Below are 60,948 nucleotides of genomic sequence, written 5' to 3' on the forward strand. Positions count from 1 at the left end.
TCATGTCAAACAACAGCCCTTTTTTTGTTGTTTTATTTTACACTGACTATATGTGTAAATGTTGATATCCAACATATTTTTTGGTTGCAGAAGCATAAAAAGCCAATGTTTTTTTTCTGACCACTGGTTTGGGAATGGCCTTGATCACTTGCCTAGTATAACATTTCTTAAACTACAGTCTGGGACAAATTTAATGAACTAAATTTGGGTGACAACAGAATGAAAACAGGATGAATAAGCAGGCGATTTCAAATAATGCTGTTACATCATGCACTGCTTGTGTGTGGCAGGGTGTTGTGTGTGCGTGTGTGTGTGTGTGTGTGTGTGTGGTGGTCTTCAGGGGTAATAAAGGACGAGGACATGCAGCGTGACTATGACCCTGTCAGTCTGGTGCTTGTTAAAGACAGATGATTGGTGGGCAGGGTCGCAGCACGGCCCCCAATTGACACTAAGTGAACCCTGAGCTATGCACTCTGGTGTGTGTGTGTGTGTGTGTGTGTGTGTTTGTTTATGAGTATGAGTCCATATAAGTGCATTTGTGTTTATTGTGCTGCAGAATCTGTGTGTGTGTGTGTGTGTGTGTGTGTGTGTGTGTGTGTGTGATGACAGTAAGCCAAGGCAGTGGTGGGCATGCAAGTGAAGAAACTGAGGCAGGAGAGGATGACCTAGGTCTTAAATCATTTGGCCCTTGGTTGTCATAGCAGAGTGTGCATGTGTGTGTGTGTGTGTGTGTGTGTGTGCATGAGTGATATCTTTTGGCCCGTGGAATAAATAGCATTAATGTTTTCCATGTGCATGTAACAGTCATTCCCCATGCCAATGAGGAGCAGCCTCTGCCTGCACATACACACACAAACATAACTCTTGAAGCGTTATGGAGGGGTTTAACAACAGCTGGAAAGGTTGTGTCCTTATCATAAATCACAGTGGCCAAAATCTATCAACGATCGATAAATAAAAATCTAGAGAGATGCATTAGTATCTAAATCTCCATTACAGGACTGTGGCAAGTCGGTTAATGGCAGGTACAGTGCAGTGATCTGAGCCAACATCCCTGCCTGGGGACAGTCCAGTGATTTTTCCACCACAGCTCTGGGACACTTTGTCAGTGTGCAGTTTTCCTGGTGAGAGAAAAGGAAGCCATCACTGTATCCCGGGCCAGATGAAAAATCCTCCCAATATTGATCATAAACACCACCAAGTCTTCATATTTCAACAGGCTCGACCCAAATTTAGGCTGAGTTTTGTTGGTAGAGGGGGAATAATGATAATATGGGCTCTTTAAAGGGACGGGATGAACTCCGCTGACAATTGAGTTTCTATTTTGATCTTATTCCCTTTGATGTAACAGACTGTGACTGCCTATGAATCCTGATTGATGTGCAAAATCCCTTTACACAGCCCTGAGCACATGCTAAAAAAAGAGAATACAAGGGTAAAACAGAAAATCGGTTTGATGTGGTGACAAAGAATGGTGTTTTTTTTTTTTCTTTTTTTTTTTTTTTCTCAGTGGCCAAGATAAAAGATCCCCAAAAACAGATGATCAATACTGACAATCAGCAGAATGAACCCCCGACTACCAGCGACTCACTGAAATTTTTGATGAGCCGCGCCCCACCGATACAGAGACTGCAGACAAAACAAGCCCGTAGGTGGTTTGTGCAGCAGCTTATTACGACCTGTAGTTACGTTCTGAAGTTAAGCGACCTCTAGCCGTCCTTTCTCATTTCCCCATCAGCACAGACCGCCGATCTATAATAAAAACTGGACTGTTTATGACACAATAAAGCATGAAAGACACTGCAACGCCACAGTGGTAGGCCCCAGTTTGTAACAGTTCAGAGCAGGGGTTTTGAAAATAGAAGCTGGAGTTTTAGTTCACCTTACAGGCAGGTAACGCACGTCATCCCAGTCATTATATACACAGTAAACCGCGTTTGTGAAATGATGAATAAATTGCTCCTTTTTAGTGTGTATCATCGTTATTATCATCATATCGTTGGTGCTATAGACAGCTCAAAGTTAGTGGCAGCGAATGAGCCCATTGGCTGTGAGTAGTGTTGCAAAGGGGTGGAAAGTTTCCGGTAAATTTCCCGGAAAGTTTCCGAAGATTCCCATGGGAATTTTCGCTCTGGAATATTGGAAATTTTCAGAAGATTTTTGCGGTCACTTTTTTTTTTCAATTTTTCCGAAAATTCCCGGAAAAATTCGGCTCGGGAATTTTGGGAATTTTCGTTTTTTTTTCTTGTCATCAATTTGAATGAGGTTTTTAAAAAGTTTCCATGGAAATTTAAGCTTTGGGATTTTTTTTTTCCCTGGAAATTCATTATATGACCGGGTGAATGCAGTGAATATAAATTCCCGAAAATTCCCCGAAAATTCCCATTTATTCCTGTTAATTCCTGTTAATTTCCAAAAATTCCCATGGAAATTTTCCAACTTTGAAAATTCCGGCAATTTTGCAACACTAGCTGTGAGTCTAGCTGCTAAATTAAGCCTTTTTGACAGCCGTTCTAAAATATCTTATTTATGATAAAGCCCACGTTCATTTTATATTAATACACCTGGATATCAGGTTACTTTCACATGTGGATTGTGTTCCCACTCCCTTTTAGCAAATGTGGTTTTAAAGCCGCACAATGCAAGTCACTTCCAGTGGCTTCAACTCTATACTGGACAGTCTATTTTTATGTTAGCAGTCCAGAGTATATTATAGATGAGTGACACAGGCACACTCAGGAATGCTTTCACGTCTTGCTGTCCTCTCTTTTTCTGGAACCAAATATGTTTAGAAGCCTTAGCATGCTTCAACATTAACTTTAGACGGTGGCTCTTTGAGGTATTGAAGTGTTTTTTGTTTTTTTTTCAGCCAAATACCCCCTGAACAGTGCAAAAAAAAAAAAAAAAAAGCCTATATAAAGAGGTGCAACACAGTGCCATCAGCGTCTGAAATAACAACCTGATACAGGTGATTTTTTGTTGTTTTTCTGTTTTTGCGTCTTTTTCACGTCTTTCTCCTTGTTTTGCTGCTACGTTTCAACTCCAGATCCATTTTCTGGATTTTTGTTTGACTCCCCGGCTGTAGTGACCAAACATTTTCGCTCGACGACCACAGCCTGCAGATTTAAACCACAAACACACACTTTCGACACCTCAGGGAAAGCCTGAATATAAAACATTTACATTTTGTATTTTACTATAGCACAGGCTAATTATTTCAAGAATTATGCATGACTGATTTTTTCACATACTCCAACGTACCCCGAGGGGTATGCATGTACCTGTACCTGAGAACCACAGCCTTAACATACCTATGACTATGGCACAATGCCCTTTAAAACATGCATTACAAGATTTTAAAGCAAAAGAAAAGCAAGTCCAAAATATCACACTCTGAAGATCAGTCTTTTTTTGTAATGCACAAAAAAAATAAAAAATCAGATTCGAGCCGGAATCAGCATTCAAGATGGATGTGAAGCTGTTGGTATCCTCAGTCTCTGAGAATAAAGAACAATAACAGCTACAAACAAACTACTACAAATATTATGGCAATCAACTGCTGACAAAAACAGAATCTGTGATACCGAAAATTTTCAGCTTATTGATAGTGTAGTTTTTGTAGCATTACCAAGGCGAATTTCTCTTCATTATCGTTTGTCTGCTGTGTAGTGGAGGACTTTGGAGAGATTTCAGCTCTGAGTGCACAGGCTGCTTCTTCTCGGTATCTGAGCGAAAATTCAGCATTGGACTTGGTGTGAATAATTTTGGTGGCTAAAAGAAATTTGTTTATACTTTCATGCTGTTTATTCACATTGGGCTTTATTCTGCAGGGGGACTTGGCGGGGACTTGGAACTGTGTCATCAGGCTTACCCTCAGCCTCATCCACCAACCCCGCGCGCTCATGGCCGCAAACATTTTTCACTCCTGGAATATCCTTCAGCTGTCCAAAAATAATACATTTATAAAGAGTGTTGAGGGAGAGAGAAAAATAAAATGTGTGTGCCTTGAGGTTTTAGCTCTCATAAAATATTGATTAGCTTTTTTTAAGCTGGTCTTCCCCCGTACCCGTTTCCCGCGTGTCTTCACAGAGGGGCCTTGGGAGGAAAGAAACCCCGACTCAGAGCCCCCCCTTCTCCTCCTCCTCCTCCTCCTCCTCCTCCAGGCTGATGACAAGAATACACACACGCCACACACTGGAAGCTTATGGACGTTATGTACACAAGCCCCCACACAGCATCCACACACACACACACACGAAATAAGCCACACTGTCGAGGCAGATGCCCCACAGTGAGAGACCAGTGTCATAAATATTCATACATTCCCATGATTGCAGAAATGTAAATAAGTCAACAGTCGTGAAATTGCCAGCATCTGGTCACTCGAGGGGGGGAGGAGGAGGAGGACGGGTGGGAGGGGAGAAGGAAGAGAGCAAAAAGGTGAAGAGGAGGAGGCGAGGCCCTTCAGCTGAGGATGAGAGAAGAGGAGAAAGGAGGTAGTGAGGAGAGAGAAAGGAAAGGAGAGAGGAAGAAGGAGAGGGAGGAAGGTGGACTGGGAGGGGACTCAAATCACCCAGATTATTTTCCACTTTCAGCATAATGACTCTCGCCTGGATTCACGCGCAATTACTTAATGATAAATATCCTGGAGAGCCTATCCATTTTGCATTCTTCGGCTGGAGAGAGGAGCAGCTGTAGGAAGGAGGGCTGAGGAATGAGGAACATCTGTTTTACATGAGGAGAGCTAATGTCTCTCCGGGCGCCCGCGGATCACAGGTTGGGATCTGCCGCCGCACGCCGCTCTGCAGGCGAGCCAGCCTCTGCTGTGAGGCCACGCCAACGTACAGCAGCACCTCACGTACAGGATGGTAAAGATACAGCTGCTGCTCCTGAAAACGGGTTAAACTGTGGATTGAGTCAGCAGTCATGTTGTGTGTCAGCTAGTGTTGCAAAATTCCCGGAATTTTCAAAGTTGGAAAATTTCCATGGGAATTTTCGGAAATTAACGGGAATTTTCAGGGAATTTTCGGGAATTTATATTCATAAATTGAATCATGATGCTGATGTGATGATCGTCTGTCTCAGTGGAAGTGCTGTAGCCTAGAGGAGTATAAGCTACTGATTGATGATGATCAAATGTGCTCGAAATTATTTGCATATATACAGTTGAATTTGCATTGAATCATGCAACATATTTGTTTCCACCAAAATGCATGTTGACTGTTTATATGATAAGTTTTATATTTAAGTTTTATTTCACACACTTGGGTATAGGGATGATGATTTTACAGTATGCTGGCATTGTGGCCTTTGGGTTAGAGGTGAGTCCTGAGTTCAGGAGATTAGGGTTTCCATTTCCAAAATGGTGATATTGATGTTGACATTCATTTTACTGATTACTGTTTATTTTTGCCCCATTCACCTTAAGTTAACAACAACAAAAATGAAATATCTTAATTTCTTAAAAGCTTAAATTTCCATGGAAACTTTTTAAAAAACCCCATTCAAACTGATGACAAGAAAAAAAAAAAACGAAAATTCCCCAAATTCCCTAGCCGAATTTTCCCGGGAACTTTTGGAAAAATTGGAAAAAAAGTGACAGCAAAAATCTTCTGATAATTTCCAATATTCCAGAGTGAAAATTCCCACTGGAATTTTGAGAAACTTTCTGGGAAATTTACCGGAAACTTTCCACCCCTTTGCAACACTAGTGTCAGCCTTCACTGGTATTCCCTGAGGTTTGGTGTTTAAAAAAAAAAATCGGTTGGGGTCTGAGGAACGCCTTTCTGGAGGGATAAATCATGACACAGTAGTGAATGAAATCTATCATTCTCAGTGAGGCATCCTCACACAGAGAACTAATGGACAAGGTGGAGGATATCATGGAGCTGTTATTAAACTGTTGACAGAAACTGCATTGGAGATGGGCTGATACTTCTACCAGACACCGTCCAGCCAATCAAGACTCAGCATTCGCAACGGCCATGGCGTACAATTCGTTAATCACACAAGTCAGTCTCACTTATTCAAATTAAGTCATGTTTTCAATAATTCCCTTTGCTTCCTGGCACAGAGCATGTCGCCGCTTGCTGTTTTTGTGCTGGAAAACAGCGCCCTCTTTCTGTTTTCTGCTGTAAAGCAATGTCCATGTCCAGCAAACATACAGTAAAATCCCATCCAGGGACACACCATTGAAAATTCAGCACAGATGCGGGTAGACGCAGCCATACTCACTGATGCTCTTATTAGTTCAAGGTCATAACAGTAAAGTCTCAAAAGTAATCATGATCTTAGTAGCAGTCGTAGTCATGAATTTAAAATGCTCCACGTAGCACCTTTAAATACAGTTCAAAATATTGTTGTAGTCATTTTTGGCAAGCGAGGAATGTCCTCGGCCATATAAGCAATTAAATTTTCAGCAGACTTTACCGGTCAGTAGATTTAAAATAGCCACATGCATCTTTAATATTTTCATATATTCAGTACATCTGGACACAGTATTATAGTGAAATGGCCTGCACTGCCACAAGGTTTGGAATCGTAAGATGCAGTGTTGGTGTGTGTGCGTGTGTGTGTGTCGGGGTGGGGAATTTAATATTTGAAATAAAATATATAAAAATATAAATTACCTCAAGAGTGTTTGCTGTTATCGCTAGAAGATGGCTTTTGCTTCTGCTAAGCTGAGCCAAACTCATCTGTGCTGCATGGCCTGGCCAGGCTATGCATGCATAAGTAACCGTATTGCTGATTCTGTGCTGGGAGGCACAAAGAGAGCTCAAACAATCTGGGCCGGAGCAGCTCTCATCTCCGTTTGGGTTGCAGTTTGAAACCCCCGGGCTCTACATGCACCCCGCCACCCTCAGCCGACACCCCCAGCCCCTCACTGTGTTCTTTGTTTACAGTTTTATTAGTGCATTTCGGAATTTTTCTCAGCTTTGATTTATGTGACCGCACACCTCCTATGTTGAGGCTGTAAAAAAAAAAAAAATGTGGAAAACATAACTTTATTTTGAGTTTCAAAGTAAGAGGTGTGAAAAGCCTGCAGTCAGTGTGCAAGATTGTGTTCTCATTTTTAATTTAGGTGATAACATTTAACAGGTAACTTATATAGACAAGCTCGAATTCGACCCTCTGATGTGTATTTATATATTCTCAATCTGCACAATCTGAAGTTGTACCACAACTTTCTGATCACAACAAGAGAACGGGGAGTAACAGTAGTGAAAGTGAAATGATATAAAAATGCCTATAAGTCTCTCAGTATCTTTAAAAGGCATAACTGATATGATCTTTGCAATAGTTGGTGGACACACTGCTCAAGGTTTTCATATTAATCAAAGATAACTCTGAGAGGATGGTAATCCCTCATGTACTCTCTTATCTGGATCAGCTGTTGTCTGATGTTCCACCACCGTTACCCCACTTATAATGTTTGTCAAAGGGTGTGGATGGACTGTGCGTGCGTGGGATGTGGCACTTTGGGATGGCACCGTCTCCTTCCCAGGGACGGGACCGAGCGAGCTCACGAAAACACCGGGTTCCCATCATGACCTTTATGTCCTCATGGCTTGCGCATGAACGTGATACCGTCAGTGTTAGAGGTCACCCATCCAATAAAACAATAACAAGGCGTCTATCAAACATGTTCACAGAATTTCATGTCATGCATATGATGTTCTAGTGATGATGTGTATTCGTAGGCCCAAAGACATGAGCTCAGTTGAATTGGGAATCAAACGGGTAAGATACAGTTTTAAAAAATCTAGGAAAATTAAAGGCTTATGGTACTATTTTTGCGATTGTGACCCTGAGACAATATACATAGGCAGACAGCTAACATTAAATTAATATGAACTTCAGTTGTCAGTCGAGATCGGCTGACGTCACATTCCTATCACACATCCATCTACTCCTCATGCATTCAAGTTGCTAGTTAGTTGTCTTAATATTAACTTAATGATGCGTGCTTTTTCCCCACAGTAGTAGTTTCAGTGTATCAACTTGTTATCAATTTGATTTTCTAAAGCACTTAACGGCTTAAAATTTTTGGAAGGGGATGGAAACTCTTAGGCTTGTGTCGATCACAGAGCTTGTATGGAGTAGATGGGTCATTTTTTGTGGTGGTCGTTTGGCTGGTACAGAATAAAATGACAATTGTGGTTCAGTAGGGTTGTAAAATTGTGTAACACCAGCTTAAGAACTGAGAAGATGTTGCTCTCTGCTAAAGCCAACAATAAGCCTTAATAGTAAATTGATGACCAGATATCCCTAAAAAAAAATCCCTGAATCCCTGAATCCCGATCCTGTCCTGTTTGTCCTGAAAATTTGACTCTAATTTGCTTTTATTAGCTGTAAATAAAACATTAAATACTGACCATTGTGAAGCATTTTGCTGTGGTCCACAGACAGGCACAGTTATGTCTGTAGCCTACATGAATCATGGGTGTTGTAGTTTGTTTTAGTGTACAGTAGTACTCAAATTGATAAACAGCTATGCATAGCTGTGACATTTTTTGAATTAAAACATTTATAGAGGCAGATTAAACCATGGAGCCTGGTGTCCAAGGACGTGGTGAAAATCCAGCCAAAAAGCTGTTTCTGTTACTGTTCATTGATACGGAATGAAACATACTGGAGGCCCCATGACCACATCCACCCATCACCCATCAAAAATTTCACCATTCTCATCTGGTCACCCTAAAAAATCTTTAATTCCCCTCCAGCAGCAAGGCAACAAGAACCTCAGCGAGTCAGCAACTTGGCAACAATACTCATAAAAATGCCAACCGCTCCGACCAGCCTGCTGAGCTGATCTGAGCGGGAAGGTCCGTTCTACTCCAATTCAAGCTCTGTGTCACAGACATTACTCACTGTATAAATGAAAACTATGTGAAAAAATATTGGAAATCTGCCCAGGGAACCCATGGCTCAAAACTACTAACTCACTTTTGCAGTTTAGGAAGGACTACAACACATTTGCCTACAGTCACTGATGCTTTTATGGAAATGGGATTGATTTTGATATCGCTGGCTGCTGTGTTGCCCCTTATAGTTTATCAGCCTTCATTTACTGCCACATTATTGAATGTAATGACATGTAGAAAGGGAAGGTGGTTCCATTGCCACAGTTGTGTTGAATGGTGGGTTTTCTTCTAAAGGTAGTATTTCAGTAGGTATGAGGCTCTCTGATGGATATCTCCTTTTCAGATGATACAAGAACACAGTGTTTCCTCATGGGTGGCCATGGCTGCCCTTATAGCACATTATGCTCCTATAGTGACAAAGCGGAGTTGTGTGTTCGTGTGTCCTAGGCCTGTAGTGATTGATGTTGCTTCAGAAGCCTTGGGGCTTTGGGGACCACAGTTGTGACCTCTATGGAGGTGAGTGGATCAGCAGCTCCACCATGACTGACTGCCTCGTAGGAACACCGTGCATACCTCCTGTGACCTTCTCTTGCATGGAAACACATGGGACACACTGCGCTGTACAAAATATCCAGTGGACATTCCTTATCTTCCTGCGAGCGTAATGGGCCGATAACCAAAATGTAAGCCCTCCTCTCCATCTAATGCACACCTATAAAACTCCCCATTCATGACCGAGTATTTCCTCTGTGGTGTAATTCTCGCCCAATCGTTCTGATCCACCCCGGTCTGTGCCCTTGGGACACACACACTCACAAATAAATAGCTTTTGGAGATCGTCAATAATACACACACCGGCATGCAGAGGAGCAGACACACACACACACACACATTCATGCAAGCAAATAAACAATACATGTTTGCAAGCCGCGCTAATCACAAATTCAAACACTCTCCCGTTTCAGTGATATTCACGCTAACACAGTGTGTACATGTGTGTATGTGTGTGACTGTGCTGAGCGGCGGCAGTTTGTCCTGCACACATGACAGGCATCCCCAAGGTCAGTCAGTGTGTGTGCATGTGAGTGTGTGTGTGTGTGTGTGTGTGTGTGTGTGTGACAGTATATAACTTCATAAGTTGTGAGTGTGACATCTGCCTCTCCTGCTGTGAGCATCCATTACACTGGTGGAGAGAGATAGAGAGAGAAAGGGAGAGACAGACCCAGTAAAGTGAGTGTTAACAGCAAGCAAAGGGACACACACACACACATACACATGCACACGCACACACACACACAGAAACACACACACACCTACGGTGGAGCTCCTAAATCTTCATCAGCAATGCCAGCTCGCCCGAGGATCTGAGCAGAAAAACTCACTGATGAATGACTCTATATCAAAGTGTGTGAAAGGTGTGTGTGTGTGTGTGTGTGTTTGTGAGCATGCATTTGCATGTCTTAAGGTATATATGTATATACCTTCCAACACATTTATGATCAAATGTGTGATTAACCCTAGTGGGGATTAAACCAATATATAGGTCTCTAAGTGTCTCCAAACACACACACACACACACACACACACCTTGTGCACTGATACTGAGCATAATCAATTCTGACAAACATACAAAACACAGGTTTCTTTGTTGGACATTTATATTAAAGACTGTTTCAAAATGATGTTAAGGAACGTACCCTCCCCTTGATTTCAGACTCTCTCCCTGCATTATCTCAAAATAATATAACCACAGCAGTGAGAAAGCACTTTGTATGATTATAGCATTATACCATTATCATAAGTGGGCCCACCTCATACAGGTGCTCTGCACAGTGAGATGCTGTGTGACTTAGTCTTGCTTCAGCTTGCATCATCTGCTACACTTCCATCTTCACAACACTGAGAGTAAATCCTCTGATCGCACACCGACGGCATGCAGTCTTGACGCAGTACCCATGAGCCTCATCATGGGTAAGACACCGGTTAAAAGCCACACAAATGTACTCCAATATATTCAGCATCATGTTATATTGGATTCCAGAGCAACTTGTTGCAGTTGCTGAAATGATCAAGAACATGTTTTTATCTTGTCCACTGCAAGTGAAGTTTCACATCTGGGATAATAAAGTGACAGAACTGAAGTGAACATTTAAAGTTGACTCACAGCTACATATATAGTTAAACTTCGCCACTGTGGGCACAGAATTTAAGCTCTGTTACCCCCTTTCCACTAGGGCTGGGTATTGTTAAGAACCTCACGATTCGATTCGATTTCGATTCTTTGGGTAACAATTCGATTCGATTTCGATTCGATTCGATATTGATTTAAACACTTTGATATCGATTCTGTAATAAGTCGAAATGCACAGATAATTTTTGCTGCTGACGTTAACTTGGAGTGACACACCCCCAGCTGAAATAAAACATCTGCCGGTGAGTTTATTAAAAGATAGATGTTTTTTATGGCGAAATCACGATGTCTAGAAAACATGATAAGCCCAAGTTGGCTGGCTGACAAGGACTAGTTAACGTCAGATCTCATGTATTTCCGCAGAAACAGAGAGAATACCGGCAAAAAACATCTATATTTTGAGAGCGAAATGCTCACAGTAATGCATACACATTTTGATTATACATTTAATTTTGTTGGTTGACCGTCATTATTGTCACTTCAGTGATGCGCCCGTTAGCATCAAGCTCACCCTCTCGTGTAATAATGCTTAAAGGATGTGTGGAGTTGCATCTGTTTTGGTTTAGCCACAGGTTGCTGCATAACATCGGCATGGTGTCGGCTAAGGTGGTTGCGCAGGTTCGTGGTATTATTGCACTATGTTAATACTGCCTAGCACAGTTTACGACTTGACTCTTGTCTCTTACCTGTGTTCCGGGGTTACTTTTAAATGCAAAGTGAGCCCAAACGTCAGATTTTAAAGTCGCAGGCGCCAACTTCATGCTGCTGCTACTTGCTTCCATGTTGTTGTTGTGTACAGTGCGGCTTCCGTCCGTACAGCGCGAATCACACGGAGGTGTTGCTCACCGCGCCCCCTACTGGTTTTGGAGTTGAATCGATTCAGAGGCTTTTGTGAATCGATATTGAATTGTGAAAAAAGATATTGCAATGCATTGATGAATCGATATTTTTACCCACCCCTACTTTCCACCAATGCAAACCTAGTTCTACAGTAACTCAGGGCTGGTGCTAGTGTCAGTTTGAGGTTGGTTCGACTTGCAAACCTTCAAAGAACTTCTAAGACCTTTTCCATGTTAAGATAGATAGATAGATAGATAGACAGATAGATAGATAGATAGATAGATAGATAGATAGATAGATCTTTATTGTCATTGCACAATCATATACGGTATAATAATACAACGAAATTAGGGCTCAGTACTTTCGGTGCAGGGCAGAGTAGAAAGCATCGTGCAACCTGCTAGTTGAATAGCCAAGTCTCTGATATCAGAAAAATGCAGCAGTTACGGAAACACTTGTTGGATGCGATGTGCAGGTGCAGTTCGTTGATTTTGTTAGTTATGGACCTGGCGTTGGAAAATGCTGGGAGGCGGCGGCCTAAAGGGTTGTCTTTCCAGCCGTGCTAACGCACCGGACCTGCAGTCTCGCTTTTGTTTTGTTTTGGTGTCCTCCGGAATGTCCTGGTAGTAATGAAAGTCCGGTGAAATTGGTATTTCGCAGCGTAATCCCAAGCTCAAAAGGTCCTGACGACTGTTGTTTTCTTGTTGTTTACGTTTCCTCTTGAACTTGTCGCTGGGAAGAACTATCCACGGAGACCCCGGTGTTCTAACGGCATCCTCCGGAATGTCCTGGTAGCGATGAAAGTCCGATGAAATTGGTATTTCGCAGCGTAATCCCAAGCTCAAAAGGTCCTGACGGCTGTTGTTTCCTTTGTTTGTTTACGTTTCCTCTTGAACTTGTCGCTGGGAAGAACTATGCACGGAGACCCCGGTGTTCTAACGGCGGCCTCCGGAATGTCCTGGTAGCGATGAAAGTCCGGTGAAATTGGTATTTCGCTGCACAATCCCAAGCTCAAAAGGTCCTGACGACTGTACACGTACATTGCCCAACATATGGTGGTGTTTTCAGCTAAAAACACAACCGTTCACACATACAAAAACATATAATACGGCACCGAGAGTGGAGAGCTGTAAGCCGCTGTGTCTATGCGCACCGCCATGGCAACCCCAACAGACAGCCAGATCTCTACTCAGTTGTTAGAAACATTGCTCTGATCCATTATTCCGCCCCCAATCCCAGTCATAGGCAGTTCTTTGTTGGTTCTATGTTGTAGACAAGCAAAGAGCTGGTGCTTCTGTGGAACCAGTTTTCCTGGTTGAGAGCCAGAGCTTTGGTTGCTGGAACGAACATGAGGTTAGGAACCGTCTCAGAACCAGGCCTCGAACTGGCTTGGTAGAAAAAGGGTAAGGCTGTTTCTTGACACAATGCACAAAGACACAAGACACTAGTTAGCTAATGATAGGCAGATGGTTTATGGTTTATGGTTTCCGGTCACCTGCAGTTACTGATTTTCAGTGTCTGAAATTTTCACCTTTAATTATAATGTCCCAATCAGGCCAATCAAGGTAACACCGGAGCAAAGTGCGAGAATGCGTCAAACCCCCGTATTGTATCAAACTCAAAGAAATGAGGTAGTAGTTATTGCCTTTCAAAGTTTGAAATTTTGACAGTTTAATTTTTTAAGTGCTGGAACAGTGTGAAGATGCATCATCCCTTGAGGCTCTGCCAAAAATAGGTGGTATCTGAGGTATCACCTGAAGATTTCACCTTTGGCAATGAATGGACAATCCATATCCCAGGCTAGAGCCCCCTCCTGATCTCATTATGTGGGCTGCAAAGGCAGAAGAGCAGTATAAAGGAAAGGCTGTGTGTGGGCAGATTGGACAGGAACTGTAATTCTATGGTTTGCAAAGGCCCTATGGGGCTGATATCAAAGCAGGCAAAATCAAACACTAAAGCCAAGACTTTCAATACAGCTTCAAGGTGCCCAGCGATAGATTTCACTTCCATATATTGATCTTATCTCCATTGTTTTTGGTTTTGTCTTTGTTCACCTCCACAGATGCTTCCCATTGATGTTTTGATATTGATGTCTTGGCTTTGATTTATTTGTATGCAGAAAAGCCTTATAGTTTCATTTGACTTTCTTTTGCTCTTTTTCCCCAAGTTATGTTTTCTTTAGCTGCATCCCCTTTGGCAGTATTGCACTGGATGAAAAGCGGTGAATTGTGACAAATGACTTTACAATTGATTGGTTGAATTAATTGATTGATTGGTTCATTGATGTGTTCATTGACCTCTAATTAAATCTGGTGTGCACCCAAAGGCTAAATTATGCGCTGAAATGATGAAATACACCAGTAGAGAATTTCACTGGAAAGCACAGAGGACCTAAAGATGTCATGTTTATCTTGTACCTTTCTTCCTCGCCACTTACCTGTTTGATTCCCGATTCAAATTCCTGAATGAAACACAATGCAAAGCCAGTGAACACAATGAATAATGGGGATTTCAGAGGGAAGGCCAAGGCTGTTATGCATACAACACCCACCAAGCATTTTTTGCATTGCGTTCAGTGTTGCGTACAAATACCCAAGGACAAGCTTTGTTACTTGCCAATTGTGCAAATTACAAATTTGACTTTTTATGCCTATGTTTTGATGTACGAATTGTACTTACATTTTGAATGACAGCTATAACAGTAGTACAATTTGTAGGGCTGTCCATAAGCACTTTATCAGAAATTGTTTATGCATTGCATCATATCCACACAAACATGGCAGAAACACTAAATAATAATCTAACTGTAACACGATTGCTTAAATGTATCCATGATAATAGCATATGCTACATGAGGCTGGAAGTCGGGAACTCATCCATCCATCCATCCATCTTCTGCCGCTTATCCGGAGCCGGGTCGCGGGGGCAGCAGTCTAAGAAGGGACACCCAGACTTCCCTCTCCCCAGACACTTCCACTAGCTCCTCAGGAGGAACACCAAGGTGTTCCCAGGCCAGCCGAGAGACATAGTCCCTCCAGCGTGTCCTGGGTCTTCCCCGGGGCCTCCTCCCGGTGGGGCATGCCCGGAACACCTCCCCAGGGAGGCGTCCAGGGGGCATTCGAAACAGATGCCCAAGCCACCTCAACTGGTTCCTCTCGATGCTGAGGAGCAGCGGCTCCACTCCGAGCTCCTCCTGAGTGACCGAGCTCCTCACCCTATCTCTAAGGGAGCGCCCAGCCACCCTGCAAAGGAAACTCATTTCAGCCGCTTGTATCCGCGATCTTGTCCTTTCGGTCATTACCCATAGCTTATGACCATAGGTGAGGGTAGGAAGGTAGATCGACTGGTAAATCGAGAGCTTCGCCTTTCGGCTCAGCTCCTTCTTCACTACAACGGACCGGTACACCGACCGCATCACTGTGGAGGCCGCACTCATCCGCCTGTCAATCTCGCGCTCCATCCTTCCCTCACTCGTGAACAAGACCCCGAGATACTTGAACTCCTCCACTTGAGGCAGGACTTCTCCACCAACCCGGAGAGGGCATGCCACCTTCTCATCATCATCAGTAAACGTACGTTCAAATTATAAGGGAGGGAAAAGATAGATTCGAGCTAATGCTAACAAGAAACATTGCAATCAGTTTCTAATCAACTTTAAATTCCAGCTTTAATCAACTGGAACTACTTTGTTGACTGATTTCAGAACATACCATGGTGAAAAACAAAAATTAAAATGTAAAAACGCATGCTATGTAAGATCAGATTGTTTTTACTATTAACACTTGGCAGTCATGTGCTGATGACATCCTCCTGTGTTTTGTACAAGCAGATTATTATGACAATGACAAAATCAACAAATAACTCAGATAAAAATGAAGAACCTTTACTACTTTAATGAACCACATACATTATGCAAAAACCATCCCCCAGATAAAGAGGCTCTTCAATCGGTGACGGTCCTTCATAGAACTAGAAAGCATTTTGAGGAACCATTTAAGAACCATTATTTTTCTGAAAGTAGGACGTTGAAAGTCCTGACCTCTGACCTACAGCCGAATGCAGCAATAATTGCAGTAGTTTAATGTACATAAGATGCTTGTTGTCCAGCTGATTGGCTAAAAGCAAAAGAAACACCCATGTAGTCATATTCATGTTTGAAATGACCTGAATTTTCGAATCTCTTCAGAGTGCTCAACATAGTAATATACTGGATTCTATCATACTTTCTGCATTGTATGGAAAGATCATAGTTAACCTCTTTCCATCATTCATTTATAAAGTCCTTGAGTGGAATATTTTGGTGCTCTGACAGCAGTGCTGCAGGATATGAATGCACCTCAATAAATCCATGCAGCTTCTCACCATCCACTCCATCCCCTCCCTGCTGCTGTTGACCAACAACCCCCCGCCCCCTTTTTTTCATTGACAAAATCTGAGGTAGACATCATGTGGTAGGCTTCTTTTGTGAGAGTATGCAGCTCTCTCTCTCTCTCTCGCTCGCTCGACATCCCCTCTCTGCAGGTATCCCTCCCCCTTTCGCTTCATTCACAGCGCAGTGCTGAGCGAGATGACTCATCCTACGGTGTGAAAGACGAGAATTGCCGCTGCGTTCATCCCAGCTCTCGTTCTCTGCCAGTCTCTCCCTCTCTCTCTCCTTCGCTTCCCTCCCTCCCTCCCGGCGTCCCATCCCTCAACTTCCTTCTCCTCTTCATCTGTGAGGCGCCGAGCCGTGGCTCTCCTCCTTCACGTGCGGACGTTGATGGACAGGAGGAATAAGCGGTTGCGACAAAGGAGCACATGTTATATATGCAGATCGGGCTGCCTGACAGTCACCTCATGTCCCCTCGGTGCAACTGACTGCTACTGTACACATCATAGGACGCACCAGTGGCCGGGCCGGAGAGTCCAGGTCCTGTTACCCTCACAGCTCAGAGTTCAGTCTGAGTCAGGCTTCTCCAAAAGAAAGAAAGAAAGAAAGAAAGAAAGAAAAAGAAAGAAAGAACCAACGTAAAAGCAAAAGAGTTTTGTTTGAAAACCAGTTTGGAAAACGATACTGCCTCATGTATTTAAAACTGATAAAACTGATAAACTATCAGTTACTAGTAATGTTAAAACATTTGCCAAATATATGGTAACACTTTGAGGTTGTATTTCAATGTGACATTTTGTCAAAATGGATATCTAGTGAGGTTTTTTGCTTTTTTTTTTTTTTTTTTTTTTGGTGACAAACCCCCCCCCCCTCAGCGTGTTCCAACAAAAATATCACAGAGATTTCATCTTTACATTATTTTGGGCTGAAATTCTGCCCTTGAAAAAAAGCATCTGCCTTGGTCCCCTCCCCTGTCACAGACACACTGATGCGTCATTTTCAGATCTGAGGATAGTGTTTTCACTGATTCAACAAGTGATAAACAAACCTCTTATTCAAGAAACAAAGATATACAGTGGTCCCTCGTTTATCGCGGGAGTTACATTCTAAAAATAGCCCACAATAGGCAAAATCCGCAAAGTAGTCAGCTTTATTTTTTACAATTATTATTATTAAGGCTGTAAAATCCCTCACTACACACTTTATACACTTTTCTCAGACAGGCATTAACATTTTCTCACTTTTCTCTCTTGTTTAAACACTCTCAAAGTTCAAACCTTCGTAGAAAAATAAGTCCAGTAAAAAAAAAAGCATGCAAAATTGCACTAAAAAAAAATCCGCGAAACTGTGAGGCCGCGAAAGGTGAACCGCGTTATAGCGAGGGACAACTGTAATGTCAAATTATGAGACTTAACATTGCATTCTGAGCACCGTGCATATTGATGCTCAGCAGGTTTTGAAGAGTGTTTTTGTTCTGAAAGTGATTTCTAGCTTAGACTAGACCCAGTCCTCAATACCGGGCCAAACAAAGGGGTTACTGTTATCATCCCTAACACAAATATGGGCTTAAAGAAAGTTTTTTTTTTATTTCTTCATATTTTAGCTGACATAGCAGTTGATACAACTCTATAGAAATTAGTTTCATGCTCACTCTTAAAATATTCTGCTAACGGGGAGTGGTGATTTCACTTGTTTGCTGCATGCCACCTCTTGTTTCAGGAAATTCTCAAGAAACTAGTGGCAGAATAGTGAAAAGAGACAGAATGGAATACAAGAGTTAGATATTAAATATAGTTATTTTTGCCGTGAAGGACGAAATAAAAGCGGACAGTAAAATAAGTGAGTGAACTCAGATTTCCACGCTTGAATATCAGTTGAGAAAGCTACAGTGTGTTTGTTTTATCTCCAGATTTTTGGAGAATGTACCAGAGAATGTGTGCGTCTCACACTGTACGTGTGAAAGCCCAAGTGTGTGTGTGTGGGGTTATCGCGTGCCTCTGAAGTTGTGTAATCCTGTGAACATACAAGGCAGTGGGTGTGAACATAGTTCTGCACTTAGGATGCACCTGGGGTCCTCTGACATAACTCTGTGTGTGTGTGTGTGTTTAAGAGAGAGGGAGAGCCATGTTGCTGATGTTTGTGTATTGTAACCTCTGTGTATGTTTGTTCTGTGGAATGGACTGTATAGGGAATTACAGATTTTAAAATGAGGGATTATTTTTTCACACACACACACACACACACACACACATAGGATGCACACACACTCTCAGTCTCTCCTCCATCTGATGCGCTGTTTTAATAACATATGTTCACAGCGGCGCCCTTCCACAAAGTAATATTAGACTCCGAGTATTACCCCATTCCATACCTCCCTCTCCTTCCTCTTTTAACGCTCCCCTCATCTGTTTCCATTATCTCTCTCTGTGTGTGTGTGGAGTGCTCTACCTCTCCTCCAATCACACCATTTTCTCCTCCTCTTCCACGCCAGCCTCCAATCCTCTTCTCCCGCCCGAGCCGAAACCCGGGCGCAAAAATAGATTACCTGGCTTTTTAAATTATTTCTGAAACACGTTTCTATGAGCAACGAATAGAGATTCTGCGGTAAAGGTTTATAATAGAATAGTGTGTGTGTGTGTGTGTGTGTGTGTAAGACAGAGTGTGTATGTTCTTGTGTGCCCACATTTTTTGTGTCCACAAACATGCACATGTGCACTCACAGCCATCCACCTACTTGTGTTTTTTGTGCACTCACATTTTAACACTAAGCACACACTAATGCATGCTCAGATATGTGCACTAACACACACAAACACACACACACACACACACACACACACACACTTTTCCCATTCCATTCCTCTCCTCCTGTCTCTCCTTTTGTCCCTCCCTTGGCTCAATGTCAATAAAAGCTGGGACAACACATGCACACACACTGACCAAATCCTGCATACCTCAATTACACACACACACACACACACACACACACACACACAAGCATATACGCAGAGGATGGAGGGCATTGCATTAGGAGATCCATTCCACAGCACCATGTACCTTACTTCATTGTCATTCAATGGCTTTGTATGGCAGACAGGCTCAAACAGAGAGTATATGTTTTTTTCTGTACATTTATGTATATGTATATTTATGATAACCAATGGGGAAGCTGGGTTTGACCACAGCCTCCTTATTGGCTGGCTTGATTTGCCATTAGCTGTTGGCTGATAATGAACAGCAGAGGTTTATTAAAAAAGATTAAATGTGTATGTGTGTGTGTGTGTGTGTGTGTGTGTGTGTGTGTGTGTGTGTGTGTGTGTGTATGTAACTTCAAGGTTTATAAGTGTGTACCATGTGCTTACGTACCCTTTATGTGTCATTGTGTGTGTATTGGATGCACACACCCATCTGTGTCTACATCCATTTTGTATGTGACAGGAGGCAACGTGCCTCCTTTTGTTGTGTGTGTGCGTGTCGGGGGGGGGGGTGCTTGTACAGTATGTATACACACACACACACACACACACACAGGTCGTGGGGTGCATTTCAATCCTTGTCAACGAGCTTCCATTCTTAGCAACAACAGTCTGATGATGGCGGAAAGGTGGAGCGATGGAGGGGAGAGAGAGGGATGAGCGAACGGAGGGCAGGAGTAATTTCACATCATCTCCGAACTGGGCACAGCACATGCACGCAAACACACACACACACACACACACAGGTATTCAGTGGGTCCTATTAAACTAAGTGCAATAATAAATACAGCTCTGTTGTAGAATTATTCATGTCCTCTGTATTCCCCTGGCTGGACGGGCCTGTGTAGGCGGAGTAAAGGGCAGAGGGACACAGACAGGACGGGAGGGGGATCGGGCGATGAAGAAGCGATGATGGCGGCGGGTTGGCCAGGAGGCAGAGAGCCGAGTGAGCGCTGGAAGGTTATTGGCTCGGTCCGGGGTTGTAGGTTTTTCAATGGACAGCAGCAAAATGATGAGACTCTGAGACTCTGAACTCCTGACTACAGCCGGGAGGGACGGTATGAAATTCTTACCATTGATTACTTTTTGTGAATGGAGGGGATTTTTCTAGGTTTCTGTTTCCACTTCCGCTCACCCTGCAGAGTACACTTCCCCAGGGAAAGAGAAAAAAAAAAAAAAAGAAGAATTTGTGGTCTTTGAAATATAGAACCCTCAGAGGCAATATATTCAATCACACTATTGAAGAGAGCTGCACCGGTCAAAAAATTGTCCTTTCCTGTTCAAATTAACAACTCAAAAGGCCAATGAGAGGATAGGGGGTGGGTCTTATTAGCTGCCCTCCTTTTTCCACAATAAAAGCGATTTTCTTCCAGGCTTTCTACCCTGTATGGAGGAGAAGCAGGGCTGGGAACAAGGTTACATTTAAATGAAGAATTAATCCCAAGAAAACATGACGGACTAAATGAATAAATAAAATGAGCATAGAAATATATTGCCATTGCAGGTTTTATAATTAAAGAGCAACTTTCATATTGGATGACACTGAATGGTCAAAATCTGATATCTAATGAAAACCCAACATTTGCATCATTCTAACCCTAAACTTATAATGATGGGAATATTTTAATGACTTAATAGGATTTTTTTTTTTTTTTTTTAATGGATAAAACTTGGGCTCAACTATCTGATATGCAACAGGTTGCCTTTATTTAAATCATTTGATACACACCTCAAAGTGAGTTATCATATCTGACATAGCCCCTGATATCAAAGATTAAAACAGGAGGAGATTGGAAGTTTTTTTTTTTTTTTTTTTTTTGCTCTCATGACTCTGTGAATTTCCGTCGCTGTTTAGCAACACAAGCACACACCTGCTGCTTACCTCAGCCTTCCGACCGGTGAATTAATGTTTTCCAGCAGGAACACTTTGTAGTCGCTCCTGAAGAAATGCAGCTCATAGAAACACAAAATTGCCTCGCAAGCTCTTTGTTGTTGTAACTGAGATAACGGCTGGAAAAGTAAATACAGTTTCTTGCTTGCATACATTTAACTACCGCAGTCGTAATTTCCTATGGAATGTACACTACAGTACCTGTGTTGTTGGTAGTAACATCAGGTCTGGACTGTGTTATTGCAAACAAGGGTTTCCATTAGTCATGATTGCTGTTTTAGAATTATGGCTTCAAGTGAATGAAACACATCTCACTGCTGCATTCATTTAGAATGGTGATCAAACATTTACATCAACTGAGGTTGTGCTGCATATTAAATGAATTTAAAGACCCCCGACCACTAAAACGAAATCGAAATAAGAAGTCAGTGCCATGGCTGATTTTTTTACGAACACAGTCTCAAAAATCTTTAAAGTCTCAAAAAAGTGGATTGACTCAGGTGAGGTTTATAATCCCGTCGACTGATGGGTGATGCTTTCAATATCATTAGCTCTTGTGGCGTTGGTCACTTAAGTGTTCTATTTTCCAGAAAACAAAAAACAGCTACTCAAAATAGCTGCTTCACATGAATAACATTAGTGTAATTAAGAGATTTAGATTTTAAAAAAATTATTTTATATGGATAGATTATCAAATACGATACAAGTTACAAGCCAGTGTGTGAGCAGGCCGGTACTGTTTGTATATGCATAGATCCACGTATGAATAGAGTCATATCTAAGTGGTTCTAAGGTATGAAGGCAAGTTTTTTCATGGGAAAATATTCTATATATGTAATATTGATGAGAAAATATGATTTTAGGGGTTTAACCAATGGCTTGACGGGGACTTCAAGGGACATTCAGTTATTTTCTTCAGTAATTCTCCTATATATCCCTCTAGTTTTATTATACAGTCCTCCAATGCTGAGCGGTTCAAAATGCCAGAAGGGAAGAATTCACTGTCTTGCTTGGAGTTTATAGTCCAAAACAAATTACAGACCTGGAAGGTTATGAAAGCCAGGTGAAGTAATCATTGGTATTATTCGACTCTGTCAACCCCAGAAATACTCTTTGTTGGCAAGTGTCTGTGCTTAATAAATAAAAATAATGATTAAAAGAAATTTGTCTGTTTTATAATTATATATCAAACTTTATGGGAACTATATAAAGATATCGGCCATTTCCTGGGTTAGGACTGTTGCATTCAAGCTTATTCAGGTTGGGTCTGTGTGTACTGCTAAATCATGGCAGACTGCCCTGCCACTAACACAGCAGCAACAGGTAGGCACGGCTCTGAGGAGGTAACAGGCACTGGGCCTAGTCACAAACCAACTTTTTTTCAACTTTTTTTGCCCCAAAGCTGAACGGTCCCTAAGTTGACACTGAGTGACATGAATGACTTACTGCCGCTACAATGAGTGATTCAAACTTTTGATAAAGTTTATTGAACCATGCAGAGAGCAGCAGTCTAGGGGCCAGATGCATAAAAGCAGAAATATACATACACACTCTTTACCGTACATGAAGGTTGGTGCACCCCCTTATGAGCCTTATTTCCATATAAATAGCTGCTGTTGCTCATTTGTTCTGTAGCTATGGAAATGAAAAGGATATCAAAGAAAAAACACCTATTCCTAAAAAAAAAAATGTATAGACTCATACAAAAATAATCCCTCTCAATCATCACTTATGACCCACTAGAAGTGTGTGTTGGTGTGTGTGTGTGTCTGCAGAGACCTCATGCTGCCTTTCACACCGGTATCACCAACAAATTACAACATGTAGAATGGCCACAGGTGGAGGAGGGAGGACCACACCTCTTTCCAGCACACACCTGTTCTCTTCCATCTCCGCAGCACAGGCATGTTTTTGTGCATACACATCGTTTATTCATCTGGCCCCAGGTGGGATCGAAAAGCGAGAAAATCCTGCTCAGAGAAATGAGCCCAAACGGCCACAATGTGTCAGTGTCCGGAGGAGAGAGGGCCAAGAAGATAAATCTCATTTACTTTTTGTAAGCTCGCCGATTGCAAAAATGAATGTTAATCCTAAAGCGATGAAACTATAAAACCATGTCACCATCCACCTCCGCAACTTTAATCCCAGTCTCGGGGCGATAAAAAGTCTCGTTCCATTTGTGATTTTATCATCTCTGCAGTAAAACTGGGATGTATCTTGAGTCATACTGAGTTAAAAAAAAAAGAGCATTGTTCACAAGTTGCTCTCAAAACTGTACGGCATGTTCAAAAACAGAGGAAATCGTCATGGATTTGCACAGCCAGAGACTCAGAGATGCCTTCCATTCCCTGTGGCAGCGAATAAATAATTACAAGCTGCTTTCATAAATAAGCTATAAAAGATGCTAAGGGGAAACATTTGCTGTGAGGTCATGAAATTGGGACGAGACCGCCGCACAATTTCGGTGATTCTTTTCCCGGGCAGCATCTTGCTCAAGAGCACGTCGGCAGGGTAAACGCCGGCCCGGCAACAGGCTGCTGCTTTTCCACCGCCCGATGAAGAATTCATGCACACTAAAAACTGCTGGGTTAAAAAATAACCCAACTTTAACCCAACCCTTGGGTCAAAAAGGGTCCAACTACTTGCTGTGCTATTTTGACTCAAGAAACTGGGTTATGCATTTTGACCCATAATCTGGGTTAAATAAATAACCCAATTTTTCTTTTAACATGACCCAGGATTGTAGTCAATATAACCCAATTTATAGGTCAAATTCATTTAGTCCACTCAACCCAAAAATTGAGTGGGCTAAAACTTTCACACAGTATTCTTACTAATTAAGCACTTCCACATTTATATGATTTTACTGCACATTTCCACACAGTGTTACAGACGCTAACGCACATAACACTATTCAATTCTGAATAGGCAATAACATGCAAGTGCGGTATCAGCGGCTAATTCAATTTTATGTCCACAGGTGGAGCCAAGCCCTGACTACAACCCAAGCCCAAAGACACATATCACTCACGGTTTTACACTGATAAATTATCAAGTTGTAAATTATTCAATAAATAGACAATAAATATAAAATGTGCAAATATACAATGTGCAAATATTCTGTGCAAACCAATAATGAAGTGCAAATATTGCGACTAAAGTGCCATTATTAAAGTGAATAGTTAAGTTGTCTGTTTAAAATGCATTTTCTACCAACCATGTTGTGTAATATTTGCAAGCAAAGCTATCAGTTACTAGTAATGAAGTGCTCTTCCTTACACAAACTGTTCGTAAAGTATTCAATCAATCAATCAATAAGCAATCAATCAATCAAACCCAAGTCTCTGACCCAACAATGGGTTACTCTCAGAAAAAATAACCCAGAAATATTACCCAACTGGAAAAACCCACAAATTGGGTCAAAATAAAATCCTTATAACCCAAGAAATGGTTATGGCTCTGGAAGAATAACCCAGAAATGTAACCCAACACAAGTAACGCAGGAATTGGGTTAAAGAAATAACCCAAGTGTTTTCAGAGTGTGATCTTAGCCTCGCTGCTAGCCCCCCGCTTCCCCGGCAAAACCATTCCACGGAGCGGCTGTAACATTCCGGGAGTAAACTTTGGCGAAGTAATTTCACTTCAAAGATACAGAGGCCGTGACCAATTTCCTAGCTCGCCTCAGATTCCCTTCTCGACGATAGTAATTACACACGGATTTAATTAATGTCGGAACGGGAGGGGAGGAGCGGCGAGGAAAATCTTTGAACTGTACGCTGCGAGAAGACGGAGACAGAGAGACGGTAAGAGAAAGAGAGAAAGATACAAATTGAGAGAGAGAGAGAGAGAGAGAGAGAGAGAGAGATTAGCGAGGGAAAGCAGAATGAGTTATTTTAGATCCTAAATGTGTGCCGGAGCGAGGGCCAATAATCTCTGGTGGATCCACAATATGCCCGTCTTTCTCCCTCTCTGCTCCTTTATCCATCTGTCCATTCTGTCTAATCTTCCCCTCGTTTGGGAGTTTAATGCCTCCCTCTTTGCCGCTTTCTCCGTCACCCGTCTTTGTTATTTCTGCCTCTCCTCTTTCTTGGGGCGCTCTGGGACCATCGCTCCCCTCCCCGTTTCCTTTTTCTCCTGGGCTGCGGAAGCAAAGGGAGGGGAAAGGAAAAAAAAAAAAAAAAAAAAAAAAACAGCCGGCAGAAGACAACTCCTCAGCGCTGCGTCAGCACGGGCCGCCTCTGGAGAATAATAAAACGGAGGGATAATTCACCACTGACGAAGAGCTAATGAGGGATGGAGGGGAATGAGGGAGAGAGAGAGAGAGAGAGAGAGAGGGAGATTGAAAGGAGGAGGGTGAGTGGTTGCAGGTGGTGTGTCATTCAGGTGAGAGCACACTGTAAAAAACACAACAAGAAAAAAAAAAAACAGTTTGCATTAACTTCTTAAAGGGGAGCTTTAGTAAGGGCACCTCCCGAACAACAGGTGGTCCCACCAGCATGCACATAATTAAATATAATTGTATTGTATATAATGTTGTGTTATAACTGTCTTGAATGGAATGAACCCACCTCAGCATCACGCAAACAAGATAAACTGGTCAATTTAACCCTCCTATTATGTTTGGGGTCAATTTGACCCCAGCCAATGTTTAACGTCTCTAAATAAATGATTAACATCATTTTTTTGCTTCATATTTAATGAGTGTTCCTAATGTAATGGGCACTACCGGGTAAACATGAAATTGACATGATGATATGTTTTCAATGTCCTGTACACACTTTGTAACGCATCGGTTATAAATAACAAAAATCTGTACTTAGAAATAATATAAAGCCATTAAAACACCAAAAATGAATATTTCTTTCCAATTTTAGATCAATCATTGAGATTTTATGGTGATTTGAATATTTTTCCATTGTCGCGTAATAGGAATACTGGATGTATACGTGGGGGGGGGGGGGATATGTTTTATTTAAAGGGCTATTTAGGTCATCAACAAAGAAACATAAAGTACTTGACACATAAACTTTGATAACAATTTTAGTTATAATAATTTTGTGGAGGTTTAAACTGCTGGGGTCAAATTGACTCCAAACATAAAAGATGTTCAAATATGTGAACATAACAGGAGGGTTAAGTTTTTGTATTCCATTTATTGCTGTGATGGACCGGCGACCTGTCCGGGATGTCCCCTGCCTTCCGCCCAGTGAGCGCTGGGATAGGCTCCAGCACCCCCCGCGGCCCTTACGAGGATAAGCAGTTTGGAAAATGAATGAATGAATGAATGAATGAATGAATTCCATTCATAAAACCCAAATATAAAGTCAAACTAGTAAAAAGTGCCTTAAACACTTAAAGGCTTCACTTTTTCATGAGCATTCCCGATTCTGCTGCTGAAACATCTGCACCAGATTCCCGGTGATCATCTAAACTAACAAGCCGATACACCGCCAGCAGTGAGGGGACGTCCAGCCATACATCCCTTTATGTTTCACTCGGGCCGTGCTCGTGCAGCTTTGGGGCCGTCCCGTCAGAGAGCAGCTGCCTCTGGCCACCTCTCTCAGCTCCTTTTCAGTCTGTTGTAGTTTTCTCTCTCTCTCTTTCTCTGCTTGGCGTTCTGTAACCACAGGGGAGCTCAACACTAAAGCCATTCTTAAATTAAGTGACAAAGCAATTCACACCAAACTTTAAAGTTCTATAGGTTTTTTTTTTGTATGTGCAAATGACTTAAGGGGGGGACACACTCCCTAAGGGGGGGATTTTTACATTTCTGCTTGATTTCTGCATCTCCAGGATTGAGGGCTCCAGCTCAGACTCTGACAGCTGAACACTGGGAAGGGGCTCTGGCTAAAACTGAAAAACCTGCTTTGGCTACTTTGAAAATGAAAACAACAAGATTACGGCGGAGATTACATCAAAATGCTATAACACAGCAAAATCCAATTTTCCTTAAGTGGCTTGCTTTGACAGAGGTTTTGCTTAATAAAGGTTGTAATTTGACGACATCATTCCCTGCAGTGTCATGTGACATCATCTCTCAACAGGTACTGTTCTCCCTCTCTTTCTCCGTCTCTCACACTGTTATATAAACACACACACACACACACACACACACCTCAGATCTCATGCCAACAGCGTCGTCTGCACAGTTGAAAGGAATAGAGGGGAGAGGAGAGAGGTAGAGATGTTGATCAATAAAAGTAATTGTATCCAATGACAGACATGACTCCCAGCATTTCAGTCAACATTGACGTCATCAGGCACCTTCTCTGGGAGCACACACACACACACACACACACACACACACACAGAATGAGACACAGAGACGAGTGAAAAGAGAGGATGACGCTTGCACAATGTAATGAAGGAACAAAGATTTGACAGTGATTAATTCTGCAAACACTGCCATCCAAACAAAAACACACACACACACACAATTAAAATCACACACAGATGCAGCGGAGCTTCCAATCACAGCAAACTTGATGACAGGCCCAAACTAATGATACCAACCCCAACAGAAAAAAGTGCTTATGTCAAGAGCAGCGGGGGAAGCACTCAGCATGGGGAGGACGTACTTAGCCAGAGACTTCAGGGTTTTGTTGTTGTTGTCGTTTTTTTTTTTGTTTTTTTTTCGCCCTGAGCCTAGAGATAGAGAAAACAAGAGGGTTTGAACTTTCTGGCCAAGCCACAAAGTCAACTGCATCGACCACGGTGTCAAAACTCAGTCAGCACTAAAACCCATCCTGGCGTCTTTCCTTCAGGTTACAGTCCAGGAAATGAAGGGCCACGTTTACAACATTTATACTTTCATAACGACTGAATTTGAGCTCAGCTTTGTCAAAAAGGTCAGAAAACTGGTGAAAATGTGACCCACTCATTTTCCCATCATGAACAAAATAAAACTCACAAGAACTTTGTATAAATATGGCCCCATGTTTTCAATTAATTTAAAGGACCACACCAGCGATGCCTTCATTTTACATTGCAACAAACCATGTTGCAAGATATAATCAAAATCCATTGATTTTCAAATGTGAATTTTTAGTGGAAACATGCACATTAAAATACTCTGCTTCTGTAGCTAAAAAATCTTCATAAACCACAGAACTGATAATTCTCTGTGTGGAGCAAATGTTTCCATGGGGACTATTTTGCAGAGGAACTGTTTCACTTCACCTAATTCAAAGTGCTGCTGCTTTTAGGAAAACCAGTGTGGAGGACTTTATTACAGTGATGGAATACTGGTGTGAAGAAACTGTGAAGTCTCTGAAAGTTCATTTTCATATCCTAGTGGAATGAATCGACTGCTGGCTTGAGGAAAAGTGAGAAAAACGTGAACTGTATACATTTTGGTATGATTTAGGCAACGATCCCTGAATAACTTCATACTCCACACTGTTTTGGAACAGCAAACAGTTGTCTCAGTTATTCTAAAACCCCTGCAAAGCGCAGCATCCGTTTCTCTGCTTGTATAACTCATTTTTTTCTTTGCTCATAAGAACAAGAAACAGTGTCGCAACGTGTCTCAGCCAATCAGAACCGAGGGCCCAGAACTGTCATTTTATGCTGTGAGATTTATGATCAGCTCCGCAGGCGATGGTTATGATGACTTGTGGTTTTGCAGCTCAGCCAGAGGGGAACAACTGTAATTGTACAAGGGTAAAGGTGGGAAGACACCCCAGCGGAAAATGTGTGATCCGCATGAAAATGTTGCAGAGATTGCAGGACTGTCCAGCCCCCCCCACCCCTCCCTCCCTCTCACACTCTTCCTCTCTAACTCCCTCCGTCCTCCCCGTCTTGTCCCAGAAACTCTTAATACACATGATGCTGTAATAGAGATTAATGCACACTGGCACTGGAACAAGTTCAACACTGTGAGAGAGAGTGTGTGTGTGTGTGTGTGTGTGTGTGTGTGAGTATGGAACAACAGTGTGTGTGTATGTGTTGGGGGGGTGTCCTGGGTGAGGGGGAGAGGAAATGGGGACAGAGAGGAAAAATAGATTGAATTCAGAAAACAGGGATGTGCTGTGTTGTTTCACGGACCGGCAGGTGCGCAAACACCACCTGGAAAAAAACAGGGATTACACCACTATGGGTATCCCTGGATGAAACACACACATACACACACACACATACACACACACAGCATCTTTGCAAAACACGTTATATGATATTTTCAGTGTTGTAGCTTGATACTTGTGTGTCCACAGGCTACAGATGGAGTGTCAGCCTCTGTCAGGGAGGCGAGGCGGTCAGGAGGATGCAACATCCAGCCTGTCCGCCTAAACACTTCTGGGTCAAGGTTATGGATTTATGTTAGCCCCACCGAGCATTCTGGGCTTTTTTTTTTTTTTTTTTTTTTTTTTTTGAGCACAACTACTTTGAATAGTTATGAAGACACTTTTCAGAAGGAAGCCCCATAAATCATGGCACACGAAAAACACAATATAAACACGTGTACAGGACATAACTGGGATGACAGGATGCACATAGACTGGCTCACTGGCACTGACTCACTTCATACCGTTACCTGTCTAATCTAACTTTAAGCTGTGTGTGTGTGTGTGTGTGTGCGTGTGGCTGAACACATGGCATGTCCCTGTTCAGCCCCAGTTTCTCACTGACAGAAAGCCGAGGGCTATGGAGTTACATCCCGGCCATGTTCTACACACACACACACACACACCCTGCCCAAGAGGTTGAGGTTACAGTGGCCTATTTATAAGGTGGATTGGATAACTGTATTGAATACTCGACTGTGATTGGTCCATCAAGGCATTGTGCGGCGGGTTACGTCTGAACCACAGACCGTTGTCAGGACTGTCGTCAGGCTGTGGCCTCATCACCGCTGTCCAGTCCAGATGAATGAGCCTCAAACAGAGCGCCCAAATATAATCTGGAAACGTGAGGTCATCCGATATCTGGACAGTTAGCCCACATGTCATTATGCAGTCAGACCAGCAGGTGGCGATAAGGTGCTGGTGAGGGCCGGCAGAGAAGCTGATGGGGTGATGGTTCCATGGGAGGAGGCGGTGGAACGAGAGGGAACCCAGCGAAGGAAAAAAAAACAAAAGTTGGGCCAATTTGCCAAGTATTTGCCTGTGTATGAGTTGAGCATATTTTAAATTCTTTTTTTCTATTTTTATTTTCATTTTTTTAATTTTGTCTCGAGTTTTTCTCAGTCAGATATGTTTCAACTTCTATACTTTTACTGCTGACACTAGTTGGAGGCAGCTCTACAAAACTTTATAATAACTGGCATAATCCACTGTGTATCATCTCCTATCAAAAAATAATGCTTAAATCATCACTGATCTAATAACACATAACCACAAATGGTCACATAGTACATATTTTTCAAAATGAATAAATTCTAGACACAATCATGATGTTTTAGGACAACAAATTAGGGTTTCACAGGGAAAAAAATCACATGACTTGACACCATCAGAAACTAATCAAGAGAACCTTGATTTTGATTTTAAATTCCTGGCACCATTTTGCAAGATCAAGGCCGGACTGAAGTATCCCATTTCTCTTGGCGCTGCCCCGGTCCAGTGTGTCCAAACTGACGGAGGTCAGAGCGTGGACAGCCACATCCGTCAGTCACGCAGCCCAGGAAACGCCTCGCTTCCTAATCTGCTTAATAGGCATCAACAGATTGCTTGTGTCAGTGTGTGCATGTGGCTGCGGGTATTAATGGGAAATGATGCTGCTCTGCTTCCACCTCAAACATCTGCGCCATCATCGAATAACTAATGGTAAACAATATCCAAATATTTCCCGAGTCAGGAAGCGCCAGGGGAAGCAGCCGCACTGTTCGCAGGAGCTCATTATTATGCCCGGCTCGTACGCCGTCCCCTACACCGTCCCCCTGGTTAATCTCACTATATGACACACACTCTATGCACAATTACACAGCATCATGACCATAAAACTCATACCAAGTGCAACAGGAGCCAAATTACTGCACTTTATAAGGTTGAGGCTGCTCTCGTGAAATTGCAAGGGAATGAGCTCAAGGTCCTGACATGCCAAAAGTATTGAAATACAGGATGGATTCCCACTACAGAGGGATTATGTGAAGATAGGAGTAGAAACCGGCTGGTGGATGGGTGGATACACTCCATTCCCAACTCATGCAAAGACATTTCAGCTGTGAGTGAAGGTGTAGTTTGCTATAAAGATTATTATTTTTCAAGTGGTTGATTGAGCCTCAAGATCTCTTATCTTAAACCTAACTTTAACCAAAGCTGTTGGACCTGCCTTAATGTAACTGTCGGCTAACATGACAAACATGACAATCAAAGTTTTCTGCAACTTCTTCTTGTTGAGGTGTTTGCAGCACTAAAGATTTCACAACATATAATCAACATCCCTTGAATTTTCAAATGGGAATTTTGCATTGAAACACCCTCCTTATAATGCTCTGCAAAGTCATCACCATTCATAAACCACAGAGCTGATAATTGTGTGGAAAGCAAATGCTTCCATGGGGCCTATTTTTCCCGGCGGAGGGACTTTCGCGCAATTTCAAGTCATCAAAACACATCAGTGCTGCTGCTTTTAGGAAAACGAATGAGGACGACTTTATTACGGTGATGGAATACTGGTGTGAAGAAACTTTGAAGTCTCTGAAAGTTCATTTTCACATCATAGTAGAATTTCTGGAGGCATGACCTCGTGCTTAGAGGGACCAGTTTACAGCAAGAAGGACACAGCAGAAATTCCCACAATGTCCAACATGTACAGTAAGTGTTCTTCAGCCAAGACGCTCAAACTTGGACCTGCTATGTTGTGAAAAGCTAAACTGGGATTGTTCCTGATTGGTGTAATCAACTTTAACTACAATGAACACTTCTTTCACAGCCAGTATCCACCCAGCTGACGTGCCCTTGAGCAACACAAGGAACCCCTGCCACATGCAGAGGTGCCATCTGCTGCTGACGTCTAACCCCTGACCTCCCCGTGAACAAGAGAGCAACAGAAAAGAAACTTTCCCCATGAGGATCAATCAATTTTCACATTTCTAATCACGTTACTGGCATTTTCAGTAAGACATTAAAAGACTCTGTATTTGTTGCATTGGAATATGGACAATTTGAATTATTTACTATATTAATGACCTCTTATAAACATAGTAATAGCAATAACATGCCCTGTGATAGTGTGTGGTACTTTTATGTGTGTGTAATGGAAGACTGGGGCATCCTCTGTGCTGTGGATTTATTCCTCATTCTCACTCACAGTGAAGCAGCCCTGAATAGACTCGGGTAGAGCACTACCAACACAAACACTGTCTTGGAGCGCCCTCTGTTGGGCTGAACATAGATTGCAAGTCAGAGTCATCTTGCCTGGAGACGACCTTTAAAAAAAAAAAAAAAAAAATCCAAACGAGATTCACAGACGGAGGTTTTTCACATCATGTCACACCGCACTAAAAGAGAAATAATAATAACTGCAATGACACAGACGATGCAATTTGAAATGTAGTGATTTATTTCATGCTACTGCAGTACCCTTCCAGATCAATCAATATAAACCCGCCCAAAAAAAAAATTATAGTAATAAATACAGCAAATCAGTCATGGTACACAGAAAATAATTTGCACTTATTAAAAGAGGAAGAACTCAAGTAGTAAAAGAGATATGAAATTCGGTATTCAAAACTGTGGAGTGACTGAATACAAGTTATGATGTCAGCACTTGAATAAAGACCAGAGGAAATATGTAAAGATACGGTCCGATTTGACTGGTTTCGATTGAGAGAAGTGATTGGAGAAGTCAACTGGATACATTCATTGTATTTAATCAGGTATTTATCCACTGTGGTAAATCATGACCAAATTTTTAAATAGGATCATCAGTAGTATAAGCACAAAAATCGATAATGATCATGAAAAGTGCAGATGATTTCGATGTCGGCGAGCTGATTACGGAACAATAGTCGGCAAGGAAGAAGTGTCACTTGGATTCCATGCAATCCCAGCAGATATTTAACTTCACTTTTTGTATCTCACGATTAAATCTACACTTAAGTACAGTGACAGTGGACGTCGACAAGGGCAGGCCTTTCCATGGGGATTTTGATTGCATATCTATAAAACGATGCCGCCCTTGGAACACAGAGGATTTGATATTCTCCACAAAGATTTGAACGTGTACAATTCGATTTTTTCCACAGAAAATACATTGATTGTTTCTGTGTCTAGTAATCTCTAATCAGGCCCGTTAAGGTACAAAGTGAGACATACACCTGACACAATTTAAAGTCAACACCCTCCGTACAACTTTAGAGGGGAGGGGGGGGGGCATGGAGGGTAAGTACTTCTGTTAGCTGTGTGAGGAAAAAAGTCTCCGCGAGATCACAACAACTCAGCCATCTTAGTTGTTTTTTCTTTAATTCTAAATACTTCGGTACAATTTGGGTCATAGCAATCTGGCCCACCTTTCTGAAAAGTGCTGAAAACACACACACACACACACATCGTCTGACACTATGGCAGCTGAATACACACCCCGCGCCACCTCAACGGCATGCTTTGGTTTTTGTCAGGTTCCACGGATCACAGACACTCACACAGACACTCCGCGGGTACAGACGATATCCAAAAATCGTAAACACACCAGAAAAGCAACCAGACTCGAAGGACCAATACTGGATCATCCGACTGCACCACACCACTGACTAAACTTCACACTTAGATCTAAAGGAAAAATAAATGCTACCCAGCAGCAGTCTATGTTTACACACCACCAAAAAACCAATCGCCAGGACGTTCATCTATTTGCACGCTGGCCCATGTAAACCGCGATCGCCTCGTTTGCTTGTTTCTCAGTGTGTAAAAGTTGCCAGTCACCAATCATGTACTAGTAGCGCCATGTGATCCCGCCAATGCAACGCCACTCGCAGCAGGTATGGAGGCTAAAACTTACCTCAACTCGATTTACCCTCCATTATATTTGCAGAATACAGTTTTAACACTTTTTTTTTTACGACATACATCTTTCTTAAATTCGTAGTGTACAATATAGTAAGTCTGTATCGTAGTAATGTAAGCAGAAAGAAGAGGAAGAAATCATTTAACTCAAAGTGTAACAGCTTAGACACAGGGCTGGGGAATGGGTATGGATGCATGGAAGAGGATAAGGGCCACAAAAAAAAAAAAAAAAAAAAAGAGTTCTGAGAATGAAGTCAGAATTCTGACTTGACTTTTTTTTTTTATTAGAATTAATCTCAGAACTCAATTTTTTGAATGTGACCCTAATCCTCCTCTGTAGGGATGGGAGAGAGAAAAAGAAAAAAGAAATAAAAGGGGCGTTGCAGCCACAAGATGGAAGGAGGGTCAAATGGGGGGGGCGGTGATACCGAGCGAAAGTGAAAGGCAGGCGAGCGAGAAGAGAGACAGACAGGCAGAGACAAAGGGAAGACAGGCGGGGAGAGACAGCGACAGTCCCAGAGAGAGGCAGCTGTCCAGGCCCCGGCGAGGCCCATCTTCCTGCTGCAGCATCTCTTCAAAAGGACCAGAGGCTGGCCTGTCTCCCTCTATCCATCCTCCATCCATCCCTCCATTCCCCCGTGTATAGCTCATATCTGGCGAGACAAGATAGGGCCCGGCGCCTCACAGACACCCGCCGAGGGGATAATTCAACGGGCAGCGTTTGGGTGTCTGTCTGTGTCCTGCTGTGGGCCTCGTCGCTCGATACACACACGCACGCACGCACACGCACCAACATAAATCTCATTAAAAAAGACCAACCAAGCAGAGGAGACAGGGGACAATTATCAGAACCACTCAAGTCAGAACCAGTCTCCTAAAAATCGAATCTGAGAGACAAATAAAAACGTCGAGGAGTTTAAACCGAAACATAATAGCCCCTCTTGCCCGCTGTCCGTGCAACAAGACGCTCTACACACAAGTCCCTCTGAGGGATTTTTTTTTTTTTTTAAATATTTATAGTAGAGTACCTCTGCATAGTTGTGACAAGCAGATTCGCATGGTAGCTAAACTATAATACAAACCCTGATCCAACTACAGTTCTGCAACTTTCTTTCAGTTTATTCTAGGCATGACAGCGTATGTAACACTTCATCGCTGCTGATTTGCATCCTTAAATTTTACAAGAAAAAAAAAACATAAGGAAAACTGTTTTTTCTCGAGTTTGTTGATTTTTTTCTAAATATGCAGGGCTTTGAATGACTTTCAAGGATGCTAATACCACGAGCTTTACTCTGAACAGTAAGGACAAAAGCAAAAAAAATGTTCAAGCGTCATAAGGATTTCACTACAGCAGTATATAAAAAAAAGAAAAATCTTCCACTATCAATGTATAGTACTCTATTATACTGGTATACCTACCAGCTTAATTACTTTTACATCCTCATCCTCATTCAGTCTTAGCCTACTTCAAGCTTTGGAAGGTAAAAAGGCAAATTAATTCACTGATCGTGACTCAGTAAGATAATCAAGTTGGTTCAAGGTCAGAACTTTAGCGATACGCGAGACTGATTCTGAGCCAAGAGACTTAGAAATGTGGAGGCTCTTTGCAACACCGCTCAGACGTGGCTCTTTGGTGCGTTCCATCACACAATGAAACGTTGAAAATCGAGGACAGATCAGGATTAAGTGCCGTCGAAATGCGGGGAGAGGCCTTAATAGGGAGCCATTTACGTAGAAAAACAATGAGCGACATTTTAAGTACCTGAGAAAGACAAAGAAAGGGAAGAAGATGCGGGGGGAGGGTCAAGAAAAAGGGATAAAATGCGGTTGGAAAAAAGAAGAAGAGACTCTTTGTTCAAAGACTAGGCATTTCTCCGCACAACATTACATTCAGTTACATCAGCTGTACCTTGATTTTCCTTTCGAATTCGGCAATCGCCCGCTCTGATCAGGGCCAAAAATAAAAGGGGAGAAACTCAGCAATCAAGAAGTTTTTTTCCCCCCTCTTTCTTTAGAAGTGTAAGTAATATACCAAAAAACCCTTGAGGGTACATATACACACACACTCTCTGTGTTGCTCTCTATGGGGCTCATTTCTCAGGACTAAAGCCGGCCCTCGTCTTTGTAGCACCAGCTGAAAAGTCTCGTTAAGGCCCACTCGTTAGCAGCAGGCGTTCTCCGTGGCAACAGCTCAGCGACGCCTCGTCTGATGTGATACCTCTGCCAAGTCGGATGCCGTTTCTCTGCGGGTGGACCGCCCCTCCCTGTCAGTGGTAGGACATGTGTATGTTTTTGGTTTTGAAGAGTCTGTCAAGCAGCAAGGCTGTGTTTCGTGTTAGCACTGGTAGCGTTTCCCCTCAGGGTGGAAGTGTTCTAGTCTGCGGTGTTCTGAACAAACACACCTGCCGGACTCTCAGTCTTTAGCTCCCTTCCCTCTGGCTGTGTCTCAAACCATGTGCATTTTTTCAGAGTGTTTTTTTTTTTTAAGATTAACACACACTCCTCTCCAGCGTCTCTCCATCAGTAGAACTTATCATCGATGCGAAAGTGAGGCCTGGTGACGTCGTCTGGGTTGAGGAACACGGAGATGGATTTCCCGGGGTTCTCGGTGACCAGCTGCTGCAGCCGCTGCGCCAGCTTGTCCTCTGAGGGCGAGATGATGCCGTTGGCCGGGTGATGGCCGGGGGAGCTGTGGCCGTTGGTGCTGGCCGCCGCCTCCTTTTTGAGCTGGCCTGCCTGCTGGGCTTGGTCCAGGGCCGCGCGGAGGTGTTCGCTGGGGTCTGAGCGCACGTGGGCCAGCTTCCTGGCGACCAGCAGCGCCTGGCTGTCGGACAGGTGTTCCAGCATGTTACACTGGGGCAGGAAGTAATTTGGGCAGTTTTTGCCCAAGATGCAGTGAGCCAGGTCATCTAGGAGACCGAGGAGGAGGCGGGCTGGGGTGTCTGGGTCAGGGCAGGACAGGTAGGTATTGGGCAGCCGGTCACAGGCCCAGAAGAGCAGGGTGCGGAGGTGGTAGGGGCTGAGGCCCATACGCGGGCGGGCCAGGATGCGGGACAGCACCGCCTTGGCTGCCTGGAACGCCTGGGCCATGGGGTAGGGAATGCACTTCTTCAACTGAACCTGACAGGACAAGAGAACAACGGAGGATAACTGTCAGTACTGAAACATGAGGGAACAAGAGGGAAAATATGGCCATTGCTACAGGCCACCAAGTCATTTTCAATGGAAGCAGGCCACATGAAGAAAAAGAAAGGGAGTGAAGAAACAGAAAACGAGATGAAAACTATCACATCTGCACTCTTGTACACTTTAACCCTGATGCACCATCAGGCTTCTTCAAGTCTCTTCCTTCTCTTGCACTGAATTTGTTTCCCCATTGGGGTTTTCATCTAATCTGAGGGAAAACTTCCCTTACCTCACTGCGAGAGAAGGCCAGTCTCCACTCCCGGTCAGGACGTCCACCCAGCGGGGAGCAGCAGGGCAGCAGGTAGAAGCCGGAGATAGCCTCCTCCTCTGTGATTTTGCCATCCCAGAAGTGGTTGGCGGTGAGCCAGCCTTGGGCCACGGCGGGCCAGCCCCTAAAGGACACCACAGGCAGCAAGTCGTACAGCACCCGGCTGGAGCCTGCCTGCAGGGACGATGGTGGTGGACTGTTACGACCTCATTGACTCAAATTTCCAATCCCCTTAAAAACCCTGACTTTCTCGAAAATGATTTTAACATTCATAGAAGATAAAAAAAAAAAAAAAAAACACAAAACACATTTACAGACTGCAATTTTCTGCAATATTGATCTTGCTCCACAAAAATGTCCTCTTTAAGTGAGCAATTTTAAAACAGAATGCAAAAGTTAAGTAGCTTGCCATCCCTTATCGATTCCGAAATAATGAGTCCAACTGCCTTTGTTTTATCATGGTTTCAACATCGGAGCGGGTTGTGGCTGTACCTGTAGGATGATGGTGGTGAGGGGCCCGTTCCTCTCCAGTCGGTCTGGGATGGGGATGCCTCTCTGGGGGCTGCGCCTCAGCTCCTCCACAGCCTCACTCACCACCCCCCAAAACCAGTCTGTCACCAGGGCAGGAGAGAAGTAGCACCCGTCCAGAGACTGAGGAGAACCCAGAGAAGGGATGGAGCCTTTACCTGGGAAGAGAAGAGGATGAACAAATATTATTTGTCTCAAAATAACAATTTTAGAATACCAGCTTTATTAAGCCCTATACAAGCTGGATTAGTTAAATTCTGGAAAAGCCATAGTTCTACACTAGCCTTCTCTCAAACTATTTTAGTTAATGGCTGTTCTTTTTACAGCTCCATCTTACAAATGGCGTTGGAGTAGCTAGTTTATGACTGCATCTTCATTCAGAGTTAACTGTTGCTTTAACTAGTGACCTACTCATTAAAAGCTGCCATACAAGATATTTATGACATCAAGTGGTGAGATTTCCACTGACAAATTGATTTTATCCTTTGCATGCATCTGTTCCTGGTGGTGTTTCTACATTTACATTGAGGACCACTGTGCTAACACCTCCATTAAGCTGTTTGAGCTTACTGCCACCATGTCTTAGGACAATTTGCTTGACAGCAATAATATCATGCATTATGACATTGCAGAGCAGTTAAGCCAGACTCGGCACTTATTGTCAGCTGAGCTCTGAGTTAGTCAAAAAACAGTGGGGAACTGCCCGAGCATTCATCTAATCGCTGCTTGTCTTTGCTTGATGATATCTAAGAGCAATGGGTCACTATCTTGCGAAGCTGGCTCTCTATCTACTGTCATGGATCACCATCTTGTTACATTAGTTCCAAGACAACAGCAGCACGGATCACAAACACGCTTCACACGAGGTAACGTCATAGATCAGTATCTTACCAACATGAAACAGTATCGATTACACATGAAAGCCCTGTGCTACGGTGCAGGTCTGCGCTTGTATTCATTTCCACACTTGTAAAGCGTACGGGCACGGCAGGTCAGTAATGGACAACAGTTCCAGCTGTCATCGCTAATAAATTCCACATCCTCCCCAAGTAATGCTAATCCAGTTCAAACAGAGCTTCAGATAACAAATGCAGTAAAGAGATTAAATGAAAATGAGTGAGGGTCGAGGAAACCATGCTGAAAGGATTAAAATCAGATATGAACTCATAACTGGATATACGCAGTATGCCCCTTTTACCCATCAATAGCATTTGTGATGCATGTGGCATCTTTTTCTGATACTGACTCATCCCATCCCACCACTACAAATAACCTAAGAGCCTGTGGGAAATGCTGCTCCGATATGACTAGGAAGCACAGAAAATGTGTGAAATGTATTTTCCAAATTGCTGAAAATTAAAGAGATCCGTATCAATAAACATCATTACTTTTTTCTTATCTGGAAAGTTCCGCACACGCGAGCGGGCGGTGGATTGATGTGGCGGTGCAATCTCGAATGTGTGATTGTGAAGCTGCGCTCATAAAAGTTTCAGCGTTTCGTATCCAGGGGAGGCGTTTTCTCGTTCCACCTAACTGGAGAGTTATAGAAGCAGGCGTGCGCCGGAGCTCGCCGGGCAAAATTGCATCACAACATCGTGCATCAAATTACCTCAGTGAGACATGAGCGTTGCCCACGCCGTCCTCCTCCTCCTCTACCCATCTAAGTCTTTCAACTTCTTGTCCTTACTTAACCATCCTCAGCTCCCAGCCAGTCCTCTTTCCCCCTTTTCCTCCAAGAATTAATCTTTCCACTCCCTGCTGGTTTCAAGTCACACTGCAAAAACTCAAAATCTTACCAAGATTATTTGTCTTATTTCAAGTCAAAAATGTCTTATTCCTAGTCAAAATATCTCATTACACTTAAAATAAGACATGATCACCTCAGAAGTAACTTGTTTTTAGACAATTGTCTCTTGTTTCAAGTGAAAATTTGCTTGTTTCATTGGCAAAATTTGTTTCTTGTTTCTAGCAAATTTTCACTTATTTCAAGTGAATTTTCACTTTTTCCACTGGCAAATTTTGCCAATGAAACAAGCAAATTTTCACTTGAAACAAGAGACAATTGTCTAAAAACAAGTTACTTCTGAGGTGATCATGTCTTATTTTAAGTGTAATGAGATATTTTGACTAGAAATAAGACATTTTTGACTTGAAATAAGACAAATAATCTTGGTAAGATTTTGCGTTTTTGCAGTGCACCCTTTCCTTCTTAGCTCCACCCACTGGCCTTTTCTCCGCTGCCCTTGCACTGATCGTCCCGAACCCTCTACCCCTCCTTACCCATCTCTCCCTCTTCCTCTTCCTCCTCCTCGGGCAGCAGTCCGTTCTCCTCCTGGCAGCAGATGCTCCAGCGGGACAGGGTGTTTGAGTCGCAGAGGCGCAGGCTGAGCCACGAGTGGCAGGGCGACGAGTGCCGCATGTCCAGGGTGACGGGCTGGTTGCGGTCGTGCAGCTTGAGCGCGGGCACCAGCAGGGTGAAGTCCAGGTCAAAGTCCACCCCCTTGGCGTAGTCGCCCAGGTCGTCGGGGTTGAGGTCCAGGACGCCCTCCCTGGCCCCGCCCGACAGCAGCAGGTACTCGTTGGCCACCGGGAGGCGCTGGTCCACCTTCTGGACCAAGCCTGGAGGAGACAATCAGTCACACTCAGCAAAATTCATATGCAAAGTCACTGGTATGTGCGCAAATGTGTACCCGCCAGCACAGCCACCGCTATGAGCAATGAGCGTTAAGTTTATGAGAAGTGTTCACTCTCTCTGTCTTTCTCTCTCACACTCATACACACACATACACACGCACATTAAAATGCATTTCATATTCTGATGCACGCCGAGACTCATCCACACACCCCGGCGCACGCACACCAGCTCCGGCGGCCGCACGGAGACAGACGGCAGCGGCTCCGCGAGCAATGAGCATATATAATTTCCGGAAGCGCGGCTTAGTTTGTTTTGAAAGGTACTGCATAAATTTATGAGTGCCAGCTGCAGTAATATTGACAGAGCAGAGCGTGTGTGAAATTAACTGCCTCCTCGGTGACCAGTGGGCTGGATGTTCACATGTGCTGCTGTGGCCGGCCTGGATGGATGCACGGCCAAGCCCACATTTTAGCAGTTCTTTGGGGGGGAGCCTTTACCCAAACCAGCAATGTCCACGCACAATGTCCCATGACTGAGAGCGGGAGCCCCATTCAGGAGCTCAACGGGAAACAGGTAAATATGGAAAAAAAAAAAAAAAAGCAGATTGAAAATGAGTAAAATGGACATTAAAAGTCAAACTTTTAATAGCAGTAATGTTTTATCGATCCTGTTCCTATTCCATTTTAGGCCCGGCTGCACCATCATTTCCCAGAGTGGTAAAAAGCAACCTTCAAACTCCTCTCTAAACAGTTTATATGAGAAAACCCCAAGCCACCAAATCCCTTTATGGCTACTTAGCTGTGTTGTAAACTTCCCCTGCTCTGGGCCCATGGGAACCACAGCACTGGAGTCAAGTAGATTATGTTTTGCCGGCTTAAGAGAGCGACTGAGAACAGCTTGATCCTGTGGCAGAGCCTGCCCTGGTCCAGGACTAACCGCTGGGGTAGGTTGGTGGTAAAGTGTGGGCCACTTTGACCGGGACCCCTTTCATGCCCTCTGCTGGAGGAGGGAGAGCATGGATGTGTGTGTGTGTGGATGTTTTTATCCCCCCAGGGCGGTGAGTGGCTGCAGAGAGCGGAAACGGGGGCATCGCGCTGAGTCGCCAGGCCCTGGCTGGGAGCACAAAGCCCCTAACATGATTCCTCTCATCCAATTACAATGCCTCGCAACCCTCGTGGCAGAACACTCCATGCTGTTTTCATGTGGAGGTGTGTGTGTGTGTTCGCATTTGAGAGAAAGAGTGCATAAGAGAGTGATAGCAGTCATAAGAAGCATGCACACAAGGCCAGATAAAATTAAACTGATGCTTACACTGCAAAAACTCAAAATCTTACCAAGATTATTTGTCTTATTTCAAGTCAAAAATGTCTTATTCCTGGTCAAAATATCTCATTAATTGGCTAAAATTGGCTAAAAACAATTTCCTTCTGAGGTGGTTATGTCTTATTTTAAGTGTAATGAGATATTTTGACTAGAAATAAGACATTTTTGACTTGAAATAAGATAAATAATCTTGGTAAGATTTTGAGTTTTTGCAGTGTATGAGTGTTCACCATGAATTCATCCACATCTCAATATGAATGTAAGAAAAAAAGACTGAAAAATAGGTTATGGTTTAGGCATTTGATGTGGGTGTGTCACTAGCATCAAGCACTGTCAGCTTCAGTCTCTACACTAAGAAATGGATTAGAAGCGCTCAATCAAACTGTTTTGCACCCATCACTGTGCTCTCTCACCAGTATTTAAAGCATTTTCGATAAACTAAATGATAAATCACTGCAAGCCGTTATGAATTCTCACATTTCAAACAACGATCAAATCAATTTCAGTATTTCAACAAGGAGGAACATAAGCCACATCTCTGAAAATACCACACATCCATTTTCTGCTTTGTATCTGAAAGCTGGAGCACAATCTCTGGGAATTAACAAAAAAAAAAAAAAAAAGGTGAGGATGGGTTGGAAAAAAAAGAAGACCAAAAATGAGTGAGAGAATCTGAGTAAAGTGGGAGTCAAAGTCAAACTTGCTGAGGAGGATCTCTGTGGCGCTTTGCTTTGAAGAGGAACAAAAATGAAAGTCTCTCATTTGATGCTGCCATTGGGGGAGCTGTCGAAGAAAAGAGGGGAAGATGAAGAGGAAGCGTGAGACGGCGCGCTTTGAATCCTCCCGTTCCTCAGCAGAGAATCGGCTCATCTCCATGTTCAGCCCCGCAGTCATCTCCTGACGAGGCCGCTGCCACGCTCTCATTGGCTGGGCTCGCCCTGTGCTCCTCGTGGCCCCCGTTGCACCTCATCCACAATGCAACAGTTCCTCAGGAACCGCGCTGTACTGCAGATACACCGTGGGCAACAAAAAAAAAAAAAAAAAAAAATCATCCTGAGTTTATTAGCAACTCTGTAACCTTCAGTTATTAAAAAATAATCACTCCGGTAAGTTCTCCGAGATGACTGCAAAAAGACAAATTGAAAGAAAGGAGAAGATTTTTCTGCTCTTTCATGAACGAGAACACGTGAGGAATGAAATGTGAGCACTTTTATCACATGAGGATGCCACATGCATCTACGGTGAAGATGGATTGTGCCCAAAGTGTGCTTAGAAATCTACACGGAGGTAGTGATTTTCCTCACATATGCAAAACCCTTGATATTCGAGGCTGCACTGGAAATTGGAAGCGCATGTAAATAGGAGGGCTCCATTCTCCATCAACCCACCACGCACACGCTGGCACACACACACACACTTATCTCCACTCTCCTCTATTGGAGGTCAGTGTTTGCGCGTGCAATTTCGAATCAAATTATGACCAATCGATTATCAGAAGCTGAAATCTGTGAAGTCGGGGGGGGGTGGAGAAGAAGGGGAGACGTGCCGTACAGGGAGATCAAACGGAGGGAGAGAAAGACAGTGTCGCGGGGAGGAGCAGATCACAAGTTGGCCAAAGGGCACAGAGTTGGACGCCGCGACTTCTGTGATTTGTTTGGTTTTATCTGCCGCTGATAAATTGGGTCAAACGGGCGAGGAGGAGGAGGCAAAGAGTGATGAAAAAGAGAATAAAGAGCGTCTTATCTCTCCGAGAGGGGCTTCAGAGGGAGAGAGAGGAGAGCTGAGGAGAAAGTGTGTGTGTGTCAATTAGCAAGGCGGCTCCAATCTCCACACTGGCGGCAGGAGTTTGAGGTTGTTCCAAACAACACAATCTACTTTTTAAATCCAAACTCTCAAATCAACCGTCGCACACCGCTTTACTGGGCATCTGCCAGCACAGGCACACACACACACTCGCATGCACACATAAACACGCATACAAACACACTGAGACCAAGAGCTGGAATGGAGACAGTCTAGGCTGGTTTCACAGACACGGATTAAGCCTAATCCTGTAAGAAATGTCTTTGAATGTAGATTTCCATTAGAGGGAATTTTTTTAAGTCGAGAACTATTTTCACTCCCGGACTAGACTCGAGTCCATCTCTGTGAAACTGGCCTATTAGACGGGTGCTGGTTCTTCCATCAGTCTCAGAGAGCGGTCGCGGTAAAGATAACAGCCTACCTGCATGATGTGCTTTTCCACACTGCGATCTGAATATGGTACAGGATTCGCAGATTAAAAAAGATTAAATAATAAATGCAGATGTGGAGGTAATTTTCTAGTCCTCTGATTCTCTTATTAAAAAAAATCATACATGAGCAATTATGCTGCTAGTTTAATAACGCTGACAGGAAACAGGATGCGTGATTGACGTGTGTAGATAACACACATGTGGCATTAAGGACTAACCAAACTCCAAAGCCAAGTCTCTGTGGAGCCTGACCTTTAATAGTGGAAAGTAGGGAGCCTGGTCTTTGGTGGCAGGAGATGTCACCACCCATAGAGAACAACATGTGGTGACATCTCCTGCCACTAAAGACCAGGCACCCCACTTCCCACTATTAAAGGTCAGGCTCCACAGAGACTTGGCTTTGGAGTTTAGTTCCTATTTAAATGTGGCCTCCTCAGAAAATGTAACTTTCAAATACATCTTCATGTGTCAGAGGGTTAGAAGAGAAGTAAGCGCCTCTGGAAGATACATTTAACCAAAGATCAAAGGAAGGCTCATTGTTCTATTTAAGATTTTTTTTTTTTTTTCTTATTCATCATACACGCTATCTTCAATAACATCTACTTGTTACTTTCTTTGCTGTATGTGAAATCCTGCTTTCTTAACATGCTATATCTCATTTGTGCACATCACTGAAGATTTAGCCTTGTCACACTGGCTGCCAAAGCCCCCCTCCAGTCATTTAATAAGCCCCTAAAAAGAATCTCTGTTCATCAATATTACATATTTAGAATTTTTCCATGAAAAAACATCCCTTTGTGCCTTAAAAGTATCTCTAAACCTTGCCCTCATTAAAAACGTGCAGATCTATGAATATGCAAATAGTCCCCCGCCCACCTCCTGCGCGCTCGCACACCAGCTCCTGACCAGAACTCAGTTCACAAGACGTGGAAATCCTGTCCACAACAGGCAAGAATATTGTGCTATATTTGACAGATTTTTTTTTTCACACTAATACATTAATATTGTTCATGTGATGAAACAAGCTGTGACCGGCGGAGCTGCTATTACTGATACTATATATACAGTAACCTTTTAATTCACTGTTACATAGTAACCTTTTAATTCAAGGTTACTATATATATAGTAACCTTTTAATTCACTGTTTAAATGTCTCTTCTGGCATTTATTCCTTATATTCCTTATTAGCGCATATCAAATCAGATAATGTGTGATATGCATGAGTAAACAGAATAATTCAAAGAACTTGTAATAGACTTTTTTTCTTGTCTTTGTGTGTGTAATCAACTTGTGAATTTTTATAGAGATATCTGAAAGTACAATTTTGAACCCCTTTCCCCTGTGTGTTAAAAACAGTGTTTTTTGGTAATATGTGGTCATAAATAGGTGATTTTCAAAACTTTCCACCAATGGGATTCCTTGGGACTTTTTTTTCCTCACTCAGGACAAACTGAGGATACAAAATCAGTTGAGTTTGCTTCTCTTGCAATTTGTCCTAGGTTGACCCCAATTTTGGCCTAAAATTACTGGACTATAGTCGACACTTTAGGGCTCATAAGTATAGAAAAACACTTTTGAGTGGAGGGAAACGTCAAGACTACACTGTCGTGTTTTGCAGTACGTCTGGCAGTGTTTCTAGCTCCTGACAATGCAAACATTTACTTTCAGCATTAAAAGCTGGAGTGCAGCCGGAAATATCTTATAGCTGATTCATGCTTCAAGCGCAAAAAAGAGCACACGGTGACAAAGGAGAGCACGCGGTGACAATGACGCACCTGCAGCCAAAACACACACATTAGAATATGAAGCAACACTGACGGCACCTCAGCAGCTCCAGGGACTCACGAGTTCTGGTGGGGTTCTTTTTTTTTTTTTTTTCTCCCTTTTTCGGTTTGTGGAAAGCCAAATTTTCCGAAAGCGGGACCACATAAGTGCTGCAATTCAGGCACAGAATCTTCACAGGAAACGCAAGAAGCATGAACGCCTGTGTTACAAAAATATCACAGCGGCAGCACTGTGTATCCAGCCAGCATGAAAGCATGAACCAAACCTTAGCAGGTAAAATGAATGCGTTTGCTATGATTCAGGAGCAATTAGTGGTGCTCAGGCTTTTGCTGCAAGGGCAAACAACCTGTCCAAGAAGCCAAGCTGGCAGAGTCAATATCTAATTTTAAAAATGCTACGTGTGGCATTTCAACAGCGATAAGTCGTCACCACATTATTTTGAGGTATAATTTGAGGTTTAATTACCACAAAAAAAGGCCATCACTAAGACACCGCCAGCCTCTTTGGGCCTCTACACTGCATTTTACATGGTGAGCCATTGGGTTTCACGCAAGTTTCACAGGAGTCTGCTTGAAAAATACAACTTTACACCAGTCCCACATCACATTGAGGCTACACCTACATAAAGACATTTTTTTTCTTCGCATTTGTTCTATCAACATGAAAACAGTGTTTTTGGTCACTGAGAATGCAACTTTTGGAATACTCATCCTAAATTTGAGTAAACAAATGCTACTTCTATAATCTTAGACAAGTGTGTCTTATACTTTTAAGTCTCTCAGAGCTAAAAAATGAGACCAACGATACTTTCTTAAAAGGACTGAGTGGTAAATTCACTCCATTGACAGTGAAAAGGAAGCTGACTTTAAAGACAATTACCCCTTTTCCACCAAAGTGGTTCCAGGGCTGGTTCGGAGCCAGTACCTGACTTAGCACTGTTTTTTTTTTGTTTTTTTTCCACCGCCCACCACGTCATTGGTGGGCGGGGATACAGACCCAAACAGGAACGGCGAACACTATCTAAAACCGGTTCTTTGTTGGGACCAGTTAAGCACCGGCTCTAGCACCAGCTCCGAACTAACACCAGGTGCTTTTTGGTGGAAAAGGGGCAAATGAGGCAGTTACCAGTGTGACAGGAATTACAACAAATGATCATGCCTGATAACTAACTTTGAGTGGAAAAGCTCAAGATTACACTACACCCATATGCACATATGTACACACACGCACACACACACACACACACACACACACACAGGGAGTGCACACAACCAGGCACGCGTTAAAGATGAAGCTCCAATGTGACACAGCTGACAAAACCCCCCGAAGCGGTGCAGAGCAGCAACATGAGAGAGCAGCCGTATTTCATCACAGCCAGAGCAGGGTGAGAATATTCAGCCACACGCCTCTCGTTTGATAGAGTCCAAAAATAGTATCGTAAATCTCTGGAAAATGGGATTCCACCAAATAAGGTGAGGGCTTCAATGTGCTGTGCTGCCAAAGGAGGCTGCTGGAAGAGAGGGTCTGAAAAGGTGACTGTTCTATAAGCTGTGCTGCATTACAGCTCAGATGTAGGGCAAGCTAGTAATCTCATCCTTACGCATTTATTTTGAACCTTTATTTATCCAGGGGAAGATGACATGAACACACCCTTCTTCAGCAGATGCCCGGAACAACCTCAACTAATGCCCGGTGCAAGATTTCTGTGCGTAGCTTAACAGGCATAAGCTGTGCGTGAATGCAATCGTGTCATCTGCATACATTAGCATGCATGCTTCTCATGATGATCACATGCCTGAGAGCTGGTTCTGGCTCTGATTTGTTCAGCCAATCCCAGACAGAGGACCGCACTGCTCTAACTGTGGAATCGGCCACCATGTTGCAACCTTCAGATGGCACGTGACATCACATGACTCCAAAATGCAACAATGTCAGCTGCAACTGTGCAATCGTGAATGTGCGCAGTCAACTACAGTGGTCCCTCGCTATAACGCGGTTCACCTTTCGCGGCCTCACAGTTTCGCGGATTTTTTTTTGTGCAATTTTGCATGCTTTTTTTTTTTTTTTTTTTTTTTACAGCGCATTGTGTTCTGCATCCTGATTGGCTAAGGGACTGTACACCATTGTCAATCAATCTCCTCCGTGCCGGGTCTCCTGTACTGTACAGAATGCGTTCAGCTTGCCTAAAGTGTGTAGTGAGGGGTTTTACAGCCTTAAAACATCTAGAATAATTGTAAAAAATAAAGCTGACTACTTTGCGGATTTCGCCTATTGCGGGTTATTTTTAGAACATAACTCCCGCGATTAACGGGGGACCACTGTATATCCATTTCCACATCGAGAATGAACCACAAACTAACTTTAATAAGGCTGACTACCTCGCGGTTCCACGGTAAAGGCTTATTTCTATTTCATGTAATTTCTTGCAAGACACTTGTTGTAAACCTCCTGAAAATTCAAAGTGCAGACGCATGACAATCTGCCATTTGGCACTGAATGGCTGGAAGCCTTGCAGCACAGATTTTTAAATTTTGCCATAGAGATGTTATGATTAAGAAGTAATCACCCATACTTCATGATTACAGATATGTCATTTTGTATGTCTGTTGGTACTATAGCCATGAAAGGTTTTGAGAAGAGGCTGGCATCTTTATAGCTGTGTTTTCATCAACCTTTTGTGGACTCCTTTTGCTGAAACAAATGAAAATCGCCGGATGGAAGCAGCAAATGTCAAGCAAAAGCCCCAAAATGACACCACAGCTTTACATGCTCACTTGTGGCTAAACTATTTATTTGATCAAAAAGAACCACCTGTGTAGAAAAGTCACAACGCTGCATGTTGAAATCAGGCTCACAAAGTTTCCTGCACGTCCTCTCCCTACCCCTCTCCCATCGTTCCGGGCGCTCTCAGCAGGAAAACTACCTACTACAGCAGAGAATGCCATAAAAAAATAATCTGAAAAACAGCCTCGTCACGAAAGGAGCAGTTCAATCCGTTACAAATGAGTCTTGACTAATGTAGTCTGAACCGAATGCTATCTTCGCTTTTCAACAAGCGCTTCTCGCAGCCTTCCCTCGCTCGCTAATAGCAGGATTAATCCCAGACAACCCAGCCGCTGAAAGGTGAGCCATTCCGCCTGCTCGCTGTTTATGAATTCATATCAAGCCAGGAGATTAGTTCAAAATAGGCCTTTTAAAGAAGGTGGGATGGATATGTTCCAATTTAATCCGATTGGGTGGATGTCTCAGATCATTGTGCCAGGTGTGTGTATATATGCCTGTGTGAGTGAGTGTGTGTGTGTGTGTGTTTACCAGAGAAAACAGGGCTGATAGAGTTGACAGACACGGTGATTTTGACCCACCTGCATAGAAGAAGGACTTAGGGAGCCATCAATTCCTTATAGCTCCCTACCTTTACTTTAATGGCTCCTACACACTCGGGTCCTCACACTATGGGCCTGTGTCAGTATCAATATCTTGATGTCATCTAGAATTTTGGATATAATATGCATTAAGTGTTTTCTGTATTTTCCTTTTTTTAAAGGCTGCGTTACAAAACTGCTGGAGATGTTCTTTTATTTGCCTTTACCTGCGTGGTCATCATTTCCACATTACTAATGATTGTTTATCAAAAATCTCATTGTCAGTCTCAAGCGACAACAGTCATCCCTGCAATATCATCACAATATCGAGAATGAGGTTTTGAGTCATGCACAAGTTTTTCGCAATATCTGATTTTGTCCATAACGCCGAGTCCTAGTGTAACTGGAATGAGTGTCGCTGTCAGGGAAGTCTTGTTTTTTTTAAATCTTACACTTGTGGCCTGCAGGTTTGTCTGGCACTTAGAAAGACCATCCTTCAAGCAGATGACCCAGGATCAAGGCCACATACTTGCAAGCATGCACTCTGCCAAAGTGTCCTTGAGCCTGATGCTAAATCCCCAAAAAGTAAAGCGCAGCCTATGGAAATCACAATAAATATTGAACCAGCACCCACATGAATCATGAATCATATCGGAGGGGTCTCTGGAGTGTTGTAATGTACATGATCAAACCTGCAGGCTGCCTATCGGTGTGAGGCCAGCTGTCAGAGCTGATGAAAACATTTTCGGATTAGGGTTTACATGAATGACAAGTGATAAGTGGCAACCCTGTGCCGTGGAGGGCCAAGTGTATGCAGATTTTTATTCCATTGGGTCCGTGGTTCAACACACACAATCAAACCTCTGACACTGTCTTTGTAAGCATTAAACCACCCTGTATTTGAACGTGCTGCTGCTTGAATGCCATATTTAAAAAAGAAGAAGGAAATACCCCCTCTTCTTTAATAGAGATCGACCAATTATTGTCTGTTGCTGGCTTCTGCTTCTCGTAGGTGACAGGACCAACCTCTGCCTGAGCAAAGCCAAACAGAGAGCGGTGGCTGTTGGTCATAAAAGTAAGAACTATAATATGCAGCTGTTGGATGGTTACTAACGAGTGTGTATCCTCGTACTGTACTCTGTTTGAAAACTTGAAATGTATCATTTCTAAGTTAAATGAGCACTGTTTTAGAGATGATTTTGGTACGGCCACAACAAGAAACAATTACAGCGATGCACACAGTGACACAAAAATGCGAAGCACGGCTCTATCCCCACCCGTGTTCTGAGAGGGTTTATGCGCCAAGGGAAAAATCTAGCCTCATTACAGTGAGTCAAGGCACCTCCAGGGAATGCCAGCTAGCTGCTGTCACCCTCCTGTGTACCCAGCCGGCATGTTTTTAGTGAGGTCTCAGAAATAGGAGAGGATGCTGAAAGGCTGTGCTTTTAGTTACCACAGCTTGGTGTTGCTAAACTGGGACTACTGAGCGGTTAATGTTGGGCACAGGAGAAAAGATAATATGGTTACAATTTTTAGTTCCCTTCTCATTGGATTTGTATTTAACTTGGTTTTACAGCAAGACGAAAACTCTAAATTGTTACTTAAGGACAGAGGGGTTACAATGTTCACTTCAATTTTAATTCATTTATTCATTTTCATTTAAATAAAATTTATATAAAGGAAAAAAAAACTAAGTTGTAATTCCAGTAAGTTGCACTTCAAATACAAGATGTTCAAATTTAAGCACCATCAGCCAAAGCTCTGCATTTTGAAGTATTTTGTTTTGGGAAGCTATTCATTAATTATATTTTCCTACTGGGAGCTCCATGCAACTTTGTTTTTCAAGTAATGTTAATTAAACATCTGTTAGTTGAAAGCAAGGTTTGTGTTGGTGTTTCTAACACTGGAAATGTTGACATGGCAATTCATATTTACAGCAAATGAATATCAACCGTGGATATCGTTTATTGCTGTCCTTGATTACTAATAATCATATTGGTACTGGCCCTGAAAAATCAATATTGGTCAATTCCTATTCTTTAAACCTTTAAAAGGGTAAAGCTAGAAAGGTTACAGTTTGCACCCTCCAATGTTTCAATTTGCATTATGAAAAAAAATGACAAAATAACAAACCTAAAGTTTTGAAGTTTTCCTACATCATTTCCCAGCATTTCAGAGCTCCAGCATGCACACAGGACAATGTATTGTTAGTAGGTGACAGCTTGGAAACAATGAAATGCTTCCTGCCTCAGGAATCTTTACAGCTATGTACATGCAGAACAAATACTGTAATGTCATCTTTGATTATTAAAATGTGCAGCATGGTGGATAGCACGTCATGCCAAGTCCCAACACCTCTCCACTGAAGATGCCGTACAAGCCATGATGATGCCAAACTGAATTCCACAGCAGGCACCCTGACACAGAATTAATGAATGATGTCATGTGGCGTCTGTGTGGGGGCACATGTGTGTGTGTGTGTGTGTGTGAGTGAAGCAGGTTAATCACAGGACACCATTCTTGTATTTAATTAGCAGACAGTTGATGGTTAATTAGTTAGAAATCCTGCCCAATCAGAGGTTGTGTGGCCTACAATGCACTTTTCCTCTTACAATGTTGATATATGGGCGCCTGCTCGGGAAAATTTACAGCCCAGGGAGTAAATTTTTCTTTTGGATTCACTTTGCGTGCTGTGATGCATGAAGCTGGCAGCACTGGAAAGTGCTTTTGAAACAATAAAGATTTAACGCTGCCAAATGCCGAAAGCATGTTAGAAGTACAATCACCGTAATTTATTGCCCCCATGATGCAGCGCATCTGTGCTCTTTGCAGTCACAGTGTGTCTGCACCAACACGAACTGCGTGAAAAGACTGTTTGAAACGGTAGTCTTGATAACCAGATGGAAACATTACAGTCAGCTAATGGTGCAATGCCATTAGCTTATACTAGACTGCGACACTTTAATGCTTGGCAAAATATGAGGGTACCTCGCTTGCTAAATGAAACATCAATAACAAGTCGTCAGTGACTGCTTCCCCTCCTGCGGCTGCTGAAGAAAACTGACAACCTGTGGGATACCCCGTATTGTGTGCCTGTTTCCATGCACAGTGCACAGCTACAATTCTTCACAACGCTTCACACTTAGCGTAATCAAAAGCAGCCCCTGGTGGATGGAGACAGAATAACAACAGCAACGATGGGCCCCGAGGGGCTGGGAGTAAGTGAGCTATCAGCCCCAGACAGGCTCCTGGATCCAAAGTGGGAGAGCTGGCAACATTAACACGGCATTACTCAGCTAGACTGACCGTGTGGGTGTGCGGGCCCCCGAGCCTGCACTGTGAACTACAGCCCAACTGGGAGCATCAAAGCTGGACGCCACAACATGGCAGAGAGCAAGAGCAATCGAAACACCAACATGCCGCAAATCACTCAGCAGATAAGACCGCCAGCACCAATGGGCCCCAGTTGGAGACAGCCGGTGGCGAGCTATCCAATCACCATCAATTTACCAAGAAAACACCGCCCAGGAGGCCAGTGCCTCACTCAGCTAAGTGAACTGCTTCCCGAGGGCCTGCAGCTGTCACTCCAATGGTTAGAATTCAGCAAGGAGGGATTTTTTTTTTCCCCCAAAATGAAATATGCATAGAATACATCAAAGTTTACCCTTGTAGAGGGGAGAAAGTTTGGATGAACAACTTTCCGTCAGGTAAATATACCCCATATTAAGACCTCATCTGCTGCCCATGGAAAACCCCAGGTATTCTCTGCTGCTCCACTCTATTACTCACTGACTTTATTTGATTTTATTTTTTATTATTATTTTTGCAGGGGTTACCTGTATCTTACATGGCAGGAGGACAAAACAATCAAACACACAGGCATATAAATATACAGACTCACATGCACAAGCTCGCTCTCTGTCACTCAAACACACACACACACACACACACATATTTGTTTGTTGTTTGGTTTTTCATTTTCCATCTCAGCTGAAGGTGAACTCTTGACTCATGCTTCTCTTGACTGGGGAATGACCAGCGCTCCGCTCCCTCCCACTCATCCCGCCTCCGCCTCTCAATGCCAGAGCCCAAACGTGCATGCAGTTAAATGGGAAAAAAAAAACAGTGGGAAAACAAAAGGCTGATGTAATGAGGCCTATGGGGAGAGGGAAGTGCGGGTCACCGGCAGCTGAGGAGAAGTTGTGGTGCACTCTGGGAAGAGGGAGCGTGCGCGCAGGGTGCGGCGGTGGAGCGGCAAAGCTGGGCTGGGAAGCTGCCATGAATTTTCTAATATTTTTCAACCCTGTCTGCAGTCTCTTCTCTTAACCGAGTGAAACATCCTACTGTCAGCCCTGTCTGAGCTCTCTTGTCTTTACCAAGTGAAACGCCCTATTGTCGAAAATCTCAGGTTTGAATTCCGCGTTGACATCTTCATCATCAGTGACATATTTAACTTTGATCAAAATATCCCACTGGCTGGTGGTGAGGTGGTAACCCTGGCACACAAGTTCAGCAGCTCTCCATCCATCTCTATCTTCATCAGGCTTTTGTTTCTCAACACTTATATACAGTACAGTAGCTCCCACCGTGCTTCCCTCAAGGCAACCCGTAGTGTTTACTCAAATGCAAAGTAAATAAGACTCTCTTTTTGGATGTGGCTGTCTGTGAGGAAACTTGCTCTGTAGCCGTGTGTGTGTGTGTTTAATCTCTTTCTCGCTCCTTTCGCTGACAGTGTGCAAAGCCCAGTGGGGATCCCACTACAGCTCAAACTTTATAAAAGCCGAGCAAGAGCAGCCACAACCACTCGTGTGTGTGTGAGCAGCACGCACCTGCGCACAACACACAACACACAAACACACACACACACGTCTCTGGTGATGATGCATCCTGCAGCAGTCCGGCATGCTGTAACAAAGCCGCTCCATCAGGGGACAGGTATTTGCTGCTCAGTGCTGCCTTTCCTCCTGGTGTTGCTAATGCAGCTTCCACGGCATGCTTTACATAGCCAGAATCCAACGCAAATGCTCTCCCTCGTCTGTGAAAAATGCAAAAGTGTTTTTTTTCCATCTTTTTTTTTTTTTTTTTAATACGCTGTCAGAGCTGTCACAGCGGGTGGTGAGGAACAGGGACGTGAAAACACCAGAGAACCCTCGGATTGCTCCAGCGAATCCAGCCTCAAAGCTGAAAAAAGTTACTGGCAGGTTCTCAAAAGAGAGCGAGAGAGAGAGAGAGAGAGTAGACAGAAAAAGAGAGAACTGTAACTGAGTGGGTAGGGTGGAGGTGGGGGCAGACAAACAGGAGAGCATAGGACCTCGCACTGGGAGCATGAAAAATGAAACGCAAAAGAGAAGATGCAGAAATACACATTAAAAAAAAAAAGAGTTAAAAGTTTATGATACCTTGCAGGGAAAAATAAATCAGTGCCTCTACATAGTGATACAAGGAGATGGGTAGAGTTTTGCTTCTGTGCAGTTTTTTCCCTGGGCGAGGCTGCCTGTTTGATTAAGCTATTTCAGTTGGTTGAGATGAGGAGTCGTACAGCAGAGGAGGAGAAGCACAGAGATCCACAAGGGCTGCCTGTCAGCTAATCCAATATTTGACTGGATTAGTAAAAGCGCCTGTTATGATATTTTGAGGCAAACAATAGGCTGAGCCAAATGCAGACCTCTCTCCATGGCGACTGTTGCGGGGATGACGCGGGGAGACGGAGAGGAGACTTAGCTCCGCCGCGGCCATTTGCATTGTGCCTCTTCGCGAGCCATTCAGGGCCCCGCCGGGGGAGAGCGAGAGCGAGAGGGAGAAAAATCGAAAAGGAGGGAACACGCAAAAGGAGGAAACAAAAAGACAGGAGGGGGCTCGGGCAAAGAGGAAAAATGACAGCGTGAAGAAAGACAGATGAAGACAGCTGAAAAAGAACGGGACAAAATCTATCAGGACAGGGGCCAAAGACGCTTTGTTTGCAGAGCACTGGGACAGGCTGATGGTGACAGGAGGGAGCAGGGCTGACAGAGGGACACAGGGAGGGAGGAGAGTGCCACCTATTGGACAAAAAAGCACACTTCAGCTTATCCTCACAACTGACAGCATTAATAAACAATAAATCTGGGACAGCCGTATGTCTGCTGAGTATAGAGCCCATTCCTGAGTAATGAAGTCATTCATTTTAGTTAGCAAGGATGGATGACAGAGAGCCTAGAGCCACTTATAATCAAAATATTAACCATATGTCCCACTATTCTGGTATGCCATGCAGAATGTAATTAGTATTTCAAAGACTTCTAATTTTCAAGTTTCAAATTGGCACTTCCAGCTAGGAACTTCTAATTGTGCGCAATCAGTAAAATATATCTTTGTATCACAGCTGATTTTGTTTATTAAGCCCGTTTTGGTAACCCGACTGATTTGAACATCTGAGGTACGGCGATAAGCTGTTGTGCAAACTGCTACCTCAAATCGACCATCACGTGCAGGAGGACTAATCAGATAACGCTAAAAAAATGAACACACTGTTTCTCATAAAGTGGACTGACTGGTAAAACAAAGTGTTTGATACGTGATGCTACCAGACCTGTTCATTTGCATGCAAGATGATAATATGTCTATCAGAAGATAAAAATTTAATTAGTTAAAACAAAGTGCTTGTCACATGATGCTACCAGGCCTATTAATTTGCTTGTAAGATGATAACAACACGTCTATCACGAGCTAAAAATAGACTGTGTACCTGGTCTGTTGTGTAGACTAAGCTTCCAGTGAGCCCTTAACTATTGATTGCTTCTGTGTGTTTTAGTATGCATCTTCAATGTTTCACAATGACACAGCATGTTTAAGGCTGCACAACTAAACACTCATGTGTTATCAGCCAGAGTCACAAAGTGGGGCTGCAATAAAGAGCGTCCCATCCCCACTAATTGAGACCCTGCAGCTTTGCTGTTTTTGCCTAAATTAAAATCTGTTGTGGGGTATGTGCACTTTCTCTACAACTGGATGTTTTCAGCCTCAGGAAGATGTTGCCATTCGTTCTGGTATGCTTTAACAACGAAAACGGACTGACTGAAGTTCCTTCCACAGCTGCAACTATACTTGGAACCTTAATCTTCTCTGTATGTAGACTGACTGATTCAATTTTGGATTTCAAAGACAACAACCCCGAGGTTAGCATATAAAAGAGTTGGACATGTACTTCCACTGAACCTGAAAGGTTTAGAACCCTCATTCAAATTGAAATCAACTTTTCACGTCCGTGTACCATTGCCACAGATTTCCATATCAACTGATACGGACGCCGCTGACTCTCTGAGGCGGCAGGCTTTACAGTTAATGATCAAATCAGCAGGAAGGAGCGGGGAATCAAGTTTTCACCTCAGCTGCCACCAGGTGGTGGTCTGTTACAGGTTGCTGTGGTTTTGACATTTTTGCACCGATGAACAAAAGTTGTTATAGCTACTGTTATGGTTCAGTTTCTCTCTTCTTCAGTCGGAGTCCATTAGCCGTTTAACGTTAATGAACTGTACTCTTCTCTACTAAAGGTTAGCTACACAGCAACTATTTGCAGCATTGAAGGTAAGTAAAAGCTATGTTTGATGATATTTGCCAGGTGGGCTCGCTAGTTTACAGGTGCTGACTGCTAATAGGAGAAGCACAGTCTTTGATCATGTTCTGATAATCTTGTCACTATTGTTAGATTTCAGTTGAGTTTTGACAGCTGTCTGAGCGCAGGTGTAACACAGCAGGACACACACATTCAAATGATGATGGTTCTTTTGGTGATTTATACTGATAGGACTACAGCCACAGCACAACATACAGCTCTATGGCATTGTCGCCATAGCAACTGTCCATAGCCACCATTTTATTCTGTACCACCCCAAATGACCACAACAAACTGTGCAATGATTCTTCTACTTCACTCAAGTTCTGTGCATATCTCCAAATGTCATCAATCAGTATTACAACTCATTTAAAATCCACTGAATACAGCAACGATAAGTTAACCCAAACACATCCTGGATACAATTAGATGACCAAACTAGAATGTTTTCTAAATCAAGATCCAAATGTGGTCTCTTACCCTGCTTCATAAACAGCGAGAGATTACTGCACAAACCAACATTAGCAATAAAAAAAATGTGTTTCCTGCAGTTGCCTTCACCAGGGAAACTGTACAACATAACACTAGCTCTAGTGAAATGACTATGTTGTTGGTGCACTATGTCAGTGTGGCTCATCAAGTACCAAGGAGCTGTCACTACAGCGCTGCTGTCATTTTATCATGTTGTGACAGAATATATAGAGAAATTCTCAGCACTGGAAATATTTGTCTTAGCCTACTGCTGTGTATTTAATAACACGAGGCAACTAGTGTCACACTGATTCTGACACCAACACGGTGTGTATTAATGCAGTAGTTCCCAAAGTTGGGTTTGGGGGTCTTCCAGGGAGCCCCCAGTGAATGAGGACAGTGATGATCCATTTCATTTATTTCACTCCTAAAACATCAGGCCTGACACACATGCATGACTACTTGGATCACAGGTTTCACTGTTTCAGCCCATTCTCACCCCACCTACCCCACATGCAGTTCTAAATTAGATCTATCAACAAAAACCTTCCAACTTAGGGCTCCTCAGACAAAAAAACACAATCCATCATCTCTTTCATATTAATATGGAAATAAACGACGACAATGATTAATGACAGGAATCAATCCGGTACACCGCCATATTACAGCGCCTATTCCCCCGTGTGTTTTGCATACCTAGCATGTTGAAGATGAAGTCCTTGGCAGTGTGGACCTCTAAGGCGGTCTGGTCTCCGAACTCGCCCTGCTCCAGCAGCACCAGCTCGGACACCTGGGCCGACAGCTGCTCCAGGGTGGCCCCCGACCGGAAGTCCACCTCCGACGGCTTCTTGGCAGGGGCCGGGGAGCGCGGCACCACTGCACTCATTAGGGACTCCATCTCTACAACCCTGAACCCTGCAGGGGTGAGGAAAAGTGGTCAGCGGGACAGATGGTTTTAGGCTTGTTATCCTATGGATTCAAGATCTTAACATCACAACATTATTACGTGCATCTGCCAGGGGATAAATGGGGTGTGAACAAAAACCTGGCTCTAACGGTTCTGATTTTTGAATCAGATGATGACTCTAACTCTTAAAGCCTTTATTTAAACCTTATTACTGTTTCCACTGCAGTTTCGTGCTTTCTTATGTTCAATGTCCTCATGTTGTGCTTTGTGAGGCACCTAAATAGTGACATGACACCAGACAAAAAAAAAAAAAAAAAAAAGGACATTAACCCTCCCATTATCTTGGGAGTTGCTTCATATCTCATTACATTTCCTAATTTAATGGGGACAAGTGAGTCAAGATAAAATTAGTATGATGGTGTGTTTTCAAGGTGCTGTACACATTTTGTACACATAGGTGTTTCTTTGAGGTCTATATGACCCTAAGCTTTTTTTTTTCTTTAGCAGTATAACACATATAAGAAACATCAACATGTTACATTCATTTGTTTTAGCTGTTTTTGATGATACTGAGGAACTATAACATGCCATCTATAATGGTCAAATAACTTAACCAAACTTTAACCTAACATAATCATACATGTAGTAGTGAGAGAACCCAGTTCACATGATTTGGGAGGGGGAAACATGATTGCCACGAGAACTCTGGTGCATCAGGGGGTTGAGAGTTTTATTTAAAGGGCTACTCAGGTAGTCAACAAGACACTGTACCTGACACATGAACTTAGGTAGGCTAACCATTTTCTGGAGATTTAAATTATAGGGGTCAAGCAGAACCCAGCTGGTAAAACGTGTTAGTAAATTTAAAGGTAATAGGAAGGTTGAGAGATGGTTAAATGTGTCTGACCTGAAAAACGCCCCTTCATGAAAGAGGTGGCTGCTTTATATTCACAAATGTGCCACAGTTTAGGCTTTGTCGTGCTAATCTAAGATCACATTATGTATCCCCCACTGCTTATTAACCACGAGATTTGTAGTTTACCGTCTGGAACTGCAATTCTGTGCGGATGACCAACACATCTGCCTCATTTGTGACTGGCATTAGTGCGAGAAGTCCATCATTTAGTCGTGCTGTAGTCGAGTTAGTCGAAATGTAAACAAAGCTCAGTCGAGCGGAATGCCAACATGGCTCCTGCCCCACCAAAACTAGGTCAATTAGCCAGGCTCGTCAGCTGCTACATGCTAAGCTAATAGCCAGGCTAATTAGCCGGCTTGTTGGCTGCCTGACAGACGATACGTGCACTAATGTCATGTATGAGTTGGTTCCAGTCAGATAAAACATTAGCCGGAGCTGCATTAGCCGAGCTCATGTCCCTGTTATCCTGTTGTGTTGGCACACCATTTGCTCTGCAGTGATAAGGTCGATGTGCTGCCTCGCCCAAAGACAGCTAACTTCTGTTATTAGCGAATATTAGCCAGCTAGCCTCGTCAAATTAGCCTGCTAGCATGACAGATGGGGACAGTGAGGATAAGTGCAGCAGCACACACGCACACACACACACTCATCCACTCATGCATACACATCCACACACACACATACACTCACACACGCATACACACACACACACACACATACACACACATTCACATGCACTCAGCTCAGGTCTCAGCTAGCTTACGAAGCAGCGGACCACAGCAAAATCATTAGCTATCAAGGCTAATCGGTTCAAATATCACAAGCAGGCACACACCCTTTACACAGTGATGCGAGGGAGTTTCTTCGCTATCTTCTGGGTTTACTGTTTTGGTCCCTGTGGTGAAATCCGATTTCTTCAGCTGTCATTTCCAACAGGTCCCAGGCGCCACCTTCCCCCTGGCAACACCGTCCCAGAAATCATGGTCCTACTCAGAGGATCCTGGGATTAGTAGTATTATGTGCTGAGTGCGCTCACACACTATAACAAAGCGGATTTGAGTGAGGTTAGTGCCGAGGCAATGACTAAAATGATGTGCTTGTGCCCTCGCGGAGGTTTTAATGTTTTAATGTGTGAGCAGTGTGCGGTGAAGTCCACAAGTCCTCCAAAAGGTGCGCTGCTGGTGGAAGTGGGCCACAGAGACTGAATGAACGAGTTCCCATTCAGTTTCTATGAGCTGGGCATAATGCCTACTGCTCCCTTATGACCAGCTGTAAGTGATAACTAGCCCAACAAGTCAGAGGTGGGCACTGTGCAGCAAGAGTTCCCACACTTTTCCATGTCAAGGACTCCCAGAAATAAACAGACTGGAACACAGACTCCCATCGGATAATATTACTCCCTCCGAGGAGTTTTCTTGTTAGATGTGTTTTAGTAAAAAACTGCAAAATTGCCTGTACTGTAGCTAGAAAGGATGCAGTCAAACTAGACACAAAAGCACACCTGCATGCATTCATATGTGCATTCACACGTGTGCGGACATGCAATCATGTACAGTTATGTGCACGTGGTTATGCATGCACATTTAAAATTGTATAACGCTGCTAGTCTCCATTTGCAAGTCAGGTTTTTCTCCCTCAGGTTGATTTACCTGACATGGATGAAATATT

The 60,948-nt window shown here is 43.2% G+C and overlaps 1 protein-coding gene across 1 annotated transcript; it reads right to left on the bottom strand.

Moving 5' to 3' along the window:
• Positions 1 to 32,609: 32,609 nt before the first annotated feature.
• Positions 32,610 to 60,434, bottom strand: tmem102 (transmembrane protein 102). The gene is made up of 6 exons (XM_030076008.1): positions 60,116 to 60,434; positions 58,154 to 58,372; positions 40,337 to 40,675; positions 38,021 to 38,214; positions 37,490 to 37,702; positions 32,610 to 37,194 (listed from the first exon to the last, which is right to left on the bottom strand). Exons 2-6 carry the CDS (start codon positions 58,353 to 58,355, stop codon positions 36,595 to 36,597), a joined length of 1,548 nt encoding a protein of 515 aa, XP_029931868.1. The 5' UTR covers positions 58,356 to 58,372; positions 60,116 to 60,434; the 3' UTR covers positions 32,610 to 36,594.
• Positions 60,435 to 60,948: the final 514 nt, after the last annotated feature.

This window comes from Myripristis murdjan, chromosome 18 (assembly GCF_902150065.1).
Source record: "Myripristis murdjan chromosome 18, fMyrMur1.1, whole genome shotgun sequence".
Lineage (NCBI taxonomy): Eukaryota > Metazoa > Chordata > Actinopteri > Holocentriformes > Holocentridae > Myripristis > Myripristis murdjan.

Bases quoted from the DNA above. Each gene is read 5' to 3' on its own strand.
- tmem102 (XM_030076008.1), bottom strand. From the start codon at position 58,355: ATGGAGTCCCTAATGAGTGCAGTGGTGCCGCGCTCCCCGGCCCCTGCC. The intron at 40,676-58,153 runs GTATGCAAAACA...TGTCTCCTCCAG, and splicing joins CTTCATCTTCAACATGCTAG to GCTTGGTCCAGAAGGTGGAC. The intron at 37,195-37,489 runs GTAAGGGAAGTT...TTGTCCTGTCAG, and splicing joins TGGCCTTCTCTCGCAGTGAG to GTTCAGTTGAAGAAGTGCAT.